The following is a 72,089-nucleotide window of genomic DNA, read 5'->3' on the forward strand; positions in this document are numbered from 1 at the left end:
CTTCATGAGCGAAAAAGCATTTTTGGTAGAAAGATTGCATATGCGATTGACGTCAGTGAGAAGACTTTGCATCTGACGCTTCATCCAGTCGTGATGCTTATCATGCTTTTGATGAAGAGAAACAATAAGTTCCCTATCTGTCATCACCTTGGCCCACTTCTGAGGCCTTTGTGGAACTGCACTGGTACTAGCTTCAATGTTGGCTTGACGTGGTTGCCAAAACTGACCAGCAAGTTCAGAAGTAGGGGCCACATTGGGAAGATGAATAGCTTCCAGATAAGTAGAGTGGCTTTCTTCAACAATTCTTGGATCCTTATCTGCTGAAGGGTAAATTACTTCATGTGGTGCATCAACTTCAGGCAGAAAAATGTGATGTGTGCGACCAGAGGGTTCATATTGCACTACAGAGCGAATCTTGATGAGGCGCATTATCCAGGGCGCATACAACTTGAGGCCAAATAGATCTATTCGAAAGCATCTAGGTGTCTGATGAAGAAGTCATGCATGTTGAATCTGATGCCATTGATGATATAGTATACCGATGTCTTCATGGTGCCTTCAAGCTTGGCTGAAGATGAATGCCCTTTAATCGGCTGTAGGGTGTTGCAAAGAATGTGATAGACAGTACAAGGCAAGTACTCAAGGTCTTTGAGAAGAAATTCCTTGGGGTATTCAGCATCAAAAGGCAATGACTTCATCATCATAAGCATTTCAGTCATATTTGGGTCAGGCTTCTGGAAAATGCTCTCAACCTGTTTTGCATAGGCAGCGCGGCTTGGTTCATAGAAGTCACCAGGAGTGGGCAAGGTAGTGAGATCGAGAAGATCTTGAGCTTTGGCTTCATGACAAACATCACCTGTCATCCACTCAAGGGTCCAAGTCTTGGGATCCTTGTTGTAGCCAGAAATGTGAAGAGTTGCATAAAATTGGAGAACTAGCTCCTCATTCCAGTGTTCCTTGTCAGTGACAAAGGGAAACAATCCAACATCCCTAAAGAAGTCTAGAGCTTGTTCAAGGTATGGGAGTCCAGACATGGCTTCATGATCTAGGCGCCTGTTAGGATGAATCCGATCTTGATTGTATAAGACGCACATATAGTGGTTGCGCTGATGATGAGTCTAGAATCTATCAGAAGACATGCAACCGTTTTTAAGGGATTCTTGGAGCTGTCAAACAAGGTGTTTTCATTTCTGAAAGCAGCGACACTAAATGTGAAGTCTGTTGATGGCATGCTGTGAAGCCTTGGCATCCTTGGCATTGGCTTCTGGATCTGAGGCCTATTGTGGATATTGAACTCATAATGTGGTCCATGCTGCACAGGAGGAGTGAGGGTTGGCCATAAAACAGGAACCAGCTCACCAGCTTGATTGTAGGACAAAAGCAGTATTCGACGCATTGGCTTCAGTTGGAGCAATGGCGTCAGGAGCAGAAGCTTCATGTGTTTCCATCAAATTGACTTCAGGCACAAGGGCCACAGTGGCAGTAGTAGGAGAAGTTTTAGACACTGGCTCTTGAATAGTTTCAGTTGTTGCAGCCAGAATGTCTTCAGACTGTTTGGCTTTGAGATGATGATGGACTTTAGTGGATGCAGTCTGTACTGGTTCAACTTGTGCATCTTTAGGTTGTGCTGTGGTACTGGGGGGCATCTTCTTGAGAAACAGAGGTTTCTGAACGCACTTCCTCTTCAGGAATGCTAGACATGGAGGTTGAAGATTTTGGGTCGCGGCGAAGCCTTTGAAATGAGGGCGGCGCCTTTGGAGAAGAATTGTCTTCTTTCATGGCTTTAGGTGTTCCTTAAGGAGTTTGCAGTACAAGCGTTGCAACTTGAGGTGGTGGAGTAGTGGGAATCACTTCATGCAGCGGTGAGTTTGGATGCTGCTCATCCCAGCACTCATCATGTGCCATTGGCGTCAGGGGTCTACCAATGCTTATAGGCTCACTGTTCTCTTGAACAGGCGATGATACCACATCTTGTATCAGCTAAGGAAGGACTTCATCATCATCATCATCATGTCTTACATTGACCCCTATACCCACACGAATAAATATTCGAGTGAACCTCCAGTTGCCGTGTGCTATTCCTGTTGCTTCATGATATGTTACTAATACCTGAGGTGAGATTTATTGGCATCCCCGTGAATCAACACTTGTCCACTATGCCAGTTACCTAGTTACCGGTATTGTTCTCTTTTCTTGTTCCCGTGTACCGGCATCCCCATGATCAAATCACGCTGTGTCTGGCCAGACGATGATGGATACCGTGACACCAAGAGGGCCCAAAAAATATCTCTCCATCATTGGAGGAGCAAATCCCAATCTTGAGCTATCAAGCTACTTGTCACACTTTTCCATGAACCCATAAGCCGCCGTAATAGCCACCCATTTACGGATGACGTTTAACAAACCCCAAAGTTCATGAAGCAAGTGCGAAGGAACTCGATACTCTCATGGTCTAAGGAATTATGCAAACATTAACTTTCTCTATGTTATTAACCATTAACTTGTGATGAATGTATCTCATAGCATAACATCAATTTGGGTCGATTCAACACAAATGTTCTTCTAACATTGTGCCCTCAAAGTTGCCGGCATAGTCATGCCCATGATCAGGAATACAGAACCATCATGCAACACTTGAGCTAGTCTTAGAGGCCAGACTAGGAATACATTTTACCATTTATTATTTCACACGTACATATGAGTTTTCCTTCGAGCCTCGTGGTTATTGTAGACTCGAGAACCATAGCAGTTATAGCATGGAACATGGAGATAAATAATAGCATTTATTATTGCCTCTAGGGCATATCTCCTACATTAATACATTACTTTTGGGATGACCCACATCTTTATAAAGAAGGACTAGATGGTATTATTAGACATTGTGTACCTGAGCATGAACAGGAACAAATCCTACAAAAATGTCACTCCGAAGCCTATGGAGGGCATCATGCGGGAGACAGAACTGCACACAAGGTATTACAATCTGGTTTTTATTGGCCTACTCTTTTCAAGGATGCACGTAAGTTTGTCTTGTCTTGTGATGAATGTCAAAGAATTGGTAATATCGGTAAGCGTCAGGAAATGCCCGTGAATTATTCACTTGTTGTTGAACCATTTGATGTCTGGGGTTTTGATTATATGGGAACTTTTCCTTCCTCTAATGGGTATACTAATATTTTGGTTGTTGTTGATTATGTCACTAAGTGGGTAGAAGCTATTCCAACTAGCAGTGTTGATCATAAGACCTCCATTAAAATGCTTAAAGAAGTTATTTTCCCGAGGTTTGGAGTCCCTAGATACTTAATGACCGATGATGGTTCACACTTTATTCATGGTGCTTTCCGTAAAATGCTTGCTAAATATGATGTTAACCATAGAATTGCATCACCCTATCATCCTCAATCTAGTGGTCAAGTTGAACTTAGCAATAGAGAAATAAAATTAATATTACAAAAAACTGTCAATAGGTCCCAAAATAATTGGTCTAAGAAACTAGATGATGCACTTTGGGCCTATAGAACAACTTATAAAATCCTATGGATATGTCTCCATACAAAATGGTTTATGGAAAAGCGTGTCATTTGCCTCTAGAGTTAGAACATAAAGCATACTGGGCAATTAAAGAACTCAATTATGAATTCAAACTTGCCGGTGAAAAGAGGCTATTTGATATTAGCTCACTAGATGAATGGAGAACCCAAGCTTATGAAAATGCCAAACTATTCAAAGAAAAAGTTAAAAGAGGGCATGAAAAAAGAATCCAAAAACAAGAATTCAAAGTTGGTGAACATGTTCTATTGTACAACTCTCATTTTAGTTTTTTTCTAGGAAAACTTCTTTCCAAATGGGAAGGACCATACATTATCGAAGAAGTTTATCGCTCTGGAGCTATCAAGATCAATAATGCCAAAGGTACTAACCCGAAGGTGGTCAATGGACAAAGAATTAAGCACTATATCTTAGGTACGCCCATTAATGTTGAAATCAATATTATTCAAACCATGACACGAGAGGATCACATAAAAGAAACCTTCCAGAACACTCCAGAACCCTAAAAAGGAAGAGGTACGTGATACGGTAAGTAAACGGACTCCGAAAAATCCGCAAAAATATTTTTTGTCAGTTTTGGAATATTAGAAAAAATAGGAAAATAAGAAACAACCGGGAAGGCCACCCTGGTGCCCACAATACACTAGGGCACGCCTGGCCCCCCAGACGCGCCCTGGTGGGTGGTGGGCCCCTCGGGCACCTTCCCGACTTCATTTTCCTTCTAGATGCTTGTTTCCCAAGATAAAAAATCTTTATATATACCCCCGGACGATTTGACCTCCGTATCGCGAAGAAATCCTATGTTCTTGTTTCGTGCTATTTTTCTGACAGATCTAGATCGCCATGGCCGCACCAAGCTCCTCCAAGGACAAGTTCTTTGAGAGGGTAATCAACCCCTACTTGTCAGAGGTGATGAAGCATCCTCAAGCCATTGAGATGTGTGAGGGGGTGCTTCACATCCGGGATGTTCAAGGGCCCAAGAAGACGGGAACCGTGGAGGCCAAGCTCGAGGCGGTGGAGCAGGAGATCTTCAAGTGCCAAGGGATGGTGGAGCGTGGACTCAGTGCCAATCACCTCATGATTACAGAATTCACTCGTGATCACAAGGTGGATGGTCGATCTATGAAGGATATCGTCTTCAACTTCAATGAGCAAATCAATTTTCTGCAAAGCCAAATCTAAGATCTTCAAAATCAAGTTTTTGAGTAGGAACCAAGATTTAAAGCCGGAGGACAAGATTGCTACCTCATCACCACAACCATCATCATCTTCCTCACCAAAGAAGGAGACTTGAGTACACGGGTATGGGCACTCCCCTTGGCTTGTGCCAAGCTTGGGGGAGATGCCCCGGTATCGTATCACCATCACTTTCATCACCTTTACCTATTTTAGTTCGATCCTTAGTTATTTCATGATTTAGTTAAATAAAAGTCTAGTATGATCTATTTTCGAGTGTTAGTTTCATGATCTATCTATCTATGTAATCGAGTGAGAGCTATATAATAAAGTTTAGTTTGAGTTTTTGCTTCTTTACTTTTATGTTTCAATCAAAATAAAAAGAAATAATGAAAAAGATCATATGCTAATCTTATGGTAAGTAATGACATCACATAAGGAAAAGTATAAGTGGTAAAATTTATTGAAGGTTGACAAACATAGTATTGGTCAATGATGCAACTCATGAAAGAATTAATAAGGGAAGAGAAGATTCACATGCAAATACACTATCTTGGACATCTTTTTTGATTGTGAGCCCCCATTAAATATTATATGTTAAAATTGTTGACATTGGACAAGGAAGACAATGTAATGATTTATGTTTGTTCATATTCACATAGAAGTTATATTGTCATAGACCCTTCAACATGAGGTGCTTGCTCAATATCTTTGCTAGCCAAAAACCCACACTAAGTAGAGATACTATTTGTGCATCCAAAAACCTTAAACCCAAATCCATGTTTTGAGAGTCTACCATACCTACCTATGGATTTAGTAAGATCCTTCAAGTAAGTTGTCATCGGTGCGAAAAGGGCAATAAAAATTGCTCCTAAAATGTGTTTGATACTTTAGTGTAAGGGAAAATAAGCATTGTATGAAATTGTGATGGCAAAGTAATAAAAGTGACAGACTGCATAATAAAGGTTGCTATCATAAGGGGCAATATAATGTGATGTTCTTTTGCATTAAGAGATTGTTCATACAAAACCAAAAGCGCATGAAAACCTCTGCTTCCCTCTGTGAAGGGCCTATCTTTTACTTTTATGTATTTACTTTTATGCAAGAGTCAAAGTATTCTCTTCTATTCCTTTTTATTTTTCTCTTTGGCAAGCATCATGTGGTGGGTAAAGATCTAGGCACATATATCCAGTTGAATGTGAATGATCATGAGTTATTATTGTTGACATCACCCTTGAGGTGAACGAGTTGGGAGGCGAAACTATAAGCCCCTATCTTTCTATGTGTCCGGTTGAAACTTTTTGCTAATATGTATGCTGTGAGTGTTAGCAATCGTAGAAGATTAAATGATGGTTGAGTATGTGGACTTGCCAAAAGGCTCCGATACGAGACCCTTCCTGAAAATATGATGAATTGTAGTTGCAAAGTTGTCTGAGAACATAGTTTGTTGGTTTTCAATAAAGTTTATGATTTTTTACTTCGATGTTGTGATGAATTGTTACTTGCTCATGAGAAGTTATATGATAAAGTTATGTGATAAAGTTTGTTGCTGTTATAATAATAAGCATGATGCTACTATGTCCGTATTTTGTTTTTATGGACACCTTTCTCTCTAAACATGTGGACATGATTCTCGATATCGGCTTTCACTTGAGGACAAGCAAGGCCTAAGCTTGGGGGAGTTGATACGTCCATTTTAAATCATGTTTTCCTACTGTTATTTATAATGTTTTTATGCATAATAACACTTTATGGAGTAATTCTAATGCCGTTTCTCTCATAATATGCAAGGTTTACACAAAGAGGGAGAATACCGGTAGCTGGACTTCTGGACCTGAAAAAGTTATGTCAAAGATACCTATTCTGCACATCTCCAAATGAGCTGAAAATTTACAGAGAATTATTTTGGAATATTTAATAAATATTGGAGCAAATAACCATCAGAGGGGGGCTGCCTGGTGCCCACAAGACACCAGGGTGTGCTGCCCCCCCTGGCGTGCCCTGGTGGGTGGTGGGCAGCCCAGCCCACCTCCGGTGCCCATCTTCTGGTATATAACGTCTTTTGACCTAGAAAAAATAAGAGTAGGACTTTCGGGATGGAGCACCGCCGTCTCGGGGCGGAACTTGGGCAGGAGCACTTTTGCCCTCCGACGGAGCGATTCCGCCGGGGGAACTTCCCTTCGGAGGGGGAAATCAAAGCCATCGTCATCACCAACAACCCTCTCATCTTTGGGAGGCCAATATTCATCAACATCTTCAACAGCACCATCTCATCTCCAAACCCTAGTTCATCCCTTGTGTCTAATCTTTGTACCGAAACCTCAGATTGGTACCTGTGGGTGACTAGTAGTGTTGATTACATCTTGTAGTTGATTGCTATATGATTTATTTGGTGAAAGATTATATGTTCAGATCCATTATGCTATTTAATACCCCTCTGATATTGAGCATGAATATCATTTGTGAGTAGTTACTTTTGTTCTTGAGGTCATGGGAGAAGTCTTGTTGCAAGTAATCATGTGAACTTGATATTCGTTGGATATTTTGATGGTATGTATGTTGTGATTCCCTTAGTGGTGTTATGTGAACATCGACTACATGACACTTCACCATCTTTGGGCCTAAGGGAATGCATTTTGGAGTAGTTATTAGATGATGGGTTGCCTGAGTGATAGAAGCTTAAACCCTAGTTTATGCGCTATTTCGTAAGGGGCTGATTTGGATCCATATGTTTAATGCTATGGTTAGATTTTATCTTAATACTTTTCTCATACTTGCGGATGCTTGCGAGGGTGTTAATCATAAGTGGGAGGCTTGTTCAAGTAAGAACATCACCCAAGCACCGGTCCACCCACATACCATGTTATCAAAGTAGCGAACGCGAATCAAACCAACATGATGAAAGTGACTAGATGAAATTCTCGTGTGCCCTCAAGAACGCTTTGCTTATTATAAGAGACCGTTTTGGCCTGTCCTTTGCCACAAAAGGATTTGGCTACCTTGCTGCACTTTATTTACCATTACCGCTACTTGATCATTACAAATTATCTTGCTATCGAACTACCTATTACCGACAATTTCAGTGCTTGCAGAAATTACCTTGCTGAAAACCGCTTGTCATTTCCTTCTGCTCCTCGTTGGGTTCGACACTCTTACGTATCAAAAGGACTATGATTGATCCCCTATACTTGTGGGTCATCAAGAGAACATTCGTGTGTGACGTCTACCTACAGATAGACGGTGGGTGCGAGAGGACTCGAGAGAGTTGTGACTCATGAGGGTGTGTGTGCGTGAGAGAGAGGGGGCACATATCAATGCAATGCATGTACCATAAATCATATCTAACAAACGTTCGCCACAAGTTGTTTCCTGATGAACGCCGAAAGAACCGTCAGATTGGCATCCGACAGTGTCAGTTTTTCCATGGCATTTAACAGAACAGCCACTCCTCCGACACACAAATCTTCCACGTGAGTGTTAGCAACTGTCGTATGCTCCTCCCTCCGTTCCAAAATGTAGTGCATATACCTTTATTGCAAATTCGAACCTCACACACTTTTACCGAGTTTTCATAGAACAAAATGCACATATAGAATACCCAGTATATATCATTTATTCATCATTGAGAGGTAACTATAGAGATGGGGGAGGAGTGTACAAAGAAAGACCATCGTGTCACCTGCAGCAATTTCAACCATCCTTTGGTATGGAGGAATATCATAGGAACTCTATATGATATGATTTTTATAGGAATTTTTCCTTTAGAGGCAATTGGTTCATAGGAATAGATTCCTATACTCCACATTTCAAAAGAAAATAAACATGATATGATTTTTATAGCTTTAGAGCCACTTGGTTCATATGAATGGATCCCTATACTACCACCATTTCAAAGGAAAATAAATATTAGCCTAGATTCAATAGAAAAGTTCCTATGATGTGAACCAAATGACATCTCTTTTCCAATCCCTACTCATAGGAATTGAGATACATGTCATCTCTAGATTCAATAGAAAAGTTCCTATGATGTGAACCAAATGACATCTCTTTTCCAATCCCTACTCATTGGAATTGAGATACATGTCATCTCTTTCCCTACAACTTCCATATATACATCTTCTATTCCTGAATAGCTAGTACAACCCACTAGCTTTTTTCCTGGACATGCAACTATGGCACATGAACACGTCATGCATGCAAGTCATAAATCACATTGTTTTTGTATTCTATGCATGCAAGCACCACATCATCAATTCGTGCATGTTACTCATAAGTTATTTTTTGCATTAGATTTTGTATTGACAATATACGTGTTGGTCACGTGCACACATATGTAGTTCACATTCACATTTTTTTAGAAATCTCATTCTTTTAACGGCAATTCATTTTTTCTCTTTTTATTACCTTTTTATTTTATTTTCATTTTAAGCATACATTCACTTCCCGTTGGTTATAGATGTTTTTGGAGGAACTTTTATGCATTATTTTGAGTAGCAAATTTCACGCGGTCGCCGGTATGTCAAAATGCGGGGCCCATGCGTCATTGCCTTTCGGTCGAACCTACGTCCACAATTTTTTGTACGTATATCTCCACTGCTCCCCGAACCCAAAATTTTGCCTCGTTCCCATAAAACCGAGCGGCCCACCCGTATTAAGGCGTCGACTCCAACTCAATCCCTTTACCATTTACTACGGCATGGGCCCTGCATGCCGTAGTACTCCTAGAAACCCTACCCACCGCACACATCATCGATTTTCTTCAAGAGGATGAGGGAGAAGCGGATTTGTTGTAGTGGAGGCTCCTACCCTAGGGCGCCCTAGGTAGCTACCGCACGCATCAATGGTTTTCTTTTTCTTTATGCTCTTGCGCCCTAGAGTGAAATGATGGTTGCTTCGTTTGTCCAGCTTTGTGATTTGACCCCTCATCATTCATTTACTACTACTGTGGCGTTATGACCGGGGTGCCTCCAAGTCCAACAGCTTCTCCGAACTGTAATGTGGTGCATCGCACATGGAACCACACGGTGGATGACCCACTTGGTTTTGCTCCTCGGTGAATTGTGACACCCCAAAATTTTGACCTTGTTTTGTTAGTTAAAATTTTGCTAGGAAACTTAAACTTTTATATTCTGGATTTCCTTTGATTTTAGAACCTTTCTTTTCTTTATTATTATGGAGTTTTTACCCCTAGTGTAAACTTCTCAGTCATTATGGGACTTATTTCCCCTCTCATATAAAACAATTCTTGTATCAGTGGGATTATCTATATAATTATTTTTCCCCTGAGCTTTATTTCTTTAAATTGGTTTTTCATAAGTTTTAGGGTTCCATTTGCACTGCAACCCTTTGATAAATTTATTTAAAAATCCCACCAAAATTTGGAGAGGTCATGAAATGTTTTTAAATCACTTTTATGCAAAAAGATATTTCATTCATTGGATATTTTGAGTTCTACACCAAGTTTTCAAATCTGGTCTAGTGGGAAATTTTACACTACAACCTATTTAAATATTTCTTTAAAACTTCTACCAAAATTAGGGGAGGTCATTAGGAGCATATTATTCCACTTTGTGCAAAAACCCATTTATGTTCCTTGAAAAATTTGAGTGAACCATCCTCTTTTTCATTCTGGTCTAACTTGATGATTTGTACTGCAGCCATCTTCTAACTTGCTCCTTTACCCATGAGCTTCCTCCTGCTTGTAGTACACTTTACCAAACCCCTAAGTCCAAGAGAGTGAACCCATTGGAGTAGTTTTGGTCCATGAAACCATATCCTTTTCTTTCTGGCCAGATTTGGTTTTCTCAAAGTTTTGCACTAGCAAGTTTCTAGGTTTGGCCAACTAACCTTGCCATCCCGACCTGCATCTAAAGAGACCCTGATCTGGAGATTTTGGACCCTCCAAGAGTGGCCTAGGTGCCCTTAGCATTTTGACAAACACCTTCTATGCATGGCCAGTTTGGGCATGGTTTTTGGTTTGCACTTTGGACTTGCATGCTTTGCCAAATCAGCTTGTCTCACGGCTCTGCCGTAGCCCATATCCCCATCCTGCCAAACCCCTCGTGGATTGGAGCTCCCTGGCCTGTCATGGCATTTCACCGAGCATGTTGCGTGCGTGCTCTGGGCACGCCCAGAGCGCATGTTTTGCATGCGCGTGCACCGAGCCATCGCATCTCACTGCCACCCACCCCACGCCCGTTCTGGCCCTTGGCCTCTCGCAACCAGCACGACCGCCTCCTCCCTCGCTGCAGAGCCGCCCCTGGCGCCCTACAGCGCTGCCGTCAGGTCGGCCATGGCGGCTAGCGGCCGACCACAGCAGGGCTCTGCCACGGACGGCGCCGCCCAAGCCATACGCGCGCGCTAGCTCTCCCCTTGAACAGGATGGAGCTCGTCGGAGTGCGCCGGCCAACTCCACGTCGCCCTGTCCACTACAGAGAGGCGGTTCACCGGCGACCTTATCCACCACCGCGGGAAAACCGACCCCGACCGCCTATTTAAGGAGCCCCGCATCTCTCCGAGCCCTCAAGCAACACCAAGCCCACCCATTAGAGATCCCGTAGCCAGCAATCGCCTCCCGGCCCCGTCCATCACAACCAGAGCCTCCCTGGCCCTCCCAACACCACCAACCGACTCCCCTTCGTCTTGCGAAGCCACCCAACACCCCGGCTGCGATGAAGAGCCACCGTAGCCCCAAGTTCACTTTGCCCCGAAGCCACCGGCCGCCGCGAAGCTCGTCGAAGGCGACTCCCTCCACCCACATCGACCCAACCACCACCGATAGAACCGCCTCGACCCCCTGAGCCTGCGGATGGCCTCGGTTTCCCGAACGGTGCCGCCGTTCGCCGACGAGCATCGCCGGAGCCCCCCACCCGCTCGGGCAGAGGAAAAGGAGGGAAGACCAGTCAAACCTGACCAGTGGGTCCCCCGAACCCACTGTCAGTGACACACGCCTGTCCACACGTGGATAAGTGGAGACGTAGAATCAGAGATTTTTGGAGAGAGGAGATAGGTTTCAAAAGTTTTGGGAGTGCACCTTGCCTCCCCACAACTTGAAGGCAAGCATTCTGAACTCGGGCAATAATTTTTTTTGTGGTGTTGTCAGACACGGTGGCAATACCACCGCAACACAGAGTGTCCGTTATTTTATGTGGTGATAGGTTCAAACTCATGAGTGCATATTAATGATCTCATGCATATTGGAAATTTCCTCGCTGTTGGAAATGGTCATGCTTGTGACAATAATCACCCTCGTATGCTTTTCGTGCCTACCGGAAGGAAGCCGGGAAGGTCTCTGTCTTGGGTAGACCTGAGCTTGTCCCTAGTTCCTCGTCGAGACAAGTGTGCCCGGTAGGGCATGATAGCGTATGATGAGTGGTGATTCCGTCTGTTGGATAAATATAGACTCGTATGCTGATCATGCAGGGAATACTTAAACCTCATGAGTCGACCGTAGATCGAGTCTTGTTCCAGTAACCCCCACACTTGTTTCGTACTACCACTTGTCCCTGCTGCAGGTAGGGCACGGTTCAGTAAGTTGTCGACCCCTTTCTAGCACACACCGTACAGAGGGGCCGGGATGAGGGTTCCATGGCCGTGGATTAAAGCCAGTCATCCGGTCAGGGGGCATGGGTGTTTCCGGTTGGGACTGAGAGGGGAGGCCACCCCTTAGAGCGCGCGATATAAATTTGATCCCATGCTACGCGAGGTTGTAGCCTCCCCACTTAGAGTTTTACTTGACAGGTGTCGTGGGTGATTCTAGACATCAGTAAGTTAAGCTGGTGTGTGCAAGTCAGGTGTGTTTTCAATTAAAAGACCGTAGACAGAATTAGTCCCGATGGACTAAAGGAATCCGTTACTCGTGGGTAAAGAGTACAACCTCTGCAGAGATTAAATCTATTCGAATAGTCGTGTCCATGGTTAAGGTCTATAGTCTGGGATGGGTCAAGTGTCGGTCTTAGTGTCGATCTTCGGAGGTGAAACCGTTAAACCATAACTTTGATTTTGACTTGTGATATTTAATAGTTACGATTATTATTGTGGTGGACTAATCAAGTGTAGTGTTTGAAGTTATGAATATCCCTGGGATGGTCCTACCTCCCGGATATTCACGGCGATTACTTATTTATTTTTATAAGCCCTTTATGTGGTGTCGCTGAGACGCCCGACTGTGGCATGCTTGTTGTTTATATACATTATAAGCCCTTTATGTGGTGTCGCTGAGATGCCCGACTATGGCACGCTTGTTGTTTATATACTTTATAAGCCCTTTATGTGGTGTCGCTGAGACGCCCGACTGTGGCATGCTTGTTTTTTATATACTTTATAAGCCCTTTATGTGGTGTCGCTGAGACGCCCGACTGTGGCATGCTTGTTATTTTATAAGCCCTTTATGTGGTGTCGCACAGACGCCGACTGTGGCATTTTATTTCCACTCCATTATAGCATATTTGTGTTGCATATAAATAGCCTGCTTGCGTGCATAAAAGATTTTTATTTTATGACTGACGATGTGATCATAGAATATTTCAGTGCACGATTATCATTTATATTATCCCAGTGTTCATAATGTTTGCGAGTACATTCAAAGTACTCACTGGCTTGTCCCTGGCTATTGTCTTGGCCAGATTTCTTGCTTGGAGAGGAGCGTTGTGACGACAGCCCCGGAAACTAAGCAACGGTGATAGCAGCCTCGCGAAGATAGGAGTTAACCTGGTCAGCTGTTCCTGTGGGAAATGGACTCCCATAGACGCTGATGACCCACAAACTGCTTCCGCCATCAAACACTAGGAACCAATTGTTGTACTCACAGGCCAGAATGGTCTTGTACTACATATTTTGTATTTTGCTTGGAATTTTTTTATCAAGTTGGTGCCTCGTCAGCTAACAGTTATCCTGGGGCTGGTGAGCACAATGGTCATTTTCTGGGAAATCTATTACCCGGAAAACCGGTCGTGACAAACTTGGTATCAGAGCCAGGCTAACCATTGGCTAATCCTATCTTAGCCAGGTCAAAAAACCTAGGTTAACCAACCCACCAGACCCTAACCAAAACCTCGGCCAAGCTTCCCGCGCAAGATAGCCATATAGTGAGTCTGACACCTTTTGGTAGTCGGTGCCCAACCTATCCACCTAGCCTGTCGATCACGCACTAGTGGCCGATGCCTGAGATATCTCATTCGCAAGCGTGCGAAGGAAGACTCCGTCCCCTTTTTCTATAAAAAGGACACGCTAGCCTCAACCCAACACAGCACAGCCCTACCCCAAACCGAACCATAATGCCTGGCCCCGTCGTGCACAATGAGACCACAACAACCAACCTTGGAGGCTTTGTGACCATACTCGCAAACCTCACCCGTCGTGCCTATGCGTTAGAAGAGCCTCCAGAATATGTTGTGTACCAAGGACCCATGGGCGGTGAAAGCCGTCAATTCTGGGCCACTGTGCACATCTACGGTAGGGGTCTATCTCCAGAACGCCCCTACAGGTTCACCGGAAGGACAACTTCCTTTGAGCCACAAGCCATCCAACTAGCTGCTCGAGAGGCTGTAGTTCAACTCCGGCACTTGTCGCCCAGAGTTAACTGCCGCTCGTTCTACTACTATCCCAGCCGTGACGGGTATGGTAGGCCACCCCAGGTTGCCAACGGAGATCACGAGACGGATCCTGCTTTGCTGCATCTAGTGCGCTATGTAAGTGCGCTAGAGAAACTTTTCGATCAAGTCACCCTTGACCTGATCGCAGCTCGTGGAGAGCTGGTCCGCCGAGCCCCGACGAGAGGAGAAAATGAGCCCGACGCCGACAACCCAGTCGTGCTGTTCGGACACCCGATCGAGTCCCTGAGGTCTGCCCCAGTCATCGACCAAGGCGCTTTGATGACCCCAGAAGTGCTTCGTCGCCTTTTGGGAACACGCTCCAATGGTACTGTGGCCAACAATCCCTGAGATGGTCATCATCGCTACCCGACCCTGCAGCCCCTCAACCTCCTCCAGCTAATCCCGAAAGTGAGACCCAAGGAGAAGCCTCGACATCCACAAGGCACGCCCGCTTGGATATAAACGAGGTAGACTAAGTCACCCGAGTAGTGCCGAGTCCCAGTGTATCCTCGCGTTGTAATCGTGTGACCTTGTGAATAAATGCAGCCTGTTGTTGTGCCTCTGTTTTTAAATAGTAACCTTGCAAGGATTTATCCGCCTGCAGTTGCATATTTTATTCTGGGCACAGCTACCAAAACCAACCCCGACGACACCCACAGTACCACGTCACCCTTGTGAGATATTTGTATCTGTGGCTTTGACCCCGACCCCATGAGAGCAGAACTGACAAACTAGTACCCCTCACCGCGGCAGATAACCCGGCCGGGATGCTATATAAAAAGGCCACCTCGTGACCTTGCCAAGCACCCCTCTCCTTGTGCACCATTTCTTGCCATGCCGAGCCCTAGTATTTATCTGAGAACCCCAGATGCAACCCCAGGTAGTTTTGTCAAAATATTGTGGGATTTTACCTGCAGTACCATGGGTTCTACCCAGCCACCCCAGTACGAGCTGTTCAAATCGAGAATCACCCCTTCCACCTCGAAATATTGGGCAGCAGTACACATCCCTCCCGTAGACTCAAACCAAGACCCAACGGAGGTCTCCTTCGTGGGGAAATCTGTGCCGACCCCACATATGGCCATAGAAGCTACCGCATACGAAGCGCTTGCTCGCCTTCGATTCGTGGTACCTACGCCAGCGAACAAGGGTATTATTACTTTCCGAGCCGTGCAGCACCCGGAGAAGTAACATCCTTTCCCGGTGGACGAATTGAGAGAGACCCAGTGCTGGCCAACCTTGTCCAGTACGTCATGGCTCAAGAGCATTTAACCCAACGTGTGATGGGTTATCTACAGAGCCTCGCGGATTTAAATCCTCAGATCGCCATCGGCAGACCACTGAGGCCCGACCAGGAGGGGCACATTCATCGACTGGTCAATCCACTTCCCCCGATAGAAGAAGAGTGTATCCCAGTACCAGAGACGTTTTCTCGGGACCCCGTCCGGTTACCGTTTCCATTTTAAACGTCATTACTGTGTTTATTATTGCAACATTTATTTATGTGTTGTAACTTATGCGTGGTACCCCGAGTTTGTGCGACGAGTCAACTATTTGGCTTCTACTAATATGAGTAGTTTTTGTTGTGGTTTATTTCCCTTTGAATTAACCGATTTCCTGGAGTAAGATTTCTTTTCCCAGAGCTGCTGCATCATATGCCTTTTCACGACATGGGATTTCTCTTATTCTCACAACACCACGACAGCAGACTCACAACCACGATCACTCGAACACATACACTGCTTGTAAAACCTTGCAACCGGGTTACATCTAACTAAACACCTCCCGACAACAGTTAGCACCCGACACACCCCACCTACTCCTCGTGATCACCGCCACCACGGAGAGCCAACACTCGAGCGGCAGCATCACGACGATCATCGAGGATCATCGCACATAGGAGCACGGAGAGCCCCAGCACGACTGCCAGCCCTCCGCACACCAGGATCACGTACCAGTCCGGCACCACCTCTGCCATTGGAGCCTCACCTTGAGCTGCGGCAAACGGGAACAGAGGAGGAGGAAGAAGAAGGAGGAGCAAGGCCAGGTGTAAGGAAGAAGAAAGGAGCACCCGGTCATTTTATAGCTCGATATCGGTGTATGGTGGGCGAGGTCCACCAGCGCCGCTCGTCGCTCGATCGCCGGTGTTCGGAGGCGAATCCACGAGCAGTGCCGATAGCGCACTGGCCCGCGAGGTGAGTGCACGCTGCACCGGCAGCTAGCACACCGCGCACTATCGCAGTACGGCCTAGATACCCCTACACGCTAAACGTCGCCGGTGAAGAAAGCGCGGGAAAGCGTGCGGGAGAGAGGAAGAAGAGAGAGCCAGAGGAAGAAGAAGAGACTGACAGTGGGCCCCAGGTCCACCTGTCAGCCAGAGGGAGCACTGTGCTCTCGGGTACGACCAGCGTATTTAGAATTTAGAATTTATTCTAGATTTACTGCGTCCGACGTAGAAATCACTCATTTTTTCCCAAACCATGGATCTCTCCATGCAGCGCCAGTGTCCCACACTGTAGTTTTACACCACTTATTGCCCTCTCACTGTAGCGGCATTTTACCGCCTAAGTAAAGTAATTGTTTGATGTGGTAAAAGTAATATTTTCAAAAAAATAATCCTTAGCAAATCTCGAGGACGAGATTTTTTCTTAAGGGGGGTAGTGTTGTGACACCCCAAAATTTTGACCTTGTTTTGTTAGTTAAAATTTTGCCACGAAACTTAAACTTTTATTTTCTGGATTTCCTTTGATTTCAGAACCTTTCTTTTATTTATTATTATGGAGTTTTTACCCCTAGTGTAAACTTCTCAGTCATTATGGGACTTATTTCCCCTCTCATATAAAACAATTCTTGTATCAGTGGGATTATCTATATAATTATTTTTCCCCTGAGCTTTATTTCTTTAAATTGGTTTTTCATAAGTTTTAGGGTTCCATTTGCACTGCAACCCTTTGATAAATTTATTTAAAAATCCCACCAAAATTTGGAGAGGTCATGAAATGTTTTTAAATCACTTTTATGCAAAAAGATATTTCATTCATTGGATATTTTGAGTTCTACACCAAGTTTACAAATCTGGTCCAGTGGGAAATTTTACACTACAACCTATTTAAATATTTCTTTAAAACTTCTACCAAAATTAGGGGAGGTCATTAGGAGCATATTATTCCACTTTGTGCAAAAACCCATTTATGTTCTTTGAAAAATTTGAGTGAATCATCCTCTTTTTCATTCTGGTCCAACTTGATGATTTGTACTGCAGCCATCTTCTAACTTGCTCCTTTACCCATGAGCTTCCTCCTGCTTGTAGTACACTTTACCAAACCCCTAAGTCCAAGAGAGTGAACCCATTGGAGTAGTTTTGGTCCATGAAACCATATCCTTTTCTTTCTGGCCAGATTTGGTTTTCTCAAAGTTTTGCACTAGCAAGTTTCTAGGTTTGGCCAACTAACCTTGCCATCCTGACTTGCATCTAAAGAGACCCTGATCTGGAGATTTTGGACCCTCCAAGAGTGGCCTAGGTGCCCTTAGCATTTTGAAAAACACCTTCTGTGCATGGCCAGTTTGGGCATGGTTTTTAGTTTGCACTTTGGACTTGCATGCTTTGCCAAATCAGCTTGTCTCACGGCTCTGTCGTAGCCTATATCCCCATCCTGCCAAACCCCTCGTGGATTGGAGATCCCTGGCCTGTCATGGCATTTCGCCGAGCATGTTGCGTGCGTGTTCTTGGCACACCCAGAGTGCACGTTTTGCACGCGCGTGCACCGAGCCGCCGCATCTCGCTGCCACCCACCCTGCGCCCGTTCTGGCCCTTGGCCTCTCGCAACCAGCATGGCCGCCTCCTCCCTCGTCGCAGAGCCGCCCCTGGCACCCTACAGCGCTGCCGTCAGGTCGGCCACGATGGCTAGCGGCCGACCACAGCAGGGCTCTACCACGGACGGCGCCGCCCAAGCCATAAGCGCGCGCCAGCTCGCCCCTTGAACATGATGGATCTCGTCGGAGTGCGCCAGCCAACTCCACGTCGCCCTGTCCGCTACAGAGAGGCGGTTCGCCGACGACCTTATCCACGACCGCGGGAAAACCGACCCCGGCCGCCTATTTAAGGAGCCTCGCATCTCTCTGAGCCCTCGGGCAACACCAAGCCCACCCATTAGAGCTCCCGTAGCCAGCAATCGACCCGGGAAGGCCACCTTCCCTGTCTCCGGCCAGCTCGGCCACCGCCGCCTCCCGGCCCCGTCCATCACAACCAGAGCCTCCCCGGCCCTCCCAACATCACCAACCGACTTCCCTTCATCTTGCGGAGCCACCCAACACCTCGGCTGCGACGGAGAGCCACCGTAGCCCCAAGTTCACTTTGCCCCGAAGCCACCGGCCGCCGCGAAGCTCGTCGACAGTGACTCCCTCCTCCCCCATCGACCCAACCACCACCGATAGAACCGCCTCGACCCCCTGAGCTCGCGGATGGCCTCGGTTTCCCGAACGGTGCCGCCATTCGCCGGTGAGCATCGCCGGAGCCCTACACCCGCTCGGGCAGAGGAAAAGGAGGGAAGACCAGTCAATCCTGACCAGTGGGTCCCCCGGACCCACTATCAGTGACACACGCCTGTCCACACGTGGATAAGTGGAGACGTAGAATCAGAGATTTTTGGAGAGAGGAGATAGCTTTCAAAAGTTTTGGGAGTGCACCTTGCCTCCCCACAACTTGAAGGCAAGCATTCTGAACTCGGGCAATAATTTTTTTTGTGGTGTTGTCAGACACGGTGGCAATACCACCGCAACACAGAGTGTCCGTTATTTTATGTGGTGATAGGTTCAAACTCATGAGTGCATATTAATGATCTCATGCATATTGGAAATTTCCTCGTTGTTGGAAATGGTCATGCTTGTGACAATAATCACCCTCGTATGCTTTTCGTGCCTGCCGGAAGGAAGCCCGGAAGGTCTCTGTCTTGGGTAGACCTGAGCTTGTCCCTAGTTCCTCGTCGAGACGAGTGTGCCCGGTAGGGCATGATAGGGTATGATGAGTGGTGATTATGTCTGTTGGATAAATATAGACTCATATGCTGATCATGCAGGGAATACTTAAACCTTTTGAGTCGACCGTAGATCGAGTCTTGTTCCAGTAACCCCCACACTTGTTTCGTACTACCACTTGTCCCTACCGCAGGTAGGGCACGGTTCAGTAAGTTGTCGACCCCTTTCTAGCACACACCGTACAGAGGGGCCGGGATGAGGATTCCACAGCCGTGGATTAAAGCCAGTCATCCGGTCAGGGGGCATGGGTGTTTCCGGTTGGGACCGAGAGGGGAGTCCACCCCTTAGAGCGCGTGATATAAATTTGATCCCAGGCTACGCAAGGTTGTAGCCTCCCCACTTAGAGTTTTACTTGACAGGTGTCGTGGGTGATTCCAGACACCGGTAAGTTAAGCTGGTGTGTGCAAGTCAGGTGTGCTTTCAATTAAAAGACCGTAGACGGAATTAGTCCCGATGGACTAAAGGTGTCAGGACCCCGATTCCATGCCACATCGATCTAGCATGTAACACCTCATATCACTTTGCGGCCTCACGCACGGTATTCCCATGGGTGTCGGCTTACCATGCCCGGGACCGTTCGCGCCTTTTAGCACACGTATATGATAGTGTCGCTAGCATCCATATGACAAAGAACCCGGACTGACATGGCTAGTCGTGAACCTAAAGTGGCACTAACTTACAGGGACAGGCATACAGGACCCAGCATCGAACGTGTCGGTCATCAGCGAGTGAATCTGGGCTGTAGCAACTGTGCTAGCAGGACTCCGGTAAACAGGGCTATAGCAGGCTAACAGGACTCCGGTAGACACCGCGTGACATTTCCCCGAAGGGACAGACACAAGAACGAAGAAGGACACATGCCGGCCAGCCTAAGTGTTCCGGAGCAGTAGCAAGCTACCAGGGCTCAGTGGAAGCACTAGGAGACATTTCCCGGTAAGAGAGGCTACTAAGGATAAACAACTAGATAGTCAGATCCCACACATAGCAATACACATTACACGTACGCATAACATGCAAGTATGTGTTGTACAACATGGCATCACAACATAACTCAACAACTCATATAGATAAGGCTCAAAGAGCCATCATAGCATTATTACAAACAGGGGTCACATGACCCAACATTCAGAGCAAACAAGCAACAAGCGAAAGCATTACATGTCTGAGTATAGACATCTACAAATGAAAAAGGCTGAAGAGCCTGACTATCTAGAACATCCTATCAAGATCGTAGCTGAAGTACAAGCTACTTGTCGAAGTCCACAAAGACACTAGTAAGACCGAAGTCTCCGCTGCAAAGACATAAATAAAGAAACATGAGTACAAAGGTACTCGGCAAGACTTACATCAGATCCTATCATACATGCATTTGTATCAGGAGGGTAATGTGGGGTTTAGTTGCAGCAAGCCAGCTTCGACTCTGTGGCTATCCTGTTCTACGACTACCAGAACTTCTTTGAGGTGATATGGCGCACACGAGTCCACTAATCACCACACAATACAATACTATGGATTCATCCCCGTCTCCCTACGGGAAAGCCATCCATAACACTCACACTTGTCTTGAGCATTTTATAGTATCCACTTCAAGTTATCTATGTACCATGTAAGCATCCAAGAAGTCCATAACCGCGGACCCGGCTATTCGAATAGATCATGTTAACCCTGCAGGGGTGTACTTCTTCACACACGCTCTCGCCACTTCCCGTCATGTACACGTCATGTAACTCGGCAACCTTCAAGCGGAAGCCTGGCGAGGGTGTCGGCCATGACCTGACTAACCACACAAGATTCTAGTCCAGGTTTATCGCATATTTGGGTTCCATCCGCAAGGAGATCCGGCCAGGGTGTCGCTCACGACCCCAAATGATGTGTGCAGGGTTCCCAAGCCCACCTCGCCGGGTGGATCTACGCTTGGTACACCGTGCCACTTGTGCCTAGTCTGTCCCAAGCCCACCTGGCCGGGTGCCACTTGGTAGACTACTAACACTACCTACAAACACCAGAAACTAGTTGCGACTCCTGGACAGAGATCAAGTTGGTTAATAAGTCGAGAGAGTCAATTAAGGATCCCAATGTGTGGTAGTGTCGAGTCATTGGACAACATACATAGAACTCAGTGCTTAAGGACGGTTCCAGTGAGACAACCCACCATGTACTCCTACATGGCCTCTCACCGCTACCTTTACCAAATCGTGTTCACACACTTAACTCTCAGCACTAGAACATATCGTAACACTCCAATTCATTCCCAATGAATCAGACCTGACACAACTCTAAGCAATAGCAGGCATGGCATGGTAGGAACACAACATTGCTCAATCAACTCCTACACATGCTAGTGGGTTTCAACTATTTACTGTGGCAATGACAGGTCATGCAGAGGAATGGGTTCAACTACCGCAGCACAAAGTAGCAGTTGAAACGTTGTTGTCCTAATGCAATAAATGAGAGCAGGAGTGAGAGAGTAGGATTGTATCGGAATGAACAAGGGGGTTTGCTTTCCTGGTAGATCAACAAGGAAGGCACTGCTCCTCAGACAGGTACTCTGGAACGGTCTTCGGAGCAGGACCTATCGAGAAGGAATGGTGTCGGCAATCAATACACAAGCATATGCAACAATATGATGCATGAACATGGCATGTAGATGTGATGCTGATTAAGCTAATGCAACTAGCTTTTATTTGGGTGAAATCCATTTGAACCAAAGATTCAAATGCATCTCCAAAATAAGCTCTTATATATGCCATTTATAGTGTTTCACTTATACAGTAGGTATAAGTTGGTTTGTCATGCATGAAACTAGTACAGATGGATAGATTGCATTTTTCTGATAATTTTTCATATATAAATTATTTCAATCTGAGTTACGGTTGAATTTCTATGATTTTTTGAAGTTTTGCTAATTTTCTGGAATTTCCTGATTAAATTTAAATCCAGAAAATAAATAATTGCGTCAGCACTGCGTCATGCTTGTGTCAGCAAGTCAACAGTGCTGACTGGTCAAACCTGACGTGTGGGGACCACACGTTAGTGACACGGGTTAAACAGGGGGGTTAGTTTTATCTTAATTAAAGGATTAGTGGCACTGGGCCCACTGGTCAGTGTCAGGGGGGTTAGTTAACGGTGATTAGCCTTAAGCTAATCACCTGACCCATGGGCCCCACCTGACAGGCGGGCGAGGTCAAAGGGTCAAACCCCACCGGCGTTTAGCCGCCGGCGAGGCCGAACACGGCGGAGGGCCTCGGGATCGCATCTCCGGCGTCCAAATGGCTCGCGGAGACCATTGGCAAGGAGCCAGCGCTCGTCCGTGTCATCTGGAGCAAGTGGGAAAGGCGGGGACGGCCGGAGCTCGCCGGAGCGGAGCTCGGGGCGGCGACCGAAGTTCGACCGAGGGCGGGCGCAGCGCTGCGGTGCACGGGGGCGGCGGCTAAGAGCACCGGGGCGTAGCCCGGGCTCGTCCGCATCCAGCGGAGGCAACGGGAGGTCGCAGGGTGGCCGGAGCTCGCCGGAGCAGAGCTCGCGGCGGCGGCCAGAGCTTGGCTCGAGCGGCACAGGGGCTGGAGGGTGCAGAAGAGCAGGGGAGTAGGGGGAATCGACGGCGGGGCTCACAGCGGTCTCGATGGCGTCGTCAGCAAGCTCGGGGAAGGTCGGACGGCGGTGTGGCGGCAAGGATGATCTCCGGCGGCCGGAGGCGAAGATGGTGATGTTGACGGTGTTCCAGGGCTTCCCGCGTCGCGTGGCTCAATGGAGATGTGGATGGCAAGGTGGCGGAGCTTCTGAGCTGGTCGGAGAGGCGAGGGAGAGGCGGTGGCTACGGTAACGGCGAGCGGCAGTGACGGTGGCGCTCGGTCATCGCGTGAGAGAGCGAGGGAGAGGAGAGGAGTGGGCACGAGAGAGTGAGAGGGGTACGGGGCGGTGCGTGGCGCCGCACGGGGCATCCAGAGCGATGAGGAGGGGAAGCAGGAGGTGGCGGGAGACGTGGGCACGGCCGGCTGTGGCGCGGCCACGTAGCAGCTCCTACTGGCAGGAGCTTGAAGAAGCTCCTGGCAGTTGGGCTGGGCCGCCTGCTGGCTGGGCCAGCCTGTTGGGCCACTGGGCCAGGCCACACAGTGGCAGGCCGCAGGTAAGCTCCTTTTTTTTCCTATTTGTTTTTCTATTTTCTGACATTTGTTTTGATTTAATAAAAATACTAAATCATTTTATTTACGTATGCCAATTTTTGTAGGAACTAGTGGTATTATTCCAGAGCTCCTCAACAAATGGCATAATTTTTGGACATATATTATATATATAACAAATATATATCCAATGCAAATATTTATGCATTAATTCCAAATGCCCAAAATAAATACTTATGGGCTCTTAAAAATATTGGTTTGATTTTTATCTCTGTCCAATATTTTCAGAGAGCAACATGAGCATTTTCTTGGACCTTTTTGGAGCAATTTTTATTTGGGTCATTTCCAAAAATGATTCTGAGGGTTTCACAAGTCCCCATTTCAAAATTAAATGGAATTTAAACATGATGCACAAATGACTAGCTAGCCTCGAGCATACCAGAACTAGGGATGTAACAACTCGCCCCCACTTGAAAGAATCTCGTCCCGAGATTCAATGGTCGACGAAAAGAAAGTGGGGTACTCCAATCGAAGACGATCTTCTCGCTCCCAAGTAGCTTCTCTCTCGGAATGATGAGACCACTGAACCTTGAGAAACTTGATGTTATGACGTCAAGTGACACGCTCTGCTTGATCAAGAATGCGAACCGGGTACTCTCGGTATGTGAGGTTATCTTGGAGATCAAGCGTTTCGTGGTCCACTCCGCGGATGGGATCCGAGAAGCAACGCCTGAGTTGAGAGACGTGGAAGACATCATGAACTCGAGAAAGATGTGGGGGTAGTTCCAACTGGCAGGCAACCTCTCCTCGTTTAGCGAGAATGTGAAAAGGACCAATGTAACGAGGAGCCAACTTGCCCTTGATATCGAATCGATGGGTACCCTTCAAAGGAGTAACCCGAAGATAAGCTTTGTCACCAACTTCATAAGTCATAACCTTATGATGACGATCATACTAGCTCTTTTGACGAGACTTGGCTGTTTTCAAGTTCTCACGAATGATGCGAACTTGCTCTTCTGCCTCCTGGATCATGTCCGGTCCAAAGAATTGTCTTTCACCGGTTTCTGACCAGTTCAAGGGTGTTCGACATCTTCGTCCATAGAGAATCTCAAAAGGAGCTTTCTTGAGACTGGATTGATAGCTATTGTTATAAGCAAACTCGGCGAAGGGAAGACATTTCTCCCAATGCATACCGAATGAGATAATGCAAGCTCTAAGCATATCTTCGAGAATTTGATTGACCCTTTCCACCTGACCACTCGACTGAGGGTGGAAAGTGGTACTGAAGGAAAGATGGGTTCCCATGGCAGTCTGGAAACTCTCCCAGAAATGAGAAGTGAAAAGACTACCACGGTCTGAATTGATCTCTAGTGGAACGCCATGAAGTGATACTATTCGAGAAATATATAAGTCAGCTAGCTGACTAGCAGTGATACTCTCTCGAACAGGTAGGAAGTGAGCCACTTTGGAAAGACGGTCAATGACTACGAAGATAGCATTATTCCCTCTCTTGGTCCTGGGAAAGCCGGTGATGAAGTCCATACCAACTTTATCCCATTTCCATTCAGGAATGGCTAAAGGATGAAGGGTGCTAGCAGGCCTTTGATGCTCTGCCTTAATGCGACGACAAACGTCACATTTAGCAATGAACTCAGCGATTTCTATCTTCATCCTAGTCCACCAGATCCTCTGGCGTAGGTCCTGATACATCTTAGTACTACCGGGATGCATTGTGAGAGGAGATTCATGCGCCTCCTTAAGGATCAGTTGTCGAAGATGTTGCTTCTTGGGAACCAGCAGACGGCTCTCGAAGAAAACAACACCTCGATCATCAACAAAGAAACTACCAGCAGCTCCCTTATTAACGTTATCCTTGATTCGAGAAATACCCATATCATATTGCTGGCTAGTTATGATCTGATCCTCAAGAGTAGGTTTCACCATTAAGGTAGAAAGGAATCCGTGAGGAGCAATGTGAAGATTAAGCTTACAGAATTCCTCATGGAGAAGTGGTTGGCCTTGCTGCAACATGAGATTGTTGCAATAGGATTTACGGCTTAGCGCATCAGCCATGACATTGGCTTTGCCTGGGGTGTAGGTAATCCCTAGATCATAATCTGAGATCACTTCCAACCAACGTCTTTGCCTAAGGTTCAGATCCGGTTGGGTGAAGATATACTTGAGACTCTGGTGATCGGTGTAGATCTCGCAATGTTTACCAAGGAGGTAATGTCGCCAGGTCTTGAGTGCATAAACTACGGCTGCAAGCTCTAGATCATGTGTAGGATAATTCTCCTCATGTGGATGCAACTGTCGAGATGCATAGGCAATCACATGACGATCCTGCATAAGAATGCAACCTAGTCCCTGTCGTGAGGCATCGCAGTAGATAACAAAGTCTTTAGTGAAATCCGGTGGCACAAGTATGGGAGCAGAAGTCAGGCATCTTTTCAGTTCCTGAAAACTGTACTCAAACTATGGGGACCACTCAAACTTTTTATCTTTCTTGAGAATGTTCCGTGAGAGGTTTGGCTACTTTGGAGAAGTTTTCAACAAAGCGGCGACAATAGCTGGCTAGACCAAGGAAACTCCTAACTTGTTTAACGGTTTCAGGTGGAGTCCAATCGAGAACGGCCTTAACTCTCTCGGGATTGACAACAATGCCCTTACCAGAGATTACGTGGCCTAGGTAGGTCACTTCTGGCAACCAAAATTCACACTTGGAGAACTTGGCATAAAGGCGGTGCTCTCTGAGTTTTTCTAACACAAGTCTAAGATGTTCGGCATGCTCTTCCTCGTTCTTCGAGTAAATAAGAATATCATCGAGGTAAACCACGACGAACTTATCTAAGTACTCCATGAAGATCGAGTTCATCAAGCGGGAGAAAGTAGCTGGAGCGTTGGTTAGACTGAAAGACATGACGGTGTACTCATACTGGCCATAACGAGTGACAAAGGCCGTCTTAGGAATGTCCCCATTTCTGATCTTGATTTGGTGGTAGCCTAACCTCAAATCCATCTTGGAAAAGACTGAGGATCCAGCGAGCTGATCATACAGGTCGTTGATCCTGGGAAGCGGATATTTGTTCTTTATCGTGACCAAATTAACGGGACGATAATCTACAACCATCCGGTCCGTACCATCCTTCTTCTTGACGAAGAGGACGGGGCAAGCCCAAGGAGAAGAACTAGGATGGATGAAACCCTTTTGCAAGGACTCATCAAGTTGTTTCTTAAGCTCGGCTAGTTCTAAGGGTGCCATTTTGTAAGGTCTCCTAGAGATTGGAGCGGTTCCAGGGATAAGATCTATGACGAACTCTACATCTCGGTCAGGTGGAACACCTGGCAGTTCCTCTGGAAAGACATCCGGAAAGTCACGGACTACCGGGATATCTTCAAGGTCTGGAAGAGGGCTGACATTAAGAGAATAGAGCTGACGCTTAGCAACTCTAGTGGAGACAGTGACTATCTTGCTAGATGGATGTGTAAGCTGAACAGACCTGGTGAAAGAATCAATCTTGGCATGATGAGCTGTCATCCAGTCCATACCCAAGATGATGTTAATATCCGAAGACTTGAGAGATATCAAGGAAGCAAGGAATACAAGTCTGTCAACATGGATATCATTGCTATAACTTATCCTAGAAGTTTTCCATTTGGATCCAGGGTTTGAATAAGTAGCGGGGAGGGCATATCACAAAATGACATGTCGTGCAAGCGGGCATAGCTTTCAGAAATGAAGGAATGAGACACTCCAGTATCGAACAGAACCGATGCTGGATGATAGTTGACAAGGAGTGTACCCAGAACGACATTTGGATCATCATGAGCGTCTTTAGCTGAGACGTGATGAACACGTCCATGTTTAGTGCGAGCTGGCTTGGCTTTGATCATCTTGCGCGATGGCTTACCATGGCTAACAGACTTCTCGGGCTGGGGTGGAGCAACACTGGTCTGAGTGCAAATACGGGCAATGTGGCCTGGCTCTCTGCACTTGTAACAAATCTTAGAGGTAGAACATGGACCCCATTGGCAGGCGGTCCACCAATAGCCCTGGGTGGATCATACTGCTCAACTGGATGAGGTGCCACATAAGATGGCCTTGGTACATATCCGGGTGGAAGAGCGGAGTTTGGAACCCAAATCCTGCGCTTCTGAGAACTAGAACCGGAGGAAGATCCCAAATCACGAGTGTGCTTACGAGACTCCTCCTAAGTGAGCTGGGTTGTCTCTGCTTTAATGGCCTTGTTCACCAGAGCCTGGAACGTATCACAATGATGCAGGTGGAGATCACGACGCAACTTGGGGTTGAGACCCTTCCGGAACCTAGCCTGCTTCTTGGCGTCCGTGGACACCTCTTCTGTGGCATAGCGGGCGAGGTTCTCAAGCTCTCTACTGTAAGCATCAACAGCCATCTTACTCTAGGTGAAACTACAGAACTCTTCTCTCTTGCGGTCAATGAGGGCCTGGGGAATGTGATGCTCACGAAAAGCCTCAATGAAATCCCTCCAAGTAGGAATCTGGCCAGCTGGAAGCATAGCCTCATAGTTCTGCCACCAAAGACTAGCAAGACCTTCCAGGTGGTATGTGGCATAGGTGATGTTGTCATCTTCAACTACGTTTGCAGAATGTAGCTTATGAGTGATGCTACGGAGCCAGTCATCTGCATCGAGTGGCTCGATGGAATGATAGAAGGTAGGTGGGTGCAAGAGAATGAAGTCATGAATGGTTACAGACCCTTTGAACTGATGTGCGGTGTTCTCCTCGATACGTGCCAACAAGCGGTTAGACTCACGCTTGTTCCTCTACATCTCTAACATGAACTCTGCCAACGAAGGCTGGTTGGGAGGATCCTCATCCCTATCATCTCCGTGGTTCTGGCTACGAGCAACAGAACTTCGCTTAACTGATGACATCCTGAGAAACGAAACAAAGGACGGAATCAGCATCAACTATAGGCTATAGAATGTAGGACAAGGAAATTAGTAACTCTCGGACTCCTAGGGCAATTCCAGCAGCATAACGGCAGTAAGATGCTCAGAATGAGACATTCTGCTAAAATGGGGTAGTAACATACTCAACATCATTACTGAAGGTTCTGAGATCATACTAAGCAGACTACACCGGAAGTACTCGAAAACTGGAATATGACTCTGATCAACCAATCCTATGGGACTATGGAGTAGTAACACGTGATCCTGATAGACGGAAGAGAAAGCCTAGTTCCTTAACCCCGTAGGAAAGGTAGGATGACTCAGATCAGAAGGCCATGAGGTATAAGGAGTAAAAAGAGCCTTACGTTCCTTCCCACAATCAATTCCCTTACATAACTAGAGAATTTCTAGACTCAAGTTCGACCAGTTTGGCTTGGTAATCCTATAGGCAGTCAGGCTCTGATACCAAATCTGTCAGGACCCCGATTCCATGCCACACCGATCTAGCATGTAACACCTTATATCACTTTGCGGCCTCACGCACGGTATTCCCACGGGTGTCGCCTTACCATGCCCGGGACCATTTGCGCCTTTTGGCACACATATATGATAATGTCGCTAGCATCCATATGACAAAGAACCCGGGCTGACATGGCTAGTCATGAACCTAAAGTGGCACTAACTTACAGGGACAGGCATACATGACCCAGCATGAACGTGTCGGTCATCAGCGAGTGAATCTGGGCTGTAGCAACTGGGCTAGCAGAACTCCGATAAACCGGGCTGTAGCAGGCTAACAAGACTCCGGTAGACACCGCGTGACATTTCCCCGAAGGGACAGACACAGGAACGAAGAAGGACACATGCCGGCCAGCCTAAGTGTTCCGGAGCAGTAGCAAGCTACCAGGGCTCAGTGGCAGCACTAGGAGACATTTCCCAGTAAGAGAGGCTACTAAGGATAAACAACTAGATAGTCAGATCCCACACATAGCAATACACATTACACGTACGCATAACATGCAAGTATGTGTTGTACAACATGGCATCACAACATAACTCAACAACTCATCTAGATAAGGCTCAAAGAGCCATCATAGCATTATTACAAACAAGGGTCACATGACCCAACATTCAGAGCAAACAAGCAACAAGCGAAAGCATTACATGTCTGAGTACAGACACCTACAAATGAAAAAGGCTGAAGAGCCTGACTATCTACAACATCCTATCAAGATCGTAGCTGAGGTACAAGCTACTTGTCGAAGTCCACAAAGACACTAGTAAGACCGAAGTCTCCGCTGCAAAGACATAAATAAAGCAACATGAGTACAAAGGTACTCAACAAGACTTACATCAGATCCTATCATACATGCATTTGTATCAAGAGGGTAATGTGGGGTTTAGTTGCAGCAAGCCAGCTTTGACTCTATGGCTATCCTGTTCTACGACTACCAGAACTTCTTTGAGGTGATATGGCGCACACGAGTCCACTAATCACCACACAATACACTACTATGGATTCATCCCCGTCTCCCTACGGGAAAGCCATCCATAGCACTCACAATTGTCTTGAGCATTTTATAGTATCCACTTCAAGTTATCTATGTACCATGTAAGCATCCAAGAAGTCCATAACCGCGGACCCGGCTATTCGAATAGATCATGTTAACCCTGCAAGGGTGTACTTCTTCACACACGCTCTCGCCACTTACCGCCATGTACATGTCATGTAACTCGGCAACCTTCAAGCGGAAGCCTGGCGAGGGTGTCGGCCATGACCTGACTAACCACACAAGACTCTAGTCCAGGTTTATCGCATATTCGGGTTCCATCCGCAAGGAGATCCGGCCAGGGTGTCGCTCACGACCCCAAATGATGTGTGCAGGGTTCCCAAGCCCACCTCGCCGGGTGGATCTATGCTTGGTACACCGAGCCACTTGTGCCTAGTCTGTCCCAAGCCCACCTGGCCGGGTGCCACTTGGTAGACTACTAACACTACCTACAAACACCAGAAACTAGTTGCGACTCCTGGATAGAGATCAAGTTGGTTAATAAGTCGAGAGAGTTAATTAAGGATCCCAATGTGTGGTAGTATCAAGTCATTGGACAACCTACATAGAACTCAATGCTTAAGGACGGTTCCAGTGAGACAACCCACCATGTACTCCTACATGGCCTCTCACCGCTACCTTTACCAAATCGTGTTCACACACTTAACTCTCAGCACCAGAACATACCGTAACACTCCAATTCATTCCCAATAAATCAGACCTGACACAACTCTAAGCAATAGCAGGCATGGCATGGTAGGAACACAACATTGCTCAATCAACTCCTACACATGCTAGTGGGTTTCAACTATTTACGGTGGCAATGACAGGTCATGCAGAGGAATGGGTTCAACTACCGCAGCACAAAGTAGCAGTTGAAACATTGTTGTCCTAATGCAATAACTAAGAGCAGGAGCGAGAGAGTAGGATTGTATCGGAATGAACAAGGGGGTTTGCTTGCCTGGTAGATCAACAAGGAAGGCACTGCTCCTCAGACAGGTACTCTGGAACGGTCTCCAGAGCAGGACCTATCAAGAAGGAACGGTGTCGGCAATCAATACACAAGCATATGCAACAATATGATGCATGAACATGGCATGTAGATGTGATGCTGATTAAGCTAATGCAACTAGCTTTTATTTGGGTGAAATCCATTTGAACCAAAGATTCAAATGCATCTCCAAAATAAGCTCTTATATATGCCATTTATAGTGTTTCACTTACACAGTAGGTACAAGTTGGTTTGTCATGCATGAAACTAGTACAGATGGATAGATTGCATTTTTCTGATAATTTTTCATATATAAATTATTTCAATCTGAGTTACGGTTGAATTTCTATGATTTTTTGAAGTTTTGCTAATTTTTTGGAATTTCCTGATTAAATTTAAATCCAGAAAATAAATAATTGCGTCAGCACTGCGTCAGCAAGTCAACAACGCTGACTGGTCAAACTTGACGTGTGGGGACCACACGTTAGTGACACGGGTTAAACAGGGGGTTAGTTTTATCTTAATTAAAGGATTAGTGGCACTAGGCCCACTGGTTAGTGTCAGGGGGGGTTAGTTAATAGTGATTAGCCTTAAGCTAATCACCTAACCGACGGGGCCCACCTGACGGGCCGGCGAGGTCAAAGGGTCAAACCCCACCGGCGTTTAGCCGCCGGCGAGGCCGAACACGGCGGAGGGCCTCGGGATCGCATCTCCGGCGTCCAAATGGCTCGCGGAGACCACTGGCAAGGAGCCAGCACTCGTCCGCGTCATCTGGAGCAAGTGGGAGAGGCGGGGACGGCCGGAGCTCACCGGAGCGGAGCTCAGGGCGGCGGCCGGAGTTCGGCCGAGGGCGGGCGCAGCGCTGCGGTGCACGGGGGCGGCGGCCAAGAGCACCGGGGCATAGCCCGGGCTCACCGCATCCAGCGGAGGCGACGGGAGGTCGCAGGGTGGCGGGAGCTCGCCGGAGCAGAGCTCGCGGCGGCGGTCGGAGCTCGGCTCGAGCGGCACAGGGGCTGGAGGGTGCAGAAGAGCAGGGGAGTAGGGGGAATCGACGGCGGGGCTCACAGCGGTCTCGATGGCGTCGTCAGCAAGCTCGGGGAAGGCCGGACGATGGTGTGGCGGCCAGGACGATCTCCGGCGGCCGGAGGCGAAGATGGTGATGTTGACGGTGTTCCAGGGATTCCCGCGTCGCGTGGCTCGATGGAGAGGTGGACAGCGATGTGGCGGAGCTTCTGAGCTGGTCGGAGAGGCGAGGGAGAGGCGGTGGCTACGGTAACGGCGAGCGGCGGCGACGGTGGCACTTGATCGTCGCGTGAGAGAGCGAGGGAGAGGAGAGGAGTGGGCACGGGAGAGTGAGAGGGGTACGGGGCGGTGCGTGGCGCCGCGCGGGGCATCCGGAGCGACGAGGAGGGGAAGCAGGAGGTGGCGGGAGACGTGGCCACGGCCGGCTGTGGCGCGGCCACGCAGCAGCTCCTACTGGCAGGAGCTTGAAGAAGCTCCTGGCAGTTGGGCTGGGCCACCTGCTGGCTGGGCCAGCTTGTTGGGCCACTGGGCCAGGCCACACAGTGCCAGGCCGCAGGTAAGCTCCTTTTTTTTCCTATTTGTTTTTCTATTTTCTGACATTTGTTTTGATTTAATAAAAATACTAAATCATTTTATTTATGTATGCCAATTTTTGTAGGAACTAGTGGTATTATTCCAGAGCTCCTCAACAAATGGCATAATTTTTGGACATATATTATATATATAACAAATATATATCCAATGCAAATATTTATGCATTAATTCCAAATGCCCAAAATAAATACTTATGGGCTCTTAAAAATATTGGTTTGATTTTTATCTCTGTCCAATATTTTCAGAGAGCAACATGAGCATTTCCTTGGACCTTTTTGGAGCAATTTTTATTTGGGTCATTTCCAAAAATGATTCTGAGGGTTTCACAAATCCCCATTTCAAAATTAAATGGAATTTAAACATGATGCACAAATGACTAGCTAGCCTCGAGCATACAAGAACTAGGGATGTGACAAAAGGAATCCGTTACTCGTGGGTAAAGAGTACAACCTCTGCAGAGATTAAATCTATTTGAATAGTCGTGTCGATGGTTAAGGTCTACAGTCTGGGATGGGTCAAGTGTCGGTCTTAGTGTCGATCTTCGGAGGTGAAACCGTTAAACCAGAACATTCATTTTGACTTGTGATATATAAAGTTACGATTATTATTGGGGTGGACTAATCAAGTGTAGTGTTTGAAGTTATGAATATCCCTGGGATGGTCCTACCTCCCAGATATTCACGGCGATTACTTATTTATTTTTATAAGCCCTTTATGTGGTGTCGCTGAGACGCCCAACTGTGGCATGCTTGTTGTTTATATACATTATAAGCCCTTTATGTGGTGTCGCTGAGACGCCCGACTGTGGCATGCTTGTTGTTTATATACTTTATAAGCCCTTTATGTGGTGTCGCTGAGACGCCCGACTGTGGTATGCTTGTTGTTTATATACTTTATAAGCCCTTTATGTGGTGTCGCTGACACGCCCGACTGTGGCATGCTTGTTATTTTATAAGCCCTTTATGTGGTGTCGCACAGACGCCCGACTATGGCATTTTATTTCCACTCCATTATAGCATATTCATGTTGCATATAAATAGCCTGCTTGCGTGCATAAAAGATTTTTATTTTATGACTAACGATGTGATCATAGAATATTTCAGTGCACGATTATCATTTATATTATCCCAGTGTTCATAATGTTTGCGAGTACATTCAAAGTACTCACTGGCTTGTACCTGGCTATTGTCTTGGCCAGATTTCTTGCTTGGAGAGGAGCGTTGCAACGACAACCCCGGAAACTAAGCAACGGTGATAGCAGCCTCACGAAGATAGGAGTTAACCTGGTCAGTTGTTCCTGTGGGAAATGGAGTCCCATAGACGCTGATGACCCACAACCGCTTCCGCCATCAAACACTAGGAACCAATTATTGTACTCACAGGCCAGAATGGTCTTGTGCTACATATTTTGTACTTTGCTTGGAATTTTTGTATCAAGTTGGTGCCTCATCAGCTAACAGTTATCCTAGGGCTGGTGAGCACAATGGCCATTTTCTGGGAAATCTATTACCCGGAAAACCGGTCGTGACATGAATCCCAACTATATTGATCTACTAAAGATAGTATCCAGATTACTCCCTCCGTCTAGGTGTATAAGTCACCTTACAAAAACCAAATAATCCTAAAACACTTAGGCGTGGTGCATTAACTACCACCTCGTTTCTTGTTTCTTGACATATCAACCAATAAGACATGTGTGCCGTGCATTCTTTCAATGACTTGAGACTACCAAACACGACATGCAATGGTTTGTTCATTGCATACAATGCTATTAATTAGCAAATAAACATTAAGTTCTCCCATTTTCCCCTTCGCCTTGGTTATGTTGCACAACCTAAGACAACCTATGCACCTAGATGGAGGGAGTAGTAAAAATGACGTGATTTTACCGAGCGGTGGGCGAGGGAGCATGGCCTGTCATGCGGTCCCACGTGTCATGATGTACCAAGCCCATGCGCATCCCTCTTCAGGCAGAACAATGGCAGAAGCAATACATGGTTTTCTTGAAGGAGATGATGGAGAAGCGGATTCAGTGATATGTGAAATAATGGTTGCTTCATCTGTCTACAAGAAAGGTGCGGCTTTGTGATTTAATGACTCATTGCTCATTACTACTACTATGGCACTATGACTGGGGTGTGTCCCCCTGCTGTTCTGCACTATTATTTGGTGCATGACATGTGGACCCGGTTGCTATATGTCCCACATGTCGGTGAGAGGAAGTAGAACATTTATGAAAGTGACCGTCTCCACTCTTAGTTGTACGACGGAGGAGTACAAGACACGACTTTGTTTTTGCTGCTTCGCGTGATCCATTGATACGAACCCCAACTAAAAATGGTGAGGGCGGGTCTTTTCCTGCGCGGTAGGCAAGGGAGTTTGGCATAGTCTATTCGACAGATAGAGAGAGAGAAAGATGTGATGAAATGCTTGAAGCCTCATTCGATTTGGAGGATTTTTGTAGGAAAAACATAGGAATAAGAATTCCGGAGGAAAATGTCCTATATATGCATTCGGTTTGTAGGAAATGTGTACAGGAATTTCGTAGGAATACTATTCAATTCATGTGTTTTTGGAGGAAACTGCACATCCACTCAAAGCTCATTTTGCGCGTAGGAACGAGGCAATTCAATTCCTTAGGATGGCAAGTGCCATCCTATCAAATTCCTATACTACTCCTAATTCCTATGTTTTGATTTCCTCCAAACCAAATGAGCCCTGAATGTGTACTGGGCCATTTCTTTCTTTGTTTGTTTTTTGAAGTGGGCACTTTTAGATCACTACGACTAGCACGCATGGTGTTGAGTACTGGTTTCATGGATGTAACACCCCAAAAATTTAACCATGTTTTGAATTATTGAAATTTTGCCAGGAGTTTAAAATTTTTGCTTTCTGGATTTTCTTTTGAATTCAGAACCCCTTTGCTTTAATATTGAGGAGTTTTTACCCCAAGTGGAAACTTTCCAAAAATATTATTGGACTTGTATGCTCACTCAATAAAACAATTCTTGATCAGTGGTTTTATTTGCATAATTATTTTTCCTGAGCTTTATTCTTTTAAAGTGGTTTTTATAAGTTTTGGAGCCTCTTTTGCACTACAACCATTCGATAAATGCATCTAATATTTTCACCAAAATTTGGGGATGACATATGATGTCCCTAAATCACCTTTAGGCTAAAATATCTTCTGTTCATTGGAGATTTTGAGCTCTACACCAAGTTTTCAAATCTGGTCCAGTGGGCAAATTTTGCACTACAACCTATATAAATATTTCTTTAAAACTTCCACCAAAATTAGGGGAGGTCAGTAGGAGTATATTATCCATCTTTATGCAAAAACCCAGTTATGTCATTTGAAAATTTTGAGTGAATCAACCTCATTTTCATTCTGGTCCAACTTGAGGATTTGTACTGCAACCATATTTTTGCTTGCTCTTTTACCCATGGTTCTTTTTCCTGCTTGTAGTCCTTCCTACAAAATCCTTAAGTCCAGGAGCAAGAACCCATTGGAATATTTTTGGTCCATGAAATGACAGCCTTTAGTTTCTGCCCAAAATTGGTTTTCTCAAATATTTGCACTAACAAGTTTCTTTGTTTGACAAACTAACCTGACCACCACCACCTACACCTAAGGAAACACTGATCTAGAGATTTTGGCCACTCCAAAAACTACCTAGATGCCTCTATCATTTTGTCAAACACCTTGTGTGCATGGCCAGTTTTGGCATGGTTTTTAGTTAGCATTGCAAGCTTGGTCTCCTGGCCTAACCCCCTTGTCCATTAACTTCCTTGCAAACTCTAGCCTAGTCCTGTTAGTTGTCAGCCTCACTCGAGCACTCTGGACCACCCTGGCATTCTGTCGAGCATGTCGCGTCCGTGCTCTGGGCGCGCCCAGAGCGCATGTTTTGCACGCGCGCGCGCAACCCAGCCGCTACGTTCGCCACCCCGCACCCTGGCCCTTGCTCGCCTACAGAGCCACGCCTCGACCTCGACCACTCGCCAGAACACGCCAAGCCGCCCTGGTGCCCTACAACACCGCCGTCAGAGCTCCTTGGCGGCACGCCGGCGTCCGCAGTGCGCCTCTGTCATGGACGGCACCGCCCGAACCACAACTCCTTGCCATCTGGCCTCGTGAGCAGGCCTCCCTTATCTCCGAGCCGTCCGCTAGCGCCGACCCTGCTCCGGCCATCGCCACGTCGCTCTGCCGCAACAGAAGCGGTCGGCCGGCGATCTTATCCCCGGTGAAGGTGGAACCGATCTTCCCCGGCTATATATAGCCCCAGGCCTCGCTCGAGCCCCTTTAGGCAGCCTCGTACCACCCCTCTAGCGCGCCCCACGACCAGCAAGCAATGGCGGGAGGCCTTCCTCCTCGCCTCCGACCGATTCAGCCGCCGCCACCCTCCTGTCCCAACCGTCGCGACCAGAGCCTCCCCCACCCTTCCAGCACCACCACCCGACTCCTCTTCGTCTTGTGGAGCTGCCCAGACCCCCAGCTACGACGGAGCACCACCCTGGCCAGTACCCCCAAATCGGCCCGAAGCTATCTCCGTCGCGAAGCTCGCCGTCGGTGACTCCCTCCGTCCCCACCTTCCTAGCAACCACCGGGAGGACCGCCCTGGGCTGGCGGATCCATCCCCGCCCTCGGAGCCCCGCGAGGAGCCGCCAAACGCCGGTGGCGATCGCCGGAGTTCCGCCCCCGCTCGGGCAGAGGAAGAGGAGGGAAAGGCGACTGGTCAAACCTGACCAGTGGCCCCCTGGACCCACTGTCAGCGACCCGTGCGCCAGTCCATGCTGGATAAGTGAAGACGTACTTCCAGAATACGCTTTCGACGTGGTTAGTTCGAAACCTTTTCTTTTTCTTCTGTTTTATTAAAAAAACAGAATTTGACCAAAACTTTGACTGGCTATAACTTTTTAAATATGACTTCAATTGAGTTGATTCTTTTTCCTACCTCTCTCAAATATTGTCTAGTTTATTTTCAGATTTAATTGAAAAAATTTCAGACAACTTTTTGGTACTATTTTTGAAACTATATATTGATTCAAAAATATTTTAAATAGGATTTTTGGACAGAGGAGAAAGCTTTCAAAAGTTTTGGAGTGCACCCTGCCTCCCCACAACTTGAAGGCAAGCATTCTGAACCCTGGCATAATTTTGTGTGTGTTGTCTGACACGGTTGAAATACCACCTCGACACGGAGTATCCGTTATTTTATGTGATGATACGTTCAAACTCATGAGTGCATTTTGATGATCCATGCTGTTGGAGTTTGATATGTTTTGGATAGTCATCACCATCATATGCCTTTCATGCATACCGGAAGGAACCCGGGAAAGCCTCTGTCTTGGGTAGACACGAGCTTGTCCCCGGTCTTTGTCGAAACGATTGTGTCCGGTACAGCATAGTGAGGCATGATGAGTGGTGATTGTGGTTGTTGGTTCAAACATATTTGTTATGCTAATCATGCAGGTAACACCTAAACCTCCTGAGTCGACCGTAGATCGAGTCTTGTTCCAGTAACCCCCACACTTGTTTCGTGCTACCACTTGTCCCTGCCGTAGGTGGGGTACGGTTTAGTAAGTTGTCAACCCCTTTCTAGCACACACCATACAGAGAGGCCATGGTGGAAGATATCGGCTGCATCCGGTAGGCATGCCACCTGGTCCGGGGGCATGGGTGTTTCGGTTGTAGCCGAAGGGGGTAGCTACCCTAGTTTGCGTGTGGTATAAATTTTGTGATCCCATGCTAATCGAGGTTGTAGCCTCCCCACTTAGAGTTTTACTTAAACAGGTGTCATGGGTGATTCCAGGCACCGATAAGTCAGGCTGGTGTGTGCGATTAGGTGTGTTTTCAATTAAAAGACCGTAGGTGGAATTAGTCCGGATGGGCTAACGGAATCCGTTACTCATGGGTAAAGAGTACACCCTCTGCAGAGATTATATCTATTCGAATAGCCGTGTACATGGTTAAGGACTATACACTGGGTTGGGTCAAGTGTCGGTCTTAGTGTCTGTCTTCGGAGGAAAAACTACTAGGACAGAACATTGATTATGACCGGTGACATATGATGATTATGGTTATTATTATTATGGACTAACCCTTTATATTATTTGAACTTATGAGTATCCCTGGGATGGTTCTACCTCCTGGATATTCACCGTGATTATTTTGTTATAAGCCCTTTATGTGGTGTCGCTGAGACGCCCGACTATGGCATGCTTGTTATGTATTTACTTTATAAGCCCTTTATGTGGCGTCGCACAGACGCCCGACTGCGGCATGTTTGTTACTTATTTACTTTATAAGCCCTTTATGTGGCGTCGCTCAGACGCCCGACTGAGGCACGTTTGTTACTTATTTCACTTATGAGCCCTTTCTGTGGTGTCGCTCAGACGCCCGACTGAGGCATTCTATTTCTACTCTCTAATTGCATTATTCATGTGTTACGTGAATAACTTGTTTGCGTGCATCATGGATTTTATTTCTGTGACTGACGTTGTGATAATAGAATATTTCAGAGCATGATTATCATTTGTTATATTATACCCGTGTTCATAATGTTTGCGAGTACATTCAAATTACTCACTGGCTTGTCCCTGGCTATTGTCTTGGCCAGATTTCTTGCCCGAAGAGGAGCGACGAGATGACAGACCAGGAACCTAAGCAATGGTGATAGCAGCCTCGCGAAGATAGGAGTTAACCTGGTCAGCTGTTCCTGTGGGAAATGGAGTCCCATAGACACTGTTGATCCACAAAACGCTTCCTCTATCAACCACTAGAAATCTTGTGTTGTACTCACAGACCAGAATGGTCTTGTACTACATATTATGTATTTTGCTTGGAGTTGTTGTATCAAGTTTGTGTCTCGCCAGCTAACAGTAATCCTGGGGCTGGTGAGCATAAGGGCCCTTTTCTGGGAAATTAATATCTTGAAATCCGGTCCTGACAGACTTGGTATCAGAGCCAGGCTGACCATTGGCTAATCCTATCTTAGCCAGGTCCATAAATCTAGGTTAACCAAACCACCAGACCATAACCTAACCCCGGCCAAGCTTCTCGCGTAAGATTTGCCCCACAGGGACCCGACACCTTTTTGGTAGTCGGTGCCCAACCTATTAGCCTAGCCTGTCGATCACGCACCAGTGACCGACACCTAAATTGTCTCATTCGCAAGCGTGCGAAGGAAGACTCCGCCCTCTTTTTCTATAAAAGGGGCACGCTAACCTCAACACAGCACAACACAGCCTCCTTCCCCAAACCAAGCCATAATGCCTGGCCCCGTCGTGCACAATGAAACCACGACGAACAACCTTGGACGATTTGTGACCATGCTAGCAAACCTCACCCGCCGTGCCTTTGCATTAAAGGAGCCTCCAGAATATGTTGTGTACCAAGGACCCATGAGCGGTGAGAGCCATCAATTCTGGGCCACTGTGCACATCTATGGTAGGGGTCTATCGCCAGAACGCCCCTATAGGTTCACCGGAAGGACAACTTCCTTTGAGCCACAAGCCATCCAACTAGCTGCTCGAGAGGCTATAGTTCAACTCCGGCACTTGTCGCCCAGAGTTAACTGTCGCTCGTTCTACTACTACCCCAGCCATGACGGGTATGGTAGGCCACCCCAGGTTGTCAACAGAGATCACGAGACAGATCCTGCATTGTTGCATCTGGTGCGCTATGTAGGTGCACTAGAGGAACTGTTCGATCAAATCACCCTTGATCTGATTGTAGCTCGTGGAGAACCGGTCCGCCGAGCCCCGGCAAGAGGAGAAGATGAGCCCGACGCCGACAACCCAATCATGCTATTCAGACGTCCGATCAAGTCCTTGAGGACTGCCCCAGCCATCGACCAAAATACTTTGGTGTCCCCAGAAGTGCTTCGTCGCCTTTTGGGAACACGCTCCAGCGGGATTGTGGCCAACAATCCCTGGGATGGTCATCATCGCTACCCTGACCCGGCAGCCCCTCAACCCCCTCCCTCTAATCCCGATGGCGAAACCCGTGGAGAAGCCTCGACGTCCACAAGGCAGGCTCGTTTAGATATAAACGAGGTAGACTAAGTCACTCGAGTAGTACCGAGTCTCAGTATGCCCACGCCCTGTAATTATGTAATCTTGCGTCACCTTGAATAATCGCAGCCCACTGGTATGCCTCTGTTTTAAATAGTAGCCTTGCATTAAATATGTTAGCATGCGGTTGCATTTTTTTCCGGGCACAGCTACCAAAACCGCACCGACGACTCCCACAGTAATACATCACCTTTGCGAGATATGTGTAGCTGTAGCATTGACCCCGACCCCATGGGGCAGACTCGATAGACTAGTTACCCTTCACCACGGTAAATAACCCAGCCCCAATGCTATATAAAAGGCCACCGCGTGACCTTACCAGATACCCCTCACCTTGAGCACCACTCGCACAACCATTTCCATTGCCATGCCGAGCCCTAGTATTTATCTGAGAACTCCAAACGCAACTCCAGGCAGCTTTGTTAAAATTTTGTGGGACTTTACCTGCAGTACCATGAGTGCCACCCATCCACCCCAGTATGAGTTGCTCAAATCGAGGATCATCCCATCCACCTCGAAATATTGGGCAGTGGTGCACGTCCCTCCCGCAAATCCAAACCAAGACCCCATGGAAGCTTCCTTCGTGGGGAAATCTATGTCGACTCTGCATATGGCCATAGAAGCTGCTGCATATGAGGCGCTTACTCGCCTTTGATTCACGGTGCCCTATGCCAGCGAACGGGGGTACTATTATTTCCCGAGTCGTGCAGCACCCGGAGAAGTAGCATCTTTTCCCGGTGTCCGAATCGAGAGAGACACAATACTGGCCAATCTTGCCTAGTATGTCATTGCTCAAGAGCGTTTGACCCAGCGAGTAATGGGTTATCTCCACAGCCTCGCTGATTTGAATCCTCAGATCGCAATCGGCAGACCACTGAGGCCCAACCAGGAAAGGCACATTCATTGACTGGTCAATCCACTTCCCCCGATAGAAGAAGAGTGTGTCCCGATTCCAGAGACTTTTTCTCAGGACCCTGTCCTATTACCATTGTCGTTGTAGATGTCATTGCTGTGTTTATTCGTTGTATTTATTTATGTGTGTAACTTGTGTGCGGCATCCTAAATTTGTGCGATGAATTAAATCGTTAGTTTCAATCTATGTGAGTGATTTTTACTACGATAATATTTTGTTAACCGTTTTCACTCTCAGTAAATCCTGAAGTGAGATTTTTTTTCTCGGAGTTGTTGTAGCATACATTTCTTCACGACATAGATTTTTATTTCTCGCAGCACCATAACAGCAGACTCACGACCCCAACCACGCGACCTAGTGCCAATCCATGCGCACATTTTTGCACCAAACGAATCGCCTCCCTAACACCCCACAGTCTCAGAGAGAGAGATTTGTGAGTAATTACTCGGGTACGAGTTACCTCCGGCACCCTGACAGCAGTTAGCACCTAACACTGCACCTAATCATCATGATCACCACCACCGCGGAGAGCTAACACTCGAGCGGCCGCATCACGACGATCATCGAGGATCATCACGCACAGGAGCACGGAGAACCCCAGCAATGTCGCCAACCCTCCGCACATCAGGACCACATACCAGTCCAGCATCACCTCCGCCATTAGAGCCTTGTCTCGAGCTCCTGCAGACAGAAATGAAGGAGAAGGGAGGAGGAGGAGAAGCTAGGTCAGATGGAGGAATAAGAAGGAGCACCGCGGTCGTTTTATAGCTCGAGATCAGTGTACGGTGGGCGAAGTCCACCAGCGCCGCTCGTCGCTCGATCGCCGATGTTCGGAGGCGAATCCGCGAGTAGTGCCGATAGCGCACTAGCCCGCGAGGTGAGTGCACGATGCGCCGGCAGCCTGCACGATGCGCACTACCGCAGTATGGCCTAGATGCCCTACGGGCTAGGTGTCGCCGGTGTTGAAAGCGCGGGAAAGTGCGTGGGAGAGAGGAAGAAGAGAGAGCCAGAGGAAGAGGAAGAGACCGACAGTGGGCCCTGGGTCCACTTGTCAGCCACAGAGAGCACTGTGCTCTCGGGTACGACCAACGTATTTTTTCAGTAATTTAGAAGTTTATTCTAAATTTACTGTAACCGATAGTAGAAACTGACCGTAAATTTTTCCACGCAACGCCAGTATGCCACACTATAGTTTTACACCACTTATTGCCCTCTCACTATAGCTACGTTTTAATTACAGGAGCAGGATGGTTATTTTTGTGATGGTAGGAGTAAAAAAATTCAAAACAACCCTTATCAAATCTCGAGGACGAGTTTTTTAAGGGGGGTAGTGTTGTAACACCCTAAAATTTTAACCATGTTTTGAATTATTGAAATTTTGCCAGGAGTTTAAAATTTTTGCTTTCTGGATTTTCTTTTGAATTTAGAACCCCTTTGCTTTAATATTGAGGAGTTTTTACCCCAAGTGGAAACTTTCCAAAAATATTTTTGGACTTGTATGCTCACTCAATAAAACAATTCTTGATCAGTGGTTTTATTTGCATAATTATTTTTCCTGAGCTTTATTCTTTCAAAGTGATTTTTATAAGTTTTGGAGCCTCTTTTGCACTACAACCATTTGATAAATGCATCTAATATTTTCACCAAAATTTGGGGATGACATATGATGTCCCTAAATCACTTTTAGGCTAAAATGTCTTATGTTCATTGGAGATTTTGAGCTCTACACCAAGTTTTCAAATCTGGTCCAGTGGGCAAATTTTGCACTACAACCTATATAAATATTTCTTTAAAACTTCCACCAAAATTAGGGGTGGTCAGTAGGAGTATATTATCCATCTTTATGCAAAAACCCAGTTATGTCATTTGAAAATTTTGAGTGAATCAACCTCATTTTCATTCTGGTCCAACTTGAGGATTTGTACTGCAACCATATTTTTGCTTGCTCTTTTACCCATGGTTCTTTTTCCTGCTTGTAGTCCTTCCTACAAAACCCTTAAGTCCAGGAGCAAGAACCCATTGGAATATTTTTGGTCCATGAAATGACAACCTTTAGTTTCTGCCCAAAATTGGTTTTCTCAAATATTTGCACTAACAAGTTTCTTTGTTTGACAAACTAACCTGACCACCACCACCTACACCTAAGGAGACACTGATCTGGAGATTTTGGCCACTCCAAGAACTACCTAGATGCCTCTAGCATTTTGTCAAACACCTTGTGTGCATGGCCAGTTTTGGCATGGTTTTTAGTTAGCATTGCAAGCTTGGTCACCTGGCCTAACCCCCTTGTCCATTAACTTCCTTGCAAAATCTAGCCTAGTCCTGTTAGTTGCCAACCTCACTCGAGCACTCTGGACCACCCTGGCATTCTGTCGAGCATGTCGCGTGCATGCTCTGGGCGCGCCCAGAGCGCACATTTTGTGCACGCGCGCAACCGAGCCGCCGCGTTCGCCACCCCGCGCCCTGGCCCTTGCTCGCCTGTAGAGCCGTGCCTCGCCCTCGACCACTCGCCAGAATGCGCCAAGCTGCCCTGATGCCCTACAGCGCCGCCGTCAGAGCTCCTTGGCGGCACGCCGGTGTCCGCAGTGCACCTCTGCCACGGACGGCGCCGCCGGAGCCACAACTCCTCGCCATTTGGCCTCGTGAGTAGGCCGCCCTAATCTCCGAGCCGTCTGCTAGCGCTGACCTTGCTCCGGCCATCGCCACGTCACTCTGCCGCAACAAAAGCGGTCAGCCGGCGATCTTATCCCCGGCGAAGGCAGAACCGACCTTCCCCGGCTGTATATAGCCCCAGGCCTCGCTCGAGCCCCTTCAGGCAGCCTCATACCACCCCTCTAGCGCGCCCCATGACCAGCAAGCAACGGCGGGAGGCCTTCTTCCTCGCCTCCGACCGATTCGGCCGCCGCCGCCCTCCGGTCCCAACTGTCGCGACCAGAGCCTCCCCCACCCTTCCAGCACCACCACCCGACTCCTCTTCGTCTTGCGGAGCCGCCCAGACCCCCAGCTACGACAGAGCACCACCCTGGACAGAACCCCCAAAGCGGCCCGAAGTTATCTCCACCGCGAAGCTCGCCGCCGGCGACTCCCTCCGTCCCCACCTGCCTATTGACCACCGGGAGGACCGCCCTGGGCTGGCGGATCCATCCCCGCCCTTGTAGCACAGCGAGGAGCCGCCAAACGCCGGCGGCGATCGCCGGAGTTCTGCCCCCGCTCGGGCAGAGGAAGAGGAGGGAAAGGCGACTGGTCAAACCTGACCAGTGGGCCCCCTGGACCCACTGTCAGCGACCCGTGCGCCAGTCCACGCTGGATAAGTGAAGACGTACTTCCAGAATATGCTTTCGACATGGTTAGTTCGAAACGTTTTCTTTTTCTACTGTTTTATTTAAAAAAACCAGAATTTGACCAAAACTTTGACTGGCTATAACTTTTTAAATATGACTACAAATGAGTTGATTCTTTTTCCTACCTCTCTCAAATATTGTCTAGTTTATTTTCAGATTTAATTGAAAAAATTTCAGACAACTTTCTGGTATTGTTTTTGAAACTATATATTGATTCAAAAATATTTTAAATAGGATTTTTGGAGAGATGAGAAAGCTTTCAAAAGTTTTGGAGTGCACTCTGCCTCCCCACAACTTGAAGGCAAGCATTCTGAACCCTGGCATAATTTTGTGTGTGTTGTCTGACACGGTTTCAATACCACCTCGACACGGAGTATCCGTTATTTTATGTGATGATACGTTCAAACTCATGAGTGCATTTTGATGATCCATGTTGTTGGAGTTTGATATGTTTTGGATAGTCATCACCATCATATGCCTTTCATTCATACCGGAAGGAACCTGGGAAAGCCTCTGTCTTGGGTACACACGAGCTTGTCCCCGGTCTTCGTCGAGACGATTGTGTCCGGTACGGCATAGTGAGGCATGATGAGTGGTGATTGTGGCTGTTGGTTGAAACATATTTGTTATGCTAATCGTGCAGGTAACACCTAAACCTCCTGAGTCGACCGTAGATTGAGTCTTGTTCCAATAACCCCCATACTTGTTTCGTGCTACCACTTGTCCATGCCGTAGGTGGGGTACGGTTCAGTAAGTTGTTAACCCCTTTCTAGCACACACCGTACAGAGAGGCCATGGTGGAAGATACCGGCTGCATCCGGTAGGCATGCCACCTGGTCCGGGGGCATGGGTGTTTTGGTTGTAGCCGAAGGGGGTAGCTACCCTAGTTTGCGTGTGGTATAAATTTTGTGATCCCATGCTAATCGAGGTTGTAGCCTCCCCACTTAGAGTTTTACTTAAACAGGTGTCATGGGTGATTCCAGGCACCGATAAGTCAGGCTGGTGTGTGCGATTAGGTGTGTTTTCAATTAAAAGACCGTAGGTGGAATTAGTCCGGATGGGCTAACGGAATCCGTTACTCATGGGTAAAGAGTACACCCTCTGCAGAGATTATATCTATTCGAATAGCCGTGTACATGGTTAAGGACTACAGTCTGGGTTGGGTCAAGTGTCGGTCTTAGTGTCTGTCTTCGGAGGAAAAACTACTAAGACAGAACATTGATTATGACCGGTGACATATGATGATTATGGTTATTATTATTATGGACTAACCCTTTATATTATTTGAACTTATGAGTATCCCTGGGATGGTTCTACCTCCTGGATATTCACCGTGATTATTCTGTTATAAGCCCTTTATGTGGTGTCGCTGAGACGCCCGACTGTGGCATGCTTGTTATGTATTTACTTTATAAGCCCTTTATGTGGCGTCGCACAGACGCCCGACTGCGGCACGTTTGTTACTTATTTACTTTATAAGCCGTTTATGTGGCGTCGCTCAGACGCCCGACTGAGGCATGTTTGTTACTTATTTCACTTATGAGCCCTTTCTGTGGTGTCGCTCAGACGCCCGACTGAGGCATTCTATTTCTACTCTCTAATTGCATTATTCATGTGTTACATGAATAACTTGTTTGCGTGCATCATGGATTTTATTTCTGTGACTGACATTGTGATAATAGAATATTTCATAGCATGATTATCATTTGTTATATTATACCCGTGTTCATAATGTTTGTGAGTACATTCAAAGTACTCACTGGCTTGTTCCTGGCTATTGTCTTGGCCAGATTTCTTGCCCGGAGAGGAGCGACGAGATGACAGCCTCGAAACCTAAGCAATGGTGATAGCAGCCTCGCGAAGATAGGAGTTAACCTGGTCAGCTGTTCCTGTGGGAAATGGAGTCCCATAGACACTGTTGATCCACAAAACGCTTCCGCCATCAACCACTAGAAAACTTGTGTTGTACTCACAGGCCAGAATGGTCTTGTACTACATATTATGTATTTTGCTTGGAGTTGTTGTATCAAGTTTGTGTCTCGCCAGCTAACAGTAATCCTGGGGCTGGTGAGCATAAGGGCCCTTTTCTGGGAAATTAATATCCCGAAATCCGGTCCTGACAATGGAGGCGTTTGAATGCGGCAAGGAGGCATGTTCAGCCAGGCATGCAGCGGGTGGTGCCCTCGACCAGATCATCTGACGTATGACACTATGCCATTCTTCCACTAACGCGCAGGGCCGTTGGGTACCTAGCCTGCATGTCAGTGACCCAACGCAGGCTGCGCACGGCAGAGGAGCCGGTTCCTCATGCATGCGGGCAGCTGACGCTGGGCAGGAATCGCGTGTGGGAGGGGGAGGGTTTTTTGGTGGGCCAGGGCAGTGAGAAGCGGGCATTTCAGGCATGTGATTGTTGCGTGCGTGCATGTGTACGAGTGAGTGTTGCGTGCGTGCATGTGTATGAGTGAGTGTTGCATGCGTGTGTACATTTCAGTGGTGCATGCGTGCGTGCATGTGTGTGTGTGTGTGTGTTCGTGCGTGCATGTGTACGTGTCAGTGTTGCATGCCTACATGCGTGCATGTGTTCATGCGAGTGTTGCGTGCGTGCATGTGTACCTGTGAGTATTGCATGCATGCATGCGGGCGTGTTTTTGCACATGTGTGATGTGTTTGTATTCAGCATAGTAGCTCGTGCGTGCGTGCGTGCATGCAATTAAAATGGTTGGCTCAGCATATCATCACAAGGCGACCTTGCCCATTGTGGTTAGGGCACACGGGCTTCCAATCTTAGGTATCATGACTTCGAATCCCCACCGACCACTAATTTATTACCATTTCTATCTTTCATATATGCGCTGACAGGTGGGCCCTATGGTAATGTGCGCTGATGAACGTGGACCGTTTGACTGGTCAGTTGATCGTGTCATCAACAAATTACAGAGCTGTACGGTGTTTGGTGAGCCAGTGACCGTATGATCAGCACAAAATGTATTTCATGAACACAGTACATATGCAAGGTACCGTTTCTTTCTTTCATATACGTGCTGACAGGTGGGCCCAATGGTAACATGCGCTAATGGTGCAACACTAGTTGCGCCATGTGGACCGTTTGACTGGTTAACTGATCATGTCATCAACAAATTACGGAGCTGTACCGTGAGCTAGTGACCATATAGTCACCACATGTATTTTTTAACACAGTATAGATGCCAGTGCTCATATATACGTGCATACACTCACCCCTATGAACGCACACATGAACACCCTATCCCCTATGAGCACCTTCGAGAGAGTGAGCCGACATATCATCTTGAGATTTTACGAAGTCACTATAGGCGCCTTGTAGTCGAGGGGGACGTCTCCTCCCACTGAACGCGCATCACCGAAAATACTAAAATTAATCCAAGATAAATGCGAGCACTAGGACTTTAACCCTGGTGGGCTGGGATACCACTATCCTCCTAACCATCCAACCAGAGATTGGTTTGCACCACAAAATGTATATGGTGACCGTAATGAGCTTATTCTGAAGTCCAGTGACCATACCTTGTTGTCGCTTTAGATACAATGGTCGTAAGTGTCATCAACAAAATACGGAGCGCGCTTCAACTACAATGAGCGTCAGTGTCATTAACAAAATACAGACATGTATGGTGAGCTAGAGACCGTATGATCACCACAAGAATGTATACGGTGATCGTAATGAGCATATTATGAAGTCCAGTGACCGTATAGTGCTTTTGCTTGAAATGCAGTGGCCGTCACGCATGAATGTGTCAGGGACATACTTTTAGAGGGCCAAGAGATAGTTTGTGTGTGTACGTGAAAGTGGTGTAGAGAGAGGGGGTGTGCGGTGGAGACAAAGAGAGATATGCCCTCCGTTTCTCTTTCCCGTGACTAATTTTTTAAGAGAAAATATAAATCACAATACGAAACAAATATCATTGGATGCACCATGCAATTAACTTTCATGTATAAATTTGTACTATTGTATATGCTTATTTTCTTAGTGGCCAATGGTGTGTGGGGTGTGGTGGGCACATCATTTCTAGTTGTGGTGGGTCTACGTGAGGACTCATAGGTCGGTTTTGTCCTGCGCCATATAGGTCAGACCGAGACGCGTTATACGAAGACCCATGGAGGACTCGGTGTACAAGAGAAGCTACCAGAGTCGTGGAGGACTCTATGCCCATTGATGAATTCCCAACTATGATTTGTAACCCTAGGCCCCGGGTATGTTATATAAGTCCGGGCGCTAGTTCATCGATAGTATATAAACATAGACACAATGGCTGGTATTCACGTGTACTTTGTACACACCCCAGTCACAAATATACAGTACCAGGAGTAGTTTTTTTCCTCAATTGCAAGGGCCCGGATTTGGGTAAATTTTTGCCTCTTATTACCATCAAGCCTAACCGTCAGGGATATCCTACCGAATGATTTGATGGAATCATATCCGCCGACTAGTAAGAGAGAGGTGGGGGGGGGGAATGTGTGCGAGAGAGGCCTAAAGATAGTGTGCATGCGGGAGACACGTAGGCAGATATATGTGCATATAGCGGGCCAGCATAGACCATGCGTGTGTATATATGCATGTGAGAGAAATAGTGTTTTCCAACTGAGATTAGTGAAAAGAGTCATAGATAGTAGTAAGAGAGAGAGAGAGAGAGAGAGGGAGATATATAGAGTGTGTGTGCGTGAGACACCACGAGAGAGAGTGAGCATGTGTGAGAGAGAAATGTCGATGTACATAAAGTGTGTGCACTTATGCGTCAGATAGAGATATATATAGCGCATGTGTGAGGAGGGGCCGAAGCATAGTGCATCTACGCATAAAAGGCAGTTCTACGCATTAAATTAAAATATAAATTGCATTAAATTTTTGGATGGGATCTTTTTGGGAAAATGGGATTTCAAAAATTGCTCATGTTTCAAAGAATATTCGGCAATTCATAATTATTACTTTATTTTTGAAAGTTCAAAAAGATCAAAAAATCAAAACATGTTTTGAATGTGATGTTGTAGTATGTTCTTAAACATTCGCGCCGGCTATTGGTTGGCAAGAGTTGTTTGTTCGAGTGACTAGCAACACCTGGTCGAGTTTTTAAAGTCATGAGTTTGATCCTTCAACTCATTATTTTTTTTTATTCGTGCCTTACAAACATAGGTCGTTTTAGTGCTTGCCAGTGCTACATTCCACGTGCTATTTGACGATAAAAGAGAATATGTTGGCTGACTATATTTAAAAGTAATTATGGGCATATGCCAATAAAAAAGAATATGCTGGTTTGACTCTGATAAAAAAATATGGGCAAGTGTGCGCTAAAATAGTTAAAGAGAATACACCGTGGTAAAGTAAGGACTACCTGATTATGTGATGATTATGCCAATGAAACGGGATAGGGTGCAATTAGTAATTCATCCGGTTATGCCATCGTAGGAGAGAGTGGTCGAAGCAACTATGCCATGAAGGTCGTCGTGCAGCCACAAAGTGAGGAGGCAACCAGAACCTCAACATGGAGGCAGACATGGAGGAAAAAAGTATGAGTTGGGTGGTGGCTGTCGGTGTCAAAACCGGTGGATCTCGGGTAGGGGGTCCCAATCTGTGCGTCTAAGGCTAATGGTAAAAAGAGGCAAGGGACACGATGTTTTGCCCAGGTTCGGGCCCTCTCGATGGAGGTAAAACCCTACTTCCTGCTTGATTGATATTGATGATATGGGTATTACAAGAGTTGATCTACCACGAGATCGTAGAGGCTAAACCCTAGAAGCTAACCTATGATGATTATGATTGTGTCTCTAAGGACTAAATTGTCCAGTTTATATAGACATCGGAGGGGGCTAGGGTTTACACAGAGTCGGTTACAAAGAAGGAAATCTATTATCCGGATCGCCAAGCTTGTCTTCGACACAAAGGAGAGTTCCATCCGGACACGGGACGGAGACTTAAGTCTTGTATCTCCACGCTCCAATAGTCCGGACAAAGTGTATAGTCCGGCTGTCCGGATACCCCCTAATCTAGGACTCCCTCAGTAGCCCCTGAACCAGGCTTCAATGATGATGAGTCTGGTGCGTAGATTGTCTTCGACATTGCAAGGCGGGTTCCATCTCTAAGTACTCCAAAGTAATTACCGAACACTTAAATCGTGTCCGGATCTACAAGACGATCTTCACATGCATTTACGGGGGAGAATGATATTCCACGAATACAACCAGCTGGCATTTTTAGATAGCATGACATAACATCAAGGTAGAGACATTATTGAACCGGCTCTCCACAACCAACCACCGCACACACTGCAAGGCGGTTTTCCGAGCACGTCTCGTTGAAGTAGAGATCGTGTTCCCCTTATCGCGGGGCTTTCGTTAATACGGGCATGGGCAGCCCAATCGCACCGCCAATCGCGGCGAGTGGGGAACGAGTGGGTTCTAATAGGCAAGTGGGGAGGCTCAAAAGCTTTTGTCACCTCTATAAAGAGATAAGATCTCTTCCTCTTCACCCACGTCTTTCACTTCGCTCGTCCATTCCCCTTTGCTCAAGCCCTAATGCCCAAGTACTCGTCTTCTCCACCGAAGAGAGGTTCTCCGGAGATGTCTGGATCCGGAGCAGGAGGCAAATGGATGGCCTCTACAATCTGGGAGAAGGATATCAAAAAGCTCCAAGAGGCAGGGTACCTGGCCAAGAAAATCGGCCACCGTCTTCCGCCGGAGGGACAGATCGTCCCTACTCTAGAGCCCCACAAGAGGTCGTGTTTCTTCCTCATTTTGTTCGCCGGCTCGGGTTTCCCCTTCACCCATTCGTTCGCGACATCATGTATTATTACGAGATTGATTTTCATGATATGTCCCCCAATTATTTCCTTAACATCTCGACGTTCATCGTTGTGTGTGAGGCTTTTCTCCGTATTTCGCCCCCACTTGGGCTTATGGCTGAAGATCTTCAACATGAAGCCCAAGGTGGTGAATGGCGAGCACACCGAATGCGTCGGCGCCATGGTGAGCAAGATGCCCAAGGTCATATGGCCGACGGGTGCCTTCAATGATTCCGTCAAGGAGTGGCAGCAACAGTGGTTCTATATCACCGAACCGCGCGGTAAAAAGTGGGCCGCTGCTCCTGAATTCAGATCCGGAGCCCCACTGCGGCTCACGTCCTGGCCTGAGAAGGGCCTGAACTAGTCCTCATCTGACAATCTGTCGGTGCTCCAAACGCGCGTCCAGAGCGTGGTCAACAAGGATATCAAACTCGTCAACATAGTCCAGGTGATGTTAGTTCGCCTGGTTCTCCCTTGCCAGCGTCGAGCCTGCAATTTGTGGGAATACGACCCAGCCGTGCTGAAAGCACAAGTGCTCCCTAGGTGGTTTTGGTAATTAATGTCAACATATCTCTTGTTGGACTAACACTTTTATCCAGTATATTTCAGATAAGTTCAACAATGGAGTGGCATGGACTAAAGGATGTGGGAACTCCTTCTGGATGCTAAGGACAAAGAATTGGCTCAAGCTTCAAGCTCAAGACTGTTCATTTTTACATTTTGGTGATCCAAGATCACATTGAGTCTATAGGAAAAGCCAATACTATCAAGGAGGGATGAGGTGTTGCTTAATGAGCTTCTTGCTCCACAGTGCTTAGTGATATGCTCCAAAAACCCTCAACTGCTTTCCCACTTCCACATATATGAACTAAACCTAAAGTCAAACTTGGCCCCACCAATTCTTTCTACCCGGCGCCACCAAGTTCAGATGTCTTAGCCACTGCTACAAACCCTAGACAAATCGGTATCACCGATAGGGATCTCGGTCTCACCGAGATGGGATTGTAATCTCTCTGTGTATGTCCATTACCAAAATCGGTCTCACCGAGTTTGAGCAATCGGTACTACCAAGATTACAATGCAAACTTTCTGGTCAACTTATTACCAAAATTGGTCCCACCGAGTTTGAGTAATCGGTCCCACCGAGTTTTCCTGACCAACTCTCTGGTTAGCTAATTACCAAAATCGGTCTCACCGAGTTTCTGTAATCGGTCTCACCGAGATTATGTTATGCCCTAACCCTAATCATATCGGTCCTACTGAGTTGCATGTCGGTCCCATCGAAAATCCTAACGGTTACTAGATTTGCTGAATCGGTCCGACCGAGTTTCTCAATTCGGTCCCACCGAGTTTGGTAAATTGTGTGTAATGGTTAGATTTTGTGTGGAGGCTATATATACCCCTCCACCTCCTCTTCATTCGTGGAGAGAGCCATCAGAACAAACCTACACTTCCAGCATCCTAATTCTGAGAGAGAACTACCTACTCATGTGTTGAGGCCAAGATATTCCATTCCTACCATATGAATCTTGATCTCTAGCCTTCCCCAAGTTGCTTTCCACTCAAATCTTCTTTCCACCAGATCCAAATCCTATGAGAGAGAGTTGAGTGTTGGGGAGACTATCATTTGAAGCACAAGAGCAAGGAGCTCATCATCAACGCACCATTTGTTACTTCTTGGAGAGTGGTGTCTCCTAGATTGGCTAGGTGTCACTTGGGAGCCTCCGACAAGATTGTGGAGTTGAACCAAGGAGTTTGTAAGGGCAAGGAGATCGCCTACTTCGTGAAGATCTACCGCTAGTGAGGCAAGTCCTTCGTGGGCGACGGCCATGGTGAGATAGACAAGGTTTCTTCTTCGTGGACCCTTCGTGGGTAGAGCCCTCCGTGGACTCGTGCAACCGTTACCCTTCGTGGGTTGAAGTCTCCATCAACGTGGATGTACGATAGCACCACCTATTGGAACCACGAGTAAAACATCCGTGTCTCCAATTGCGTTTGAATCCTCCAAAACCCTTCCCTTTACATTCTTGCAAGTTGCATGCTTTACTTTCTGCTGCTCATATACTCTTTGCATGCTTGCTTGTTATATATTGTGAATGTTAAACTTGTGCCTAAACTCCACTTAAACTTAAAAAGATTAAAAACTGCTACTTGGGTACTTAGTGTCTAATTACCCCCCTCTAGACAGCTCTTCTCAAGGTCCTACAAGTGGTATTAGAGCATTGGTCTCTGAGGGAGTCCTGGATTAGGGGGTGTCCGGATGGCCGGACTATGACCTTTGGCCGGACTCCCGGACTATGAAGATACAAGATTGAAGACTCTGTCCCGTGTCCGGATGGGACTTTCCTTGGCGTGGAAGGCAAGCTTGGCGATACGATATGAAGATCTCCTCCCATTGTAACCGACTCTGTGTAACCCTAGCCCTCTCCGGTGTCTATATAAACCAGAGAGGTTTAGTCCGTAGGACGAACAACAATTATACCATAGGCTAGCTTCTAGGGTTTAGCCTCTCTGATCTCGTGGTAGATCAACTCTTGTAATACCCATACCATCAATATTAATAAAGCAGGAGTAGGGTTTTACCTCCACCGAGAGGGCCCGAACCTGGGTAAAAACATTGTGTCCCTTGTCTCCTGTTACCATCCGCCTAGACGCACAGTTCGGGACCCCCTACCCGAGATCCGCCGGTTTTGACACCGACATTGGTGCTTTCATTGAGAGTTCCTCTGTGTCGTCGCCTTTAGGCCCGATGGCTTCTTCGATCATCAACCACGACGCGGTCCAGGGTGAGACTTTTCTCCCCTGACAGATCTTCGTATTCGGCGGCTTCACACCGCGGGCCAACTCGTTTGGCCATCTGGAGCAGATCGAAAGCTATGCCCCTGGCCATCAGGTCAGGTTTGGAAGCTTAAACTACACGGCCGACATTCGCGGGGACTTGATCTTCGACGGATTCGAGCCACGGCCGAGCGCGCCGCACTGTCTCGATGGGCATGATCTAGCTCTGCCGCCGGACAACGCCCAGAGTGCCGCTCAGGAGTCTGCACCGACCATTAGTTCGGAGCCGACTGCGCTAACCAGGGACGGACGGTTGGACGCTGCCCCAGGAGCCGCAATCTCTACGGTGATAGAACCAAATACCAGCCTAGTCCTTTGCAAGGCCTGTGACTCCAAGGTGCCGGACTCCGTTCCGGACTCCAAATCTTCTGCACCCCTTCCAATCAAACCCGATTGGGCTCCGATCATGGAGTTCACCGCCGCGGACGTCTTTCAGCACTCGCCCTTTGGTGATATCCTGAACTCCCTAAAGTCTCTCTCTTTGTCAGGAGAGCCCTGCCCGGACTACGGTCAGCAGGGTTGGGATACGGACGACGAAGAAATTCGAAACCCACCCACCACCCACTTTGTAGCCACTGTCGATGATTTAACCGACATGCTCGACTTTGACTCCAAAGACATCGACGGTATGGACGCCGATGAAGGAGACGACCAAGAACCAGCACCTATAGGGAACTGGAAAGCCACCTCGTCATATGACATATACATGGTGGGCACCCCCAAAGCAGGGGAGGGCAAGGAAAAATGGAGAATGACCCCTCCAAGAAGCAACCCAAGCGCCAACGTCAGCGGCGCCGCTCTAAATCCCGCCAAAGCAAGAATGGCGAATCCGGCACCGGAGATAACAACACGCCGGACAGTGCCGAAGATAACCCCCTCCAGCAGGATTCAGTGCAGGAGGATGAAGGAGCCAGCCCTCATGAGAGAGCGTCCGACAGAGAGGTTGAGGACGACAACTATATGCCTCCCTCCGAAGACGAGGCAAGCCTCGATGATGATGAATTTGTCGTGCCAGAGGATCCCATCGAACAAGAGCGCTTCAAACACAGGCTTATGGCCACGGCACGCAGCCTCAAGAAAAAACAGAAGTAGCTTAGAGCTGACCAAGACTTGCTAGCCGACAGATGGACCGAAGTCCTGGCGGCCAAAGAGTATAAACTCGAGCGCCCCTCCAAGAGCTACCCAAAGCGCAGGCTGCTACCCCAACTTGAGGAGGAAGCAACTAAATCTACATCACCAGTGTATGATGCGCCCGATCGGCCACCCCGTGGCCGCGACAGAGAGGCCTTCAGGCCCTCAACCCAAGCCACACCCCGACACCGCTCAAAACATGCTAGAGTACGGGGAGACGCAACAGACATGCGAGACATATTGGAGAACAAGGCAAGGCAAGCAAAATCGATCTATGGATCGCATGGGCGCCCCGCTTCACGTGACACCAGCCGTCACGCCGGATATGATAAGTACGGCCAGGCCGAATACAACAGACCAAGCTCATCCGAGCTGCGTCGTGATATAGCCCAATACAGGGGCGCCGCACACCCCCTATGCTTCACAGACAAAGTAATGGATCATAAAATCCTCGAGGGTTTTAAACCCATAAACATCGAATCATACGACGGCACAACTGATCCCGTGGTATGGATCGAGGACTATCTCCTTCATATCCACATGGCCCGCGGCGATGATCTACACGCCATCAAATACCTCCCGCTCAAGCTTAAAGGACCAGCGCGACATTGGCTCAACAGCCTGCCAGCAGATTCAATTAGTTGCTGGGAGGACCTGGAATCCGCATTCCTTGACAACTTCCAGGGCACTTATGTGCGACCACCAGACGCCGATGACCTAAGACACATAATCCAGCAGGTAGAAGAATCGGCCAGACAATTCTGGACACGGTTCCTAACCAAGAAAAATCAAATAGTCGACTGTTCGGATGCCGAGGCCCTTGCAGCCTTCAGGCACATTATCTGAGATGAATGGCTTGCCCGGCACCTAGGACAGGAAAAGCCGAAATCTATGGCAGCCCTCACGACATTCCTGACCCGCTTCTGCGCGGGCGAAGATAGCTGGCTAGCTCGTAGCAATAACATAACCAAGAGCCCTGGTAATTCGGATACCAAGGACAACAATGGCAGGTCATGTCGCAACAAGCACAAGCACCGCATTAACGGCGACAATACTGAGGATACGGCAGTCAATGCCGGATTCAGAGGCTCTAAACCCGGTCAGTGGAAGAAGCCATTCAAAAGAAATCCTCCGGGCCCATCCAACTTAGACCGGATACTCGACCGCTCATGCCAGATACACGGCACCCCCGAACAACCAGCCAATCACACCAACAGGGATTGTTGGGTGTTCAAACAGGCAGGCAAGTTAAGTGTCGAGGCCAGAGACAAGGGGTTGTGTAGCGATGACGAGGAGGAGCCCCAGCCGCCGAACAACAGAGGACAGAAGGGATTCCCCCCGCAAGTGCGGACGGTGAACATGATATACGCAACCCACATCCCCAAGAGGGAGCGGAAGCATGCTCTCAAGGACGTCTATGCGTTGGAGCCAGTCGCCCCAAAGTTCAACCCATGGTCCTCCTGCCCGATCACGTTTGATCGAAGGGACCATCCCACTAGCATTCGTCACGGCGGATTCGCCGCATTGGTCCTAGACCCAATCATTGACGGATTTCACCTCACCAGAGTCCTCATGGACGGCGGCAGCAGCCTGAACCTGCTTTATCAGGATACAGTGCGAAAAATGGGTATAGATCCCTCAAGGATCAAACCCACAAAGACAACCTTTAAAGGTGTCATACCGGGTGTAGAAGCCAGCTGTACAGGCTCAGTTACACTCGAAGTGGTCTTCGGATCCCCGGATAATTTCCGAAGCGAAGAGTTAATCTTTGACATAGTCCCATTCCGCAGTGGCTATCACGCCCTGCTCGGATGAACCGCATTTGAAAAGTTCAATGCGGTGCCGCACTACGCATATCTCAAGCTCAAGATGTCAGGCCCTCGCGGAGTCATCACGGTCAATGGAAACACCGAACGCTCTCTCCGAACGGAGGAGCACATAGCGGCCCTGGCGGCGGAAGTACAGAGCAGCCTCTCAAGGCAACTCTCCAATCCGGGAATCAAACGTCCGGACAACATCAAGCGCGCCCGAAGCAACCTACAACAGAACCGGCCGGCACGATCCGAGCAAGCATAGCAGTGCGGCCCCAACCCCAGCCCTCGTCAGATGGTGCTATCGGTACCACGCGTACATAATTACGCTTTGAAAATACCATGGGCATAAGGGGAGGGGCACAACTACGGCACGCCCAAAATGTGGCTCAACCGCACTTAGGGGCTCCCTATTCGGCCGTTTTCCTTTTTTTTATACTTTCAGGCCCCAATTACTCAGAAGGCCTGTCCGGCAATACACTCGCCGAACACGCGATGCAACAGCCAGGGTGAGGACAAGCCGCGTCGAATGTCCAGGTGGCCTCTATAACGAGTTAAATACCTGTTTTTATTTACAAAACCCGCAGCTTGCCCCTGGAGGGGGACATGTCAAATAATCCCATCTCTTGCTTACCGCACTATTTGTATCATTCTGCTTTCATAGCAGCCCCTTAATAATAAACAATACATAGCTTCTATCTATTATTGTATCCCTTTTTTATATATATGTTCAGTCATTATGCAGCCATACACTTTGGTACGACCAATACACCAGGGGCTTAAGCACCCCATAACATGGTGTGAGAAGACCGAACACTCTCATGAGTGCGGCACCCCGAACTTATAGCACTATATGCATTGGCTCCGAATCATGTCTTTGGTCAATAGTTGGGTCTACCCGGCTCCCATGTTTTGGTACCTTACGTTCCGCATTGTTGGCTAAGGTAGCGCTGGGAGAACTACTGCGATTGTGCCCCAGTTGAGCTGGGTTAACACCTCAGTAGAGAAAGCTAAAACTGACTGTCATGATAGTGCGAGAGACCGGTCGCAGTTCGCGAGATTTTTCGAGTCCTTAAAGACTTATGCCGCTTAGAGCGAGGAACCGGACTTATCCGTCCTAGGCGTGGATAGCGCCCCGAACTCGGTCTTCCGAACACTAGGGGCTTCGCCGAAATTTAAAATTATAGAATTCTATGGCTAAGTGAGAGTGATAAAGCATTATAAGTCCGACAGCCTGGTTCGTTGTGCTGAGCGCCTCCCTAGATGGACCCAAGAATGAGAACAAGAGTGCTCAGGTTTATCCCGAACACCCCAGCACTCGTGGCATGGGGGTCGAAGCCGACGACTTGCATCTCTCAGATTTGATAAACGGCCGCACAGAAGGTAATATTTTAAATTAACGAGCGTTGCTTAACGCATATGAACAAAGTTTTCAGCGTACAGGATAACAGATGCGAGCCTACTAAAAAATTACATCTTTGGAGCACTTGTCCGCTATACAGCGAGCACCCTTCAGGACGCCCTTATAATACATCTCGGGCGTACGATACTCCTTGCCCGGCGGTGGCGCATCCGTCAAAAGCTTCTCAGCGTCCAGCTTGCCCCAGTGCACTTTAGCACGGGCAAGGGCCCGACGGGCACCTTGGATGCAGACGGAGCGCTTGACGACCTCAATCCACGGACACACGTCCACCAGCCGCCGCACCAGACCGAAGTAGCTCCCAGGCATGGCTTCTCCAGGCCACAGCCGAGCTATGAGGCCCTTCATGGCCTGTTCGGCCACCTTGTGGAGCTCGACCAGCTGCTTCAGCTGGTCGCTCAGGGGCACCGGATGTTCGGCCTCAGCATACTGAGACCAGAACACTTTTTCCGCCGAGCTCCCCTCTTCGGCTCGGTAGTATGCGGCGGCATCAGACACACTACAGGGCAAATCGGCGAACGCTCCTGGAGAGCTCCGGATTCGGGTAAGTAGCAGATAATTAACTTTTATATTCTTGCTTTGCATAAAGAATGCCTTACCCGCCGCTATTTTCTTCATTGCCTCGATCTCCTGGAGGGCCTTCTGGGCTTCGGCCTTAGCATTTTTGGCACTCTCAAGAGCCAAGGAGAGCTCGGACTCTCGAGTCTTCGAGTCACGCTCCAAACTCTCGCGTTTTTCCATGAGAGCCTGGAGCTCTTGCCGCACCTCCGCCACCCACGCCTCATGCTTCTATGGCTCGGCCCGCTCCAGGGACGCACTGTTTTTGGCCTTAGAGACCGCCTCCTTCAGGGTCGCCACCTCGGCCGTGGCCCCTGCAACATTTAAGTTGGTCCTGTCATTATTTGCAACCAAGTATTTCTATATGCATTTACATGCGGTATTACATACCCTCCTTGTCCTCGAGCTGCTTCTTGGCACGGCCGAGATCGTTCTCGGACCGCTCGAGGCTTCCCTTCAATGCATTGACCTTCGCAGTCAGTGCGGCAGAGGTCAGTAGCGCAGCCTGCATTCCCATATCGACATATTTTTATTAGACTCCTGCGTATATCTTTTTAGATCCTCAGCTCGGCTTTTATTTCCGAACGTCGAACCGAGCATCAGGGGCTACCGTCTATGCGGTAACATTTTATATGTTTTGAACACATACCTCAAAGCCTGTTAACAGACTTGTACAGGCTTCTGCCAGCCCGCTCTTGGCGGACTGAACCTTTTGAATCACCGCACTCATAATAGTGCGGTGTTCCTCGTCGATGGAGGCACCGTTAAGCGCCTCCAGAAAATTGTCCGGCGCCTCCGGATGGACGAAGGTCGCCGGCGGCGTAGGCTTGCCCTTCTTATGAAGGCGCCGCCTGTCGGACTCTGGAACCGTTGGTGGTTCCGGAGCAGTGTCCGGCCCGGGGCCGGACTTAGATCCCTCCGGGGCTTCGCCCCCTTTGGGCCTGGAATCCGGGAGGTCGCCTCGGGGCGCCTACAGGACCACCTCCTCCTGGTTCGGCCCCTTTTGGGACTCCACCTCGGCATCATCCGCAGGGAGCGGGGAGGAGGCCGTCGGAAGTGAAGCACTACTCACATCCGACGAATTCAGGGAGCCGCTCGACGAATCGCCAAGCTGAGCTCTGGGTGGACTGCATAATTAAAAATTCGGCATCAGAAGCTATCGAATAATAGAGGAGCGCCATGAGTCATTCGGGTAACCGGACACTTACGATTTTGCCAGGGGCTTGACCCTGGATGGCCATTCCTCCTCGCCATCTTCGGCGTCAGAGGCATAGTCCGGCGGAAGGGTCTTCCCCTTCTTGGACCCTCCGGCCTCCCCAGTTGGGGCGACCTTCCTTTTCTTTCCTCCCCCCGTTGGAGGGGGAGAGGCTTCTTCTTCTTCCTCCTCCTCGTCTTCCGAGGCGGAGGGTGCGTCGGGGTTGTCGGGCGCTGAATCCGACACCACCAGGCGCCAGGAGCTCTTTTGAGTCCCCGTGGCCTTCTTCTTGGCCTTCTTCTCCGGCACCACATGAGGTGCCGGAACCAGCAGCCCCGTTAATCGGGCGTCCATTGGGTCTTCGGGCAAAGGAGACGGATAGTTGATCCGTCCGGCCTTCTTCTGCCAGTCATGTCAAAGGGATGGGGATTTAGATCCCGCATAGAATCAAATATATGGAAAACAGATACCCCGTAATGGGAAAATTAGCTCATCGCGCTGGCTTGGCACTTGGCGCAGAATCCGCGATCCTCGGTGATGGGAGGGGCGACCTCTGAGCTCTTGAATAGCACCTTCCACGCGTCTTCGTGCTTTGTGTCAAAGAGCCGGGACAGAGTCCGGTGTTGGGCCGGGTCGAACTCCCACAAGTTGAAAGCCCGTCGTTGGCACGGGAGAATCTGGCGGAAGAGCATGACCTAGACTACGGTGACAAGTTTAACCTTCCTGCTGATCAGGTCTTTGATGCAGGTTTCAAGTCTGGTCACTTCTTCCAAGTTACCCCACGACAGGCCCGTCTCTTTCCAGGACGTGAGCCGTGTGGGAATGCCAGATTGGAATTCGGGGGCCGCTGCCCATTCAGGGTCACGCGGCTCGGTGATGTAAAACCACCCCGATTGCCACCCTTTGATGGTCTCTATGAAGGCACCCTCGAGCCATGTAACATTGGGTATCTTGCCCACCATGGCGCCTCCGCACTCCGCTTGGCGGCTGCCCACGACCTTCGGCTTGACACTGAAGATCTTTAGCCATAGGCCAAAGTGAGGCTGGAGGCGGAGGAAGGCCTCGCACACGACGATGAACGCCGAGATGTTGAGGATGAAGTTCGGGGCCAGATCATAGAAGTCTAGGTCGTAGTAGAGCATGAGTCCCCGGACAAACGGGTGAAGAGGAAAGCCCAGTCCGCGGAGGAAATGGGGAAGGAAAACAACCCTCTCATGGGGCCTGGGAGTGGGGATGAGTTGCCCTGCATCTGGAAGCCGGTGCGCGATGTCGTCAGACAAGTATCTGGCCGTCCTCAACTTTTTGATTTGCCCCTTCGTGACGGAGGAGGCCATCCATCTACCTCCCGCTCCGGACATGATTGGAGTAGGTTGAGGTGGGAAATGCGGGCTTGGGCGTTGGAGCTCGAGTGCGCAGGGACGAATAAGCAAAGGAGGAAGAAGGCGTGAATGGAAAGGGCGGATTCTTATCCCCTTATATGGGCGGCCAAAACTACGAGCCCCCACCGACCTAATAAAACTCGCTTATCTTCCAAGCATCGCGGTTAATGGCGCGGTTGGGTTACCCACGCCCATATTGATGAGAATCCCGGAATAAGGGGACACGATCTCTGATTCGACCAGACGTGCAAAGGAAACCGCCTCGCTAAAACGCGCTGAGGTGGAACAGTAAAACGAATAAAAGCCTGGCCATGGCGTAAGGTCACGCTACGGAATACGTCAGCAGATTAGATTGGTGCAAATGTTATTCTCTCTATGCTGGCATGTGGAACTTATTTTGCAGAGCCAGACACTATCCTGGTGTTCAACATCTTCTATGAAGTATTCGGAGGAGGAACCCGCCTTGCAATGCCGAAGACAACTTGCGCGCCGGACTCGTCGTCATTGAAGCCTGGTTCAGGGGCTACTGAGGGAGTCCTGGATTAGGGGGTGTCCGGATGGCCGGACTATGACCATTGGTCGGACTCCCGGACTATGAAGATACAAGATTGAAGACTCCGTCCCGTGTCCGGATGGGACTTTCCTTGGCTTGGAAGGCAAGCTTGGCGATACGATATGAAGATCTCCTCCCATTGTAACCGACTCTGTGTAACCCTAGCCCTCTCCGGTGTCTATATAAACCGGAGAGGTTTAGTCCGTAGGACGAACAACAATCATACCATAGGCTAGCTTCTAGGGTTTAGCCTCTCTGATCTCGTGGTAGATCAACTCTTGTAATACCCATACCATCAATATTAATCAAGCAGGAGTAGGGTTTTACCTCCACCGAGAGGGCCCGAACCTGGGTAAAAACATCGTGTCCCTTGTCTCCTGTTACCATCCGCCTAGACGCACAGTTCGGGACCCCCTACCCGAGATCCGCCGGTTTTGACACCGACAGTCTCCATTGCCTTGGTTTAATCACCATTGGAGGAAGATGGATGAGTCTACTTTGGGGAGTCTTAGACATAGAGTGCCTATTCTTGATGGAGAGTATTTTCATGAGTGGAAAAATGAGATGCTTGTAATTTTCAATCAATATCATTTGAACAAGTATATTGTTAGCCCTTGTGCACCTCATGTTGATCCTATGCATCCTACTCTTGATGAGTCAATTGACATGGTTAGGAATCTTAGAACTGCCTAACTTATTATTAGAGGATTGCCTAGAAACTTGATTGGATGTTTGCCTACTCTTGAGTGTGCCTACACTATATGGAAATTTCTTGAGGAACGATTTCCAAATTATTCCTTGAAAAATCTAGATGAAATTCTCCATAAGTCTATTGCCTTGAGTAAGATGAATACTAGTGATCCTATGTTTGGTGATCATCTATTTGAACTTACAAACCTTATGCGTGCCAAAGGAGATGTTGGAATTATTGGTGATATTATTTCCGAAGCTATAAAAATTCATAAGCAAGATCATTGTCAAACTCACTCTAGCAAATCACCCTCTCTAGGATTTGATCCACCACATGATGATGTTGAACATGGATACTATGATGAGGATGATGATAGTGACTTCGATCTTGATGATGCAATGAGACACTTTGGTCTTATGGCAAATCTTCGGGGATATATGTCAGGAGGAAAGGAATGGGTTCTTGATAGTGTATGTACCGATCACATGACCGGAGACAAAGACATGTTTCGTGAGCTTGCTGAAAATGATAGTCCTTGAAAGTATGCCACTTTTGGTGACAACTCAAAGGATAAGGTGGTTGGCCTCAGTAAGGTGGCCATATCACATGATAGCTCCATACAAAATGTTATGCTCGTTGAATCTCTTGGTTACAACCTACTTTCAGTATCTAGACTTGCTGATTTTGGTTTCAATGTCCTATTTACTGAAGTAGATTGCCAAGTGTTTCATCGAGACAATCATAAAATGGTCTTTACCGGCATACGTAGAGGTGATCTATACATTGTTGATTTCACTAAAAAGGCTCAACCTAAAACTTGCTTCATTGCTAAATCCTCAAAAGGTTGGTTATGGCATAGACGACTAGGTCATGTTGGTATGCGAAACCTTGACAAGTTTATTAAAGGAAATCATATCCTTGGTGTTAGCGATGTCATATTTGATAAGGATAGACTTTGCAGTGCTTGTCAAGCAGGTAAACAGGTTGGAGGAAGGCATCCCGTGAAGAACATCATGACCACAAGGAGGCCACTCGAGCTACTTCACATGGATCTTTTTGGTCCCAACTCTTACAAGAGTCTCGGTGGAAATTCTTTTGGTCTAGTTATAGTTGATGATTTTTCAAGATTTACGTGGGTGTTCTTTCTCGATGATAAATCGCAGGTCCAAAAGATCTTCAAAAACTTCGCTAGGAAGGCCCAAAACCAATTTGAAGTGAAGATCAATAAGGTTCGCAGTGACAATGGAACGGAGTTCAAGAATGCAAATGTGGACACCTTTCTTGACGAAGAAGGAATTTCACACGAGTTCTCGGCTACGTACACACCTCAACAAAATGGAGTTGTTGAGAGGAAGAACCGGACGCTCATCAAAATGGCGAGAACGATGCTTGATGAGTACAAGACGCCGAAGCACTTTTGGGCAGAAGCGGTTGAGACAGCTTGTCATGCAACAAATCGCTTGTATCTTCACAAGCTACTCGGCAAGACGGCATACGAGCTCCTCATCGGTAACAAACCCCAAGTTGGATACTTTCAAGTATTCGGCTCAAAGTGCTACATTCTTGATAAGCATCATCGTTCTAAATTTGCTCCTAAGTCTCATGAAGGTTTCCTACTAGGTTATGGCTCAAACTCTCATACTTACCATGTCTACAACAATTTCACCCGAAAGGTTGAAGAGACGGTAGATGTGCAGTTTGATGAATCTAACGGCTCGCAAGTAGAGCAATTGCCAATTGATGTAGGAGACAAAGATCCTTCAGAAGCAATCCAAGACTTGTCTATTGGCAAGGTTCATCCAACGGAGGTGAAGGAGAGTACCTCGTCCATCCAAGTGGAAGCTTCTACTTCACGACAAGGTGAACCAAGAGTTGATACAGAAGCATCCACAAGTGGGACACACCAAGATGAAGAAAATGAGGAAGCGCATCAAGATGAACGTCAACGACCTCCTTCTCCACCACGACAAGAGAACGACAACGCCAACAATGAAGAAGGCCAAGAAGAAGAACAAGATGAAGAAGAAGTTCAAGCAAAAACTTTCACGAGTTCGAGCAAGAATTGCGAAAGACCATCCCGTCGAGAAAATCTACAATGATATTCAAACCAGGAGAATCACTCGCTCTAAAACTCGTTTACCTAACTTTTGTGAAAACTATTCTTTCATCTCTAGCATTGAACCTATGAAGGTCGAAGAAGCATTGGAAGATCCGGATTGGATAAATGCCATGCATGAAGAGCTGCACAACTTTGAGAGGAACCAAGTTTGGACATTGGTTGAGAAGCCCGACAACAACCACAACATCATCGGTACCAAATGGGTGTTTCGCAACAAGCAAGATGAAGATGGACAAGTAGTTCGCAACAAAGCACGTCTCGTCGCCCAAGGCTACACACAAGTCGAAGGTATGGACTATGGTGAGACTTATGCTCCCGTTGCTAGACTTGAGTCCATTCGCATCTTACTTGCCTATGCTAATCACCATGATATCACCTTGTACCAAATGGACATTAAAAGTGCTTTTCTAAATGGTGAAATAGAGGAGGAAGTTTATGTTAAGCAACCTCCCGGCTTTGTCAATCCTAAGAAACCAAATCATGTTTACAAACTTCACAAAGCCCTTTATGGTCTTAAACAAGCTCCTAGAGCATGGTATAAATGCTTGACCAAGTTCCTCATTGAAAAATGCTTTGAAATTGGGAAAATTGATTCCACAATTTTTACTAAAAGGGTTAATGGAGAACTATTTGTGTGCCAAATCTATGTTAATGATATTATATTTGGTTCAACTAACCCTCATTTTAGTGAAAAGTTTGGGAAGCTAATGTCAGAGAAGTTTGAGATGTCTATGATGAGTGAACTCAAATTCTTTCTTGGGTTGCAAATCAAGCAAACTAAGGAAGGTACTTTTGTTTCTCAAACGAAGTACACCAAGGACTTATTCAAGAAGTTCAATATGCAAGAATGCAAAGGTATGACTACACCCATGCCTACTAGTGGACATCTTGACCTAACCAAAGATGGTGAACCGGTTGATCAAAAGGTTTATCGCTCTATGATTGGTTCATTGTTATATCTATGTGCTTCACGTCCCGATATCATGCTAAGTGTGTGCATGTGTGCACGATATCAAGCTGCTCCTAAAGAATGTCATCTTAAGGCTGTGAAAAGGATAGTGAGATACTTAATCCATACACCAAATTTTGGCATTTGGTATCCTAAGAGGGCCTCTTTCGATCTTGTTGGATACTCCGACTCGGACTATGCCGGAGACAAGGTTGATAGAAAGTCCACTTCGGGTACTTGTCAATTTCTTGGTAGATCTCTTGTGTCTTGGTCCTCCAAGAAACAAAACTCGGTATCCTTATCCAGTGCCGAAGCGGAATACATTGCCGCTGGTTCATGTTGTGCTCAATTACTTTGGATGACCCAAACTCTTAAAGATTATGGGATATATGTGAAACATGTTCCATTGCTTTGTGACAATGAAAGTGCTATCAAAATTGGTCATAATCCCGTACAACATTCTCGAACTAATCATATTGAAGTTCGTCACCATTTCATTCGAGATCATGTTGCTAAGGGTGACATTAATCTTAAGCATGTTCGCACCGAAAAGCAATTAGCGGATATATTCACTAAACCTCTTGATGAGAAAGTGTTTTGCAGGTTGAGAGGATAATTGAACATCATTGATGCTTCAAACTTGGAGTAGAAACTCCATTGGATACATGCAAGACATGAGCTTATGACTAATCCTTGATATTTCTCTTATGATGAAAACCTTGTGTCTTGGATATATTTGTATCTTGCATGATATCTAACCCATGTAGGTACTTGGATGAATCTAATTCCATGAGATTGTAACCTATTCATATCTTGAGCACTCTCTACATCACCAAGTCTCTACACAAAGGTGGTTGAAGACAAGGAAGCACGGAACCATTCAAACATATCCTTTGAAAAATTCTATGTTGAGCTTCATGATTGTCATTTTTGGATACACAAGTGCTCTTCCTTGCAAGAACTAACCCATGTAGGTAGATGGACTCAAATTCCAAGTGGTGCCCCCAACTCTTGATGAGCTACATCAACCTTGAGCAACCCACAAAAGTTCAACCACATGGACAACACCACCAACCAAGGTATGTTATTCCATCTTAGAGAAGCCTTACTCCGATTCATGAGCTAAAGCAACTCGACAAGATGTGAATACATCAAGATGCTTAAACGAAAAATGGTAACCCCATTTTGAGCTTAAACGATGAGTATGACCTATGATCAAGTGATCTCACTTGACTCCTAAGTCAATATACTCTAACATAGGTGACTTTGTCACCGACCATCTCTAGATGAAGTTCTCTTGTGTTCTTTTCTGTGTTTTTGCATTTGTCTCATGCATATTTGTTTCCCCTTTCAAAAAAAATTCATCTAGATTTCTTTCTGTTTGCTCTGCATTTTCTGCATCCAATTCATTGCATATCATTCAGTAAATTCCTTGCAAATCTTTGTGAGATCTTATTAGTCTAGTGAGCTGAGGTGACAAGTGTTTTTTCTATGATGAACTCGGTTACACCGACTTGTTATTTTCGGTCCAACCGAATCCTTTCGGTACAACTGAAGCATACCACTCGGTGCCACCGACTTCACAATAGGGAAATCAGTTTGCCACTTATTCTGTGTTACCTCTGGTCCAGCTCCACTCAATGAATCTTGTCCTCTACACGCATCACATTTTTATCATTGCTTTGTGCTGTGACTCAAGGACCAAACCCATTCACGACAAATTCCAGAAGACCCTTCTTGGAAATTGATGTCAAAGGGGGAGAGAGAGATCACATCAAAGCTTATCAATTAGAGAGAGATCACATCAGAGAAAGAGATCTCCAGGGGGAGAGAATACTCAAGAGAAAGTATTCCTCGAGGATCCCAGATGCTTGGTGTTCAAGAGGAGAGATGCCACATGTCTTCCTGAGGGGAAAGACATGTTCATATGTGTTTATTTGCATCAGTTTGCATTAGCTGTTCATTTATATCTTTCAGCTCTGATTTTTTGTTCCCTATCTTCTCCCAATATCCCATGCTAGATTCAGGGGGAGCAAGGCATCTATGGGAAGGAAATCATTTAAATTCATTGCATACCTTTTCTCTTGGGGACATGTCTAACCAAATGTGGTACTTAGTACTCACTCTCTACATGTCATCCCAGTCTTGGTATTCTTGTGGTTTCTTCTGTTTGCTCTGGCTAGTAGATGTATCTGTGTTGTCTAACCTTGTTTACGCAGGTTCATTCCATCCTAAGCCAACTCAAGACTACAAGGTAAGTATATGCATCACAATCATGTGTATGAGGAATTCTTGCTGATGTACATACTGTTTGCAAGAAGGACTTATGAGCATGAAGGTATTTTCTTTAATATTCTTTGCTCTGAATCATATGGCCATGATACATGTAACACATTGCCTGCTCTATCATGGTTATGCTATCACATGCTTCTATTTTCAATATTCACATGATTGCATACATGTAGGGGGAGCCTATGCCCGTTACATGTCTTTCCAAAGCTTTACTTGCTATTCTTTATACCTTTACCTATAGCTTTGATGTATGTTGTCATCAATTACCAAAAAGGGGGAGATAAAGCACAAGTGCTCCCTAGGTGGTTTTGGTAATTAATGTCAACATATCTCTTGTTGGACTAACACTTTTATCCAGTATATTTTAGATAAGTTCAACAATGGAGTGGCATGGACTAAAGGATGTGGGAACTCCTTCTGGATGCTAAGGACAAAGGATTGGCTCGAGCTTCAAGCTCAAGACTCTTCATTTTACATTTTAGTGATCCAAGATCACATTGAGTCTATAGGAAAAGCCAATAGTATCAAGGAGGGATGAGGTGTTGCTTAATGAGTTTCTTGCTCCACAGTGCTTAGTGATATGCTCCAAAAGCCCTCAACTGCTTTCCCACTTCCACATATATGACCTAAACCTAAAGTCAAACTCGGCCCCACCGATTCTTTCTATCCGGCGCCACCAAGTTCAGATGTCTTAGCCACTGCCACAAACCCTAGACAAATCGGTATTAACGATAGGGATCTCGGTCTCACCGAGATGGGATTGTAATCTCTCTGTGTATGTCCATTACCAAAATCGGTCTCACCGAGTTTGAGCAATCGGTACTACCGAGATTACAATGCAAACTTTCTGGTCAACTTATTACCAAAATTGGTCCCACCGAGTTTGAGTAATCGGTCCCACCGAGTTTTCCTGACCAACTCTCTGGTTAGCTAATTACCAAAATCGGTCTCACCGAGTTTCTGTAATCGGTCTCACCGAGATTACGTTATGCCCTAACCCTAATCATATCAGTCCTACTGAGTTGCATGTCGGTCCCACCGAAAATCCTAACGGTTACTAGATTTGCTGAATTGGTCCGACCGAGTTTCTCAATTCGGTCCCACCGATTTTGGTAAATTGTGTGTAATGGTTAGATTTTGTGTGGAGGCTATATATACCCCTCCACCTCCTCTTCATTCGTGGAGAGAGCCATCAGAACAAACCTACACTTCCAGCATCCTAATTCTGAGAGAGAACTACCTACTCATGTGTTGAGGCCAAGATATTCCATTCCTACCATATGAATCTTGATCTCTAGCCTTCCCCAAGTTGCTTTCCACTCAAATCTTCTTTCCACCAGATCCAAATCCTATGAGAGAGAGTTGAGTGTTGGGGAGACTATCATTTGAAGCACAAGAGCAAGGAGTTCATCATCAACGCACCATTTGTTACTTCTTGGAGAGTGGTGTCTCCTAGATTGGCTAGGTGTCACTTGGGAGCCTCCGACAAGATTGTGGAGTTTAACCAAGGAGTTTGTAAGGGAAAGGAGATAGCCTACTTCGTGAAGATCTACCGCTAGTGAGGCAAGTCCTTCGTGGGCGACGGCCATGGTGGGATAGACAAGGTTGCTTCTTCGTGGACCCTTTGTGGGTGGAGCTCTCCGTGGACTCGCGCAACCGTTACCCTTCGTGGGTTGAAGTCTCCATCAACGTGGATGTACGATAGCACCACCTATCGGAACCACGACAAAAACATCCGTGTCTCCAATTGCGTTTGAATCCTCCAAAACCCTCCCCTTTACATTCTTGCAAGTTGCATGCTTTAATTTCCGCTACTCATATACTCTTTGCATGCTTGCTTGTTATGTATTGTGAATGTTAAACTTGTGCCTAAACTCCACTTAAACTTAAAAAGATTAAAAACTGCTACTTTGGTACTTAGTTTTTAATCACCCCCCCCCCTCTAGACACCTCTTCTCAAGGTCCTACACATGCACCAGACCCTATGGGAGCTCTATGGCTCCTCCCACAAGGACATATGGAAGGTGCTCTTTAAGTCCGGCAAACCGTGGCCGGGCTCCGCCGAGGACCGCGGGTATCAACTATCCTGTTCTGTAAGTCCGGTAAGTCTTTGTTGTGCTCTGTCCATCCATGTTTTAGCTGGCATGTCCCGAGGGAGACGCTTTTATCATGCTTTCTACAATAATTCCAGGAATGGACAAAAAAGGTGGAGCAGATACATTGTCCTGCCCCGCTGCTGGAGGAACCGGCCGGACCTCTTCTGACGAAGATGCTGGTCCCAGCGCCTTACGAGGCGCCGAAGAAAGAGGCCTCCAAGAAGGTCAAGAAGACCCGGAGTGGCCTCCGTCGCCGCGATGCTTCGGACGCAAAATCCGAAGACTCCAGCGACCATCCCTCCTCCGAAGACAAAGAGGAGGAGGAAGAAGACGAGGCCCCCGCAGGGGGGAGGGAAGAAAAGGACGGCTTCCTCATACCTGGAGGCCAAATCGCCAAAGAGGGGGAAAGGTTCCCTCCTAGAGGCGTCCACCACGGCTGTTGATAACAGCCCGGAGTGGGATCCCAGGGCCCAGCCCCTGGTAAAGTCGTAAGTATACGAAATCCGAACACGCCTATGTGCCCGAGGTCATTAGGATGTAGTAGTTTTAACTGTCGCCGTAGTTCGTGCAGCCCGGCGAGGTCGCACGTCGGACATTCCTCATCGGAGGATTCGCTGAGCTCAGATGCTCTGGAGAACGAGACACCTCCAGGGGCCCCTTCCTCGAAGCCTAGACGCGACACCAAGGTGTTGTCTCAGCGGGACACGGACCAGGGGGCATATCTCTGGGGCCGGATACACGGGAGCAGCGGCTCCCATGCGTGTCGACAGCGGGGGCGACCTTAGGTTCGGCCCGCAGCCGGACACGGTCCTGGAGACCTTTAAAGTTCCAGGATCAGGCAAGCAGCCACCTTCGATGGGGGGAAGCTCGCCCACTCCGCCAGCAACCTCTGTCCAAGCAGAGTTGCCGGGCGCCCTATCGACAGCGCTAAAGAGCGTGTTCATCATTGATGAACATCGTGCCCTCATGGGTGTGGTGATTGAAAAGATTCAGTCCGCTGAGAGCGGACTGAATGAATCCTGCCTTAGCCTTATAAAAGTCTTTGAGGTATGTTTTTAGAAACCTTTGGGAGATTGTCACAGTATGAGTAGTAGCCCCTGATGCACTGTCCGGTGAAAGAGAGAGAAAGCCGGACAGGGGATCAAATTTCTGTTTTGCAGGAGACTCAGTTAATGATGGGTATACCTTTGTTTGAAAACAGGTGTCTATAGAGACGACCGCCTCTCATAATGCGGAGGTGTCCGGACTAAAGCAGAGTCTGGAATGGGCCAAAGCGGAACTTGGCTGTGTGAAGAAGCACTTGGAGGACAAGCAAGTATGTCGAAACCTTTTGCTAAGTTGAGCACGAATTAG

Source organism: Triticum dicoccoides, chromosome 4B (assembly GCF_002162155.2).
Source record: "Triticum dicoccoides isolate Atlit2015 ecotype Zavitan chromosome 4B, WEW_v2.0, whole genome shotgun sequence".
Classification (NCBI taxonomy): domain Eukaryota; kingdom Viridiplantae; phylum Streptophyta; class Magnoliopsida; order Poales; family Poaceae; genus Triticum; species Triticum dicoccoides.